The sequence below is a fragment of the Syngnathus acus genome, chromosome 5 (assembly GCF_901709675.1).
Source record: "Syngnathus acus chromosome 5, fSynAcu1.2, whole genome shotgun sequence".
Lineage (NCBI taxonomy): Eukaryota > Metazoa > Chordata > Actinopteri > Syngnathiformes > Syngnathidae > Syngnathus > Syngnathus acus.
In genome coordinates this window covers 13397838-13468187 of record NC_051091.1, presented here as the reverse complement: position 1 = coordinate 13468187, position 70350 = coordinate 13397838, and the positions used below count along the sequence as shown (strand labels likewise).

General features: G+C 45.8%; 4 protein-coding genes and 1 long non-coding RNA gene across 8 annotated transcripts; 4 read left to right on the top strand and 1 right to left on the bottom strand.

Annotated features, from left to right (window-relative positions):
* Positions 1 to 2647: 2647 nt before the first annotated feature.
* On the top strand, positions 2648 to 3358 carry LOC119123477. The gene is made up of 2 exons (XR_005098065.1): positions 2648 to 2968; positions 3092 to 3358. It is a non-coding gene; the product is annotated as an uncharacterized LOC119123477 (long non-coding RNA).
* Positions 3359 to 13981: 10623 nt separating this feature from the next.
* On the top strand, positions 13982 to 18548 carry LOC119123451 (ubiquinol-cytochrome-c reductase complex assembly factor 1). 2 transcript variants are annotated; one of them, XM_037252617.1, is made up of 9 exons: positions 13982 to 14210; positions 15309 to 15383; positions 15779 to 15886; positions 15970 to 16042; positions 16108 to 16165; positions 16310 to 16418; positions 16589 to 16666; positions 16739 to 16852; positions 17727 to 18548. In XM_037252617.1, the coding sequence occupies exons 1-9, from the start codon at positions 14130 to 14132 to the stop codon at positions 17859 to 17861; spliced, it is 831 nt and encodes a 276-aa protein (XP_037108512.1). In that variant the 5' UTR covers positions 13982 to 14129; the 3' UTR covers positions 17862 to 18548. The 2 variants fall into 2 exon arrangements, with proteins under 2 accessions (XP_037108512.1, XP_037108513.1); XM_037252618.1 differs by lacking the exon at positions 15309 to 15383 and having other exon boundaries at positions 13997 to 14210.
* Positions 18549 to 25224: 6676 nt separating this feature from the next.
* On the top strand, positions 25225 to 26922 carry dynlrb1 (dynein, light chain, roadblock-type 1). The gene is made up of 4 exons (XM_037252652.1): positions 25225 to 25494; positions 26321 to 26396; positions 26524 to 26691; positions 26757 to 26922. Exons 1-4 carry the CDS (start codon positions 25492 to 25494, stop codon positions 26798 to 26800), a joined length of 291 nt encoding a protein of 96 aa, XP_037108547.1. The 5' UTR covers positions 25225 to 25491; the 3' UTR covers positions 26801 to 26922.
* Positions 26923 to 27413: 491 nt separating this feature from the next.
* eif6 (eukaryotic translation initiation factor 6) lies at positions 27414 to 29352 on the bottom strand. 2 transcript variants are annotated; one of them, XM_037252615.1, is made up of 7 exons: positions 29224 to 29352; positions 28877 to 29002; positions 28699 to 28784; positions 28446 to 28621; positions 28202 to 28378; positions 27952 to 28136; positions 27414 to 27816 (listed from the first exon to the last, which is right to left on the bottom strand). In XM_037252615.1, exons 1-7 carry the CDS (start codon positions 29322 to 29324, stop codon positions 27807 to 27809), a joined length of 861 nt encoding a protein of 286 aa, XP_037108510.1. In that variant the 5' UTR covers positions 29325 to 29352; the 3' UTR covers positions 27414 to 27806. The 2 variants fall into 2 exon arrangements, with proteins under 2 accessions (XP_037108510.1, XP_037108511.1); XM_037252616.1 differs by having other exon boundaries at positions 28214 to 28378.
* An 18486-nt stretch (positions 29353 to 47838) lies between these two features.
* Positions 47839 to 53091, top strand: fam83c (family with sequence similarity 83 member C). Of its 2 annotated transcripts, XM_037252534.1 has the most exons (6): positions 47839 to 48566; positions 48900 to 49067; positions 49168 to 49292; positions 51201 to 51428; positions 51851 to 52694; positions 52773 to 53091. In XM_037252534.1, the coding sequence occupies exons 1-5, from the start codon at positions 48012 to 48014 to the stop codon at positions 52683 to 52685; spliced, it is 1911 nt and encodes a 636-aa protein (XP_037108429.1). In that variant the 5' UTR covers positions 47839 to 48011; the 3' UTR covers positions 52686 to 52694; positions 52773 to 53091. The 2 variants fall into 2 exon arrangements, with proteins under 2 accessions (XP_037108429.1, XP_037108428.1); XM_037252533.1 differs by lacking the exon at positions 52773 to 53091 and having other exon boundaries at positions 51851 to 52748.
* The last annotated feature ends 17259 nt before the right edge of the window (positions 53092 to 70350 follow it).

The window sequence follows — 70350 nt, the reverse complement described above, 5'->3', positions numbered from 1 at the left end:
GAGTTTGCTACTGCATGCGCAGTGATACTGACCGGCAGAATAACATCCGGTTGTTCCCAAAGATGATCTTTTTTCTGAAATAATTTTACGTTTACGGACTTAAGTAACCCGGCCGGGTCATACCAAAGACTATAAAAATGGGACCCATTGCCTCCCTGCTTGGCACTCAGCATTAAGGGTTGGAATTGGGGGGTTAGATCACCAAATGATTCCCGAGCGCGGCGCCGCTGCTGCTCACTGCTCCCCTCTTCCCCAGGGGATGGATCAAAATCACATGGGGATGGGTCAAATGCAGAGGACAAATTTCACCACACCCAGATGCGTGTGTGACGATCATTGGGACTTTAAAAATAAAATAAAAAAAATAATAAAAAAAAATAAAAATTTGGGTGCGTATTATACATGGGTACAGGCTTTTTTCCAGCATCGACATGCCATTTTTAGGGTGCGTATTATACATGGGGGCGCATTATACATGGAAAAAACGGTAATTAATAAATTAGAAGTTAATTACACCTCACTGGGAATTCTGGTGTCAGAAAGTCCGATAAGTTCAAGGAATACCAGCCATGGAAACTTTTGACAGTTAAGAATAATGCTGCATAAGAGTCAGACAAAATGACAGTTAACGAGATGACAAATGTGATAGGACTCGAATAACAAATGCATTGACATGGCAAAGTGAAAACAACATAGTGGAGTAGACTGTCGGAGGGAGCCTTTTGAGTATCTTTACCCAGCTGTTTCAATCAGAATGATTGATTAGGATAAAATTATTTAAGGACCATCTGAGGCTGCTTCTTTCCCCATGCTCACCCTTGAACAGGCTCAGCAGTAGAAATAACTGAATTTTTAGGCATTTAATTGACAGTTTTACGGTAAAGGTGAGGTACGATTGTATGAAATATTTAATTGAGAAGAACATCCAGAATTGAAGGGTTACTTTCAATATTCACTGATTACCTGCTCACTTACATATACTAAATTTCTTTGTTGTGGAATGAGAGCTGAGCGATGAAGACGAATGAATTGGCACTTGTGTGGTTAGGAATGTGTATGTGTGTCGGGGGCAGTGTGAAAGGCCAAAGTATTTTGGAGTTGGTATGAAAGGGTCACAATTGAGGGTAAGATTCCTCTCACATGAGACTGGAATACCCAAGATTGATGAGTGACGAGTTATAACCTTAACTAACAGCTGATGGTTAATCAAAGGCACCATGAACAACAAAATAGTTCATGGAGAAGGCCCATTTCAGCAACACGGATGGACAAGACAGTACTAATATCAAACACTAGGACAATGGACGATATGACATGATAAACTTGGACTCACGGGATGACTGACTATGTGGATGACAACCAAACATTTGAAACTTAAGCTTGCTTGTGGCAAGTGCGAGCTTTGCTTTGTTTCTGTGCGTCACTTGACTTATTGCAGCATCAACCGCCAGCCAAGGAGCAGATAGCTGGTTGTTTTATAACTTGTTTTAACTTTGCAGGTTGTCGATTGCAGTCTTGGAGAGTTTATGTTGAATTCACGTGAAAATGTTAACCCTAACCCTTTTGATTTTTATGATGATTGATGATTTTCAGGAAGGAATCCCCGGGCGCCATGATTCATTGTGTGTCTATTTTTTATTTTGATACTCGATGCCTGTGTAGTTTTTGTGAGCACAAGTGTCCGCAGGGCTGTATGCTCACTGGCAGGGGTGCGATGATTTTTGTTTGTGTTGCCGAATGTGGGGTGGACAGTCAATTTTCAGGAACTTGGGGATGACGGTCCTGGATGAGTGAAAGGTTCGACAAACTGGCTGCAAGGCATATGATGATGTGGTAGGACATTTTGCCGGTTCCTTTTTGAATGCCTAATGACTCATTGGGTGAATGTGTCAGGGGTGGTGGGGTTACATTTGAATGAGTAAGTAGATATAAAAGCTATTTGTGACATTCAATGTTTTTTCGGATTCAATTATTTTTGAGGCTTTAACAGGACGTGCCAGAATTCAACAGGCAGTAATGGAAGGAGCAGAAGAAGCATCTCGAAAGGAAAGGTGTTAATGGGAGACAACAATCTGGAATGGATGCAAAGCGTGGTAACGATCTAGCGACAGTAACGGTTAAAGTGTTTCAACGGAAAAGCATGAATGATGACAAATCATACAGCTAATAGGGATTAGACTGCAGTGCAATAGACAACAAATGTTTGGAAGGTAATTAAATAAAATAGGAAACTGGACCAGAAACAAGGAATAGGGAGAAGTGACATATACACATATTTACATAAACATATGAATGCATTAAAGCTGCTATTGAAGGGAAAGTATTTAAGAACACATTTTAAGAGGGTTAATTTGCATAACAAATATTGAAAAGAGTTGAATAGTTAAATCATTTTGGGAAAATTACTGCTTCAAAAGGGTGACTGATTTGAACAGTGAGGTGATTTGAAGGGGAGACAAAGATAGTGTACATAAACAAATTGGGTGAACAAAACTGACGGGACTGATACCCATTTGAGAATACTGAGAAAAATTTGAATGAAAGAGGAAATTTGGAGTGAAAAATTAATATTTGGACTGGGAAAGAGCGATTGCAAAGACGAGATTGACAGGACTTCAGACTGTGACTAACTTGAACAGGTAGAAGTTACTCTGCTACAGAAGGGATCTTGCGAGACTGACAGCACGACGAGAAATAAGGGGGATTACTCATAACTCCTGGGGGGAGTGTTTGTTTGTTTGTTTGTTTGTTTGTTTGTTTGTTTGTTTGTTTGTTTGTTTGTTTGTTTGTTTGTTTCAGGGATCACGTGGGCCTCTGGATCATAAGGAGTAGATGCCGGGAACGCTCGGAGGTTCTACTGAGCACTTCGATGAGACGACGACCACCAATCGTCCCCGTGCCCCAATCAACTCCAAAAGAGAAGATTTTGTTTGCTGACGACTGGTTATGGAGATGTCGTTTACTACGGGTGACCGAAGGGGGCCGGGAGGACTTCCGGCCTACGCTGGGCATTGCTGCTTTTTTCATTGCAACTCAAGGTTTTGTGCTGATGTCATCGTTAAATACTGGCAGTGGCTCTCAATTATTGCAGAACCCGTGGACGCTGACCGGGGCCTGGAAAGAGACTCTGAGGACGGTGAAGTGGACATAAAGATTTTGGATGGACGGCAGGCCCTGGGCAGTGATCCCGGCGCAAATTCACTACTGAGCATTCAGTGGACTGGACTTTGCATCGACAGGCTCTTACATATGCAAGGGGGGCAACACTGAGAGCGCTTCAACGTTGCAGTATGCTGTGATATTGCGTCAATATTATATCCTTCATTACTTTATCTGATGACTACATGCTGCTTTACTTTATCTTATTCATTTACCTTGTCACATATTAACATTATGACAATGCACTTTGACTGTTTAGCGGTCGGTGAACCTGTCGTTTCTTTTCCTTACTGTTTTGTGAGCTCATGCTGTTTTGTGCATTGTGATATGTGCCAGGACTCCTTGTACCTGGCTAACGCCAGGTGGAGGGAATCACTGAGGATGTTAGAAAGGGCCTCCCTCTTTTTCCATGTCATTAGACTGGCAGGGTTTTTTCTCGAGGGAGGGCCGGCAACTTTTTGAAGTTTCTAACGGACCACGCCAAATTCATTACTTCACAAATTATCGACGGTGTTGAGGTATTACCTAAGGGGGGTGGTTATCGTCATTTGGATAATGTGGACTTCAATTTTCTTTATTTGTGGTTCCTGAGAGGCCTCAGATTGCTGTCAGGGAGCAATTGGATACCAAAGTAGTTTGAGCTTTCCTAGTTAAAATAACCTTAAGTAGCATGCCTCGAGCGTGATTTAGGCTGTGCAGGTATAGGCCAAATTGTAGACGTGATCAGAAAATTTGGTTGGGTGAAGATTTTTGGATGTTTACCGATGTCATCTCTTTTTGGACCGTTTTCGGGACATTTATAAAGTCCCGGAGGGGGGAATGTAGTGAAATTTGAATTATATGCGTCTCTGTATGTCACCTTAGATGGCGACCTAGCAGCAGTGAGAAGACCCTAAGCTATTTTTGCGGTACAGAGAAGCTCTAGTTTCAGTAATGTGTAGGTACTTAGAATATGGAAGGGCCATTCGTCCGTGACCAGGAAGACCTTTGTCCATGCCCTTTTAAGGGCATCGGAAGTAACCAGTAGAGTGAGACTCGAACCGCAGCTGTTGTCTTACGAGGTACAAATGATGGGGGAGAACAGATAGAAGGAGAGCGAGAGAGAGAGAGCGAACAGGGCGAACATCTTTGCTTTTGAGGGCTGAAACATCTTTGCTTTTTCGGGGCCACTCGAACTTTTGGAGAGACATCACTCTGACATCGGTTGAATAAAATATTTTCCCAATCAGCCGTGTGTCACTGGAGTGCTTCCTTCCCTGGGCCAGCCATCGTCCACCGAGTGTTTTTTGGAGACCAGCTAAGCAACAAAGACCATTCAACACAAGACCGAATGGCATGTCTGGCCATATCTTCCTGTATCAAAGTCAAAGTCAGCTTTATTGTCAATCCCTTCATATGTCAAGACACACAAAGAAACCGAAATTCCGTTTCCTCCATCCCACGGTGACGAGACATACAAGTAGGCGACACAAAACAAAAACAAGAAGGCACAAACCATAAATAATAAATAAAAAATAATAAATAAAATGAGCGATGAATAAATAATAAACCAATAACCCAATAAATAAGAGGAGCAAAACCGAGCCAGTGTGCATACAGCCGACAGCAAGAACAGGACGCTACGCTGAAAGGGGGAGCGAGTTCAGGATCCTAACAGCCTGGAGTACGAAGCTGTTGGAGAGTCTGGTGGTGCGGGAGCGCAGGCTCCTGTACCGCCTCCCAGAGGGCAGAAGATCAAACAAAGAGTGAGCGGGGTGACTCACATCACTCACAATCTTGGTCGCCTTGCGGGTGAGATGGGAGGTGTAAATGTCCTTCAAGGAGGGGAGAGAAGCACCAATAGTCTTACTAGCCGTTTTCACTATGCGCTGCAGGGCCTTCAAGTCATAGTCAGTGCAGCTGCCACCCCAAACAGCAATACAGCTGGAGAGGACGCTCTCAATGGTGCCGCGGTAAAACGTAGTCATGACGGCCGGAGGAGCTCCCGCTCGCCTGAGTTTCCGAAGGAAGTACAGGCGGCGCTGGGCCTTCTTCGCCAGCGATGCGGTGTTGGTGGACCAGGAGAGATCCTCACTGATGTGCACCCCCAGGAACCTGGCGCTGCTCACTCTCTCCACCACAGCACCGTCGATGGTCAGCGGCAGGTGTTGGGCGTGACCCTTCCGGAAGTCAGCAACAATCTCCTTGGTCTTGTCGACGTTCAGCAGGAGGTTGTTGTCCCTGCACCACGCGGTCAGAAGGTCAACCTCCAGCCTGTACTGAGTCTCGTCTCCCTTGGTGATGAGACCCACCAGAGTCGTGTCGTCAGCAAACTTCACTATGCGGTTGCCGCTGCAGGTGGCAGCGCAGCCATGCGTCAGGAGGGTGAAGAGCAGCGGACTGAGCACGCAGCCTTGGGGGGCCCCTGTGCTCAGCGTGATGCTGGCGGAGATTTTGTCGCCAACACGTACCACCTGTGGCCTCTGACAGAGGAAGTCCAGTAGCCAGTTGCAGAGGCAGGTACTGAGGCCCAGCTTGTCAAGTTTGCCGATGAGACGTTGTGGCACAATGGTGTTGAAGGCAGAACTGAAGTCCACAAACAGCAACCTCACATACGAGTCCCTCCCCTCCAGGTGGGTGAGGGCCGAGTGGAGGGCAGAGCAGATGGCATCCTCAGAGGACCGTTTGGCTCGGTACGCAAACTGGAAGGGGTCAATGGTGGGGGGGAGAACTGATCGGATGTGCTCCATGACAAGCCGCTCAAAGCACTTCATGATGATGGGCGTAAGTGCCACGGGGCGGTAGTCATTGAAGCAGGACGGAGCAGGTTTCTTCGGCACAGGTACGATGGTGGCAGCTTTGAAACACGACGGGACGATGGCCTGCTGCAGGGAAGTGTTAAAGATGTCCGTGAAGACACCCGTCAGCTCACCAGCGCAGTCCTTCAGCGCTCGACCCGGTATCAGGGTGTTATGACAGGGCATACCAGCTCCAGTATCCCAGTCGTGCAGATGCTGTCAGAGAAGCATGATGTTAATGCTATCACACAGTGGCTGAAGGAATGGATCCATGCAGGTGCATCTGTTCCTAAAGAAGCAGTGAGTGACTTTTCTCTGGCGATTCTTGGAGCTCTAGTCAAAGCTTTTACCTCTCATCCTGATCTGAAGAGCTACATCAATGAGTGCTTTAACATTTCACGTGGGAATCAACCTGGACATCTACCCCCATGTTTTGTCAGGGTAGATGTAGCACACTGTATTAAGATGATCTGCCGATGGGACTGCCTGAAAAACAAAAGACCTCGTGTTAAGGATTTCTTTGTCAGGTCAATAGCACAGCTTCTTAAGTCACAATGTTTGCAACATGCAAAATAACGTCTTCATGCTATCACCATTGTGGCACTGAGTGAGACAGAGGGTAATGACAATTCTTGGCTGATGGGGATCAGCTACAATCTGGGAGAGTTTGTGTGGATTGACACTGACCTTGGTAGCAGTTGCAAGGAAGTTGCCTTGCTTGAATTTCCCTCCAGTCCGGAGCTAAAAGAGAAGACTTTTACTTTGAGAGCAGTCATTGCCTTTGAACAAGGACGGACCCAGGATTCTCTTGGGCATTATGTGGCATACTGCAGGAGGACTGCATATGCCTGGGAGATCTATAATGACCTGGGAAGTGGAGTGAAAGCAGCATCAGTAAATACTAAGATCTTCCCACATGCTGTGTTCTACACAGTGCAGTGATGCATTGTTTGAATTGTTGGAAAACAAAATGTTGATAATGTTCCCTTTGACAAAGAAAGTTATTTTTTCACGTTTTCAAGTTGAAGGAATAGGGTCAAAAGACACAAAACCCGCCTAGCCACAATAACAGATACGCTCACATCTCTTTGGATAAAGTATATAAGCAGACAAGTATATTCATGGAGTCAACCAATAAAGAAGACATAACTAGACATTCTTTGATATAAGATAATAACAGAGGTTGCTACAACTTCACGATTCAATATGTATTTCTGTGCACTGCAAAATAAATGTCTTTTGATATGTTGCCTAAATAGCTTAATGACCCTTAAGGAACTGTGTAATGCATGCCTGATGTTTTTTCTCTAAATCATGGACACGGCCAGAGTCGTCTTGACCGTTCAGTACTTGATTATATCTTGTGTTTTGACTAAACGTCATATGTCGCCTAAATGTGAGACGCCAGCTTTTCGATTACTACTGAACGCTCTGCACAGAGGGAAATATTTTGCTTAACAAAGAAGAGATACGGTTGGAAGCCTGATTAAACGAAGAATGTAATGATGTAAGCAAAGACATGGAGTATCAAAAGAACAAACTTTGCATCGTCAGGGAACATTAATAAATTGATGATGTCACAGCCAAAAGCTCACATAATTCCGTACAAAATGACAAAATTGAAAGAATGACGAATGGATGAGGTGCGACAGTGTAGCAATGGAGCAGAATGTTTACAGGAAGGTCACTTGGAGATAAAACCAGCTGGTGCCAGAGGGAGACAGCCAAGGACTCGGCCAAAGATGATCACCAAGGCCGAAAGACAGGATGGAAGACGGCAGCCCCCACACACACACCGAATCGTCCATAACCAGCACCCACTCCCATGGAATCAAACTCTACTGCGAACTCGCCCCACCCCAACGACTCATCACCCATCAAACTCGCCCCACACCGGCCTGGGCAACTGAATATAAGCTGACCAAAGAACCTTGAACGTTGCCTTTTCTGAATGGAGACTTTCTGCTCTTGAAAGGCCCAGCGCTGTATTGTACTTTCCTGAAAACAGAGCTTTCTTAACAAGAATTGTGATTGAACTCAACCAACCTGTGTAAGTCTAATTTCTGCTTCAGTGTCTTTGCATTTTCCTAAATCTGAAGAAATTAAACGAGCACGCAGTGAGTAAATTGGATAACAGGTGATTGGCAATGGCTTTTGCCGTGAGGCGCAGATAGCGCTCCCTAAATTGTGGACCAAATCCAACAAAGTTTCTTTTTCTGGCTGTCATCAACTTCACATACATGTATTAATTGTGTTGGTGTAATGTAACAAACATGTAATTTGTGCTGGTTTGTGCAGCAAAAATTTTCGTTTGTGCTGCTATGGTTTTTTAGTTATGAAAGATTATTTTATAGGTCATCCAGAGTTCACCCAGCCCCCCATTTCTCTCCAAATGGACCCAAAATGGTACCGTTCGTTTGTGCTTCGTTTGTGCTGGTTTGTGCAGCAAAAATTTTCGTTTGTGCTGCTTCCGTTTCGTAGATATTACACATTTATTTTATAGCGATGACGTCACCCAGCTCCCCATTTCTCTCCAAATGGACCCAAAATAGTACAGTTCGTTTGTGCTTCGTTTGTGCTGGTTTGTGCAGCAAAAATGTTCGTTTGTGCTGCTACGGTTTCGTAGATATTACACATTTATTTTATAGCGATGACGTCACGTAGCCCCGCCCCCCCTATTTACTTCCAAATGGACCCAAAATAGTGCCGTTCGTTTGTGTTTCGTTTGTGCTGGTTTGTGCTGCAAAAAGTTTCGTTTGTGCTGCTACGGTTTTGCAGATATTACACACTTAATTCATAGCGATGACGTCACCCAGCCACGTCACTGTATTTTGTCGCGAATTTCAAGCTCCTGGAATGCTCCTGATGCAGGACAAGGTAAATATGTTCTTAGCCTTTTTTTCTTTTCTTTTTAGCTTACAGAAAACTTTCACTGCGGGGAATGGCTTTTAGTACGAGGATATTTCTGTAATTATGTTTGTATCGTGCTCATTGATTAATTTCCTTGTTTTCAATAAGCCTATATGATCATTTTTTTCAATTACATCTGACATGCAAAAGGTTCACCGCAACCTAAATACCTGATGAGTCTATGTCTGCTCCAAAACATTGATTAATGCAACAATTAATACATGTATGTGAAGTTGATGACAGCCAGAAAAAGAAACTTGAAAACGTGAAAAAATAACTTTCTTTGTCAAAGGGAACATTATCAACATTTTTTTTCCCAACACTCACTGCACTGTGTAGAACACAGCATGTGGGAAGATCTTAGTATTTACTGATGCTGCTTTCACTCCACTTCCCAGGTCATTATAGATCTCCCAGGCATATGCAGTCCTCCTGCAGTATGCCACATAATGCCCAAGAGAATCCTGGGTCAGTCCTGGTTCAAAGCCAATGACTGCTCTCAAAGTAAATGTCTTTCTCTTTTAGCTCCAGACTGGAGGGAAATTCAAGCAAGGCAACTTCCTTGCAACTGCTACCAAGGTCAGTGTCAATCCACCCACACAAACTCTCCCAGATTGTAGGTGTGAGTAACATTACCTGAACACAGAGCCTTGCCTGTATTGTTGTCCTGTGTTTTGAATGAAGACGGACACTGGGAAGGATTTTCAATTGGCCTGAGGCAGAGAGAGTCAGGAAGGCTGTGTCCCTCTTCAGCAGCAGTCTGAAGAGAAGCTATGCCACAGGTCTGCAGGACAGCAATGTTTGCACAAACAAGTGAAACTTGCCTTGTTACTTGTTGGCTTAAACTGCAGTACTGTGAGGAGCATTGTTTTATCAAATAAACACTTGGGATATTCCTCATTGCGCTCTCAATTACAGTGGAGATGTGGCATTGTGCATCAATTTGGAGAGCACCAGAGGTCAGGAGGACAGGTTTGAATATTTCCCCCTGCAGTTCTGCCCTCTGTGAGTATACCTGTGGGTTCACACCCTGTGTTGTGATGGTTTTCACCAGGTGGAGGAATTGGTTCCCACGTTCATAGTTCAGAACAGTCTTTTCAAATGAAAAACTTTCACAGAAAGAACAGCATAAGCATTGAAAGACAGAATCAAATGCACAAGTATTGAGCACAAACACTTTTGATGTGCGAAGTTTAACAGGCTGTTGATGGTTCCCGTTTTTCAACAATGGTACCTTGACTTTTTTCCAGCCCACTTGTGTATCAATATGCAGCCATTCAGGACAAGGAGAGAGATATGAAGTTATCTTTCTTTTTTTCGGTGGGACCGCTAAACCTCTCCAGTTTTCAACTGCACTGTCAGTAGATGCATCTGGCTCCACTCCAGGATGGGATGTTTTTTCCCTTTTGTTTACTACTTCAGTTTGAGAAGTACTGCAGACATTGTCAGGCTCTTTGACAGTCGTGGCATCACACACATCCTTTTCACTTTTTTGTTTTGCAGAGCAAATCCGCATGTTTCCCTCAATGAAGGAAAGATGACGAGCAACAAACCGGTCCACACGAATGGGTAGGCTTTCATGCTTGAAAAGGCCTTTTTTTATGTTTTTGAACTCTGCTTCAACAGCTGCGGAACTTGCAGTGATGCTGGTGCTTTTGAAGAGAGGGACCATTATTGTTGTCCAGAGTGGCAGGTAACTTCCAAGTCTTGTTATTTGGGGAATAATCTCAGGGAGGAAGTGGATGTTGTCTCTATCCCCATCAGCCATGGCAAGTGACCTGCTCTCCTCACATATTTCTGTCACCCACTGTCGGACATTAGTCTGGATGTGCTGATTTAATGCATCACCTGGTTCTTGTCCCTCAACTTCCTCATCTAAAATGGGGACAAATTCCTCTGCAATTTGCGCTCTCAAGTATTTCTTGCACTTTTCTGATGGGATAGGGGCGGAGGAATTGTCATTACCCTCTGTCTCACTCAGTGCCACAATGGTGATAGCACGAAGAAGTTCTTTTGCATGTTGCAAACATTGTGACTTAAGAAGCTGTGCTATTGACCTAACAAAGAAATCCTTAACACGAGGTCTTTTGTTTTTCAGGCAGTCCCATCAGCAGATCATCGTAATACAGTGTGCTACATCTACCCTGACAAAACATGGGGGTAGATGTCCAGGTTGATTTCCATGTGAAATGTTAAAGCACTCATTGATGTAGCTCTTCAGATCAGGATGAGGGGTAAAAGCTTTGACTAGAGCTCCAAGAATCGCCAGAGAAAAGTCACTCACTGCTTCTTTAGGAACAGATGCACCTGCATGAATCCATTCCTTCAGCCACTGTGTGATAGCATTAACATCATGCTTCTCTGACAGCATCTGCACGACTGGGACACTGGAGCTGGTATCCCCTGTTCATGTTAAAACACCCTGATACAGGAAGATATGGCCAGACATGCTTTCTGTCACTCACTGTTATTAAATCTTCGGAGATAGTTGTGCATTTGTCGCTTGAAAAAGTTGCACGTCTTTGTTTTTCGCCACCCTGTTGCGATATGTCTTACCGGCCTGCAGAGGTCACTTTGTATGGTAATTAGTTGGATAATACATGTGTAAGAATTGAGGAGTTATCATGATGTCAAGTGAAAAAGAATAAAATACATGACAGGGGGTTAATGAAGATGCATGATTTTAATAATGAAAAATTGCAATGGCACAAACAAATGGTTAATTAACAATCCATGGAGCAAGGATTTGACATCTCTAGAAAATAAATTAGTATTAAATGAATCACAAATTGAATGATTCACTGAACGCCAACTAATTTTTTTGCAGCACAATCGGTACCATTTTTGCAGCACAAACCAGCACAAGCGAAACACAAACGAACGGCACTATTTTGGGTCCATTTGGAAGTAAATAGGGGGGCGGGGCTACGTGACGTCATCGCTATAAAATAAATGTGTAATATCTACGAAACCGTAGCAGCACAAACGAAAATGTTTGCTGCACAAACGAAGCACAAACGAACGGTACCATTTTGGGTCCATTTGGAGAGAAAAGGGGGGCTGGGTGACGTCATTGCTATAAAATAAATGTGTAATATCTACGAAACGGAAGCAGCACAAACGAAGATATTTGCTGCACAAACCTGCACAAACGAAGCACAAACGAACGGTACCATTTTGGGTCCATTTGGAGAGAAATGGGGGGCTGGGTGACGTCATCGCTATAAAATAAATGTGTAATATCTACGAAACGGAAGCAGCACAAACGAAAATTTTTGCTGCACAAACCAGCACTAACGAAGCACAAACGAACGGTACCATTTTGGGTTCATTTTGAGCAGATGGGGGGCTGGGTGAAGTCTGGATGACCTATAAAATAATCTTTCATAACTAAAGAACAGGCTTTAGAACAGCACAAACGAAAATTTTTGCTGCACAAACCAGCACTAACGAAGCACAAACGAACGGTACCATTTTGGGTTCATTTTGAGCAGATGGGGGGCTGGGTGAAGTCTGGATGACCTATAAAATAATCTTTCATAACTAAAGAACAGGCTTTAGAACAGCACAAACGAAAATTTTTGCTGCACAAACCAACACAAACGAAGCACAAATGAAACAGACTATTTTGCTAAAAATTTTGCGTGGGGTGGGGGGCCAGCTTCACGCAGGTCTCACCGTGAGTAACTCCAGAGTGGAAGAGAGTCCAGCCCCTCTCAAGAGGGCTTGTACCAGAGCCCAAACTGTGTGTGGAGGCAAGTCCGACTATGTCTAGTCGGAACTTTTCTGCCTCGCACACCAGCTCGGGCTCCTTTCCAGCCAGAGAGGTGACATTCCATGTCCCAAGAGCCAGCTTCTGCAGTCCGGGATTGGACCGCCAAGGTCCCCTCCTTTGACCGCCGTCCAGCTCACTTTGTACCCAACTCCTTTGGCCCCTCCCACAGGTGGTGAGCTAATGGGAAGGGGGACCAACTTCTTCTTTTCGGGCTGTGCCCGGCCGGGCCCCATGGGCAAAGGCCCGGCCACCAGACGCTCACCTTCGAGCCCCAGCTCCAGGCCTGCCTCCAGAGGGGTGCCCCGGTGACCCGCGTCCGGGCGAGGTAAAACGAAGTCCATTTATTTTTCTCACCATAAGGGGTTTTTGTGAGCCGTGCTTTGTCTGGCCCCTCACCTATGACCCTTTTGCCATGGGTTACCCTACCAGGGGCATGAAGCCCCAAACAACATGGCTCCTAGTGACGTGCGGTGAGGTTCATGACTGGGGAGGCACTGAGACGGACGGCACACACGCCAGAGTACACCAGTGAGTACAGGCGCGACAGACAGCAGGTCAAGCACTCAAAAGTGTGTACACATTCCTATTTCGTTGACAATACAGTAAATAAAGACACAAAGTTTGTGTTTTCGCCCCCCCCCCCCCCCCCCCCCGGCTGGGGAGGTTGTTAGGTGACACCCAAACTGACAATGGCTGTCTGGTTTTCTTGCAGACCAATCAGGATGAGGGAACTGCAGCGGATTACCCCCCTCGAAGACACCGCCAGGACAATCGAGGGCACCTCCTGCAGCTCTTCACTTTGAATTGGACATCCACTTTTTCTTTGGATTGTTTTATAGTATGTGTTCTATGTGCCCTCTCTGCATCCATTGCAGCCTGGTCATCCTGGAAGGGGGATCCTCCCATCTGTGACTCCTTCTCAAATTTTCTCATTTTTCCTCCAGTAGGAGTTTTTTTTAGTTTTTCCTTGCCCTCCTGGGAGTTTAAGATAAGGGGATGTTCGAGAATAATTCTTATTTTTTTGTATATGTGAAGCCCTTTGAGACTTTCCTGTGATTTAGGGCTATATAAATAAACTTGACTTGACTACTAATGGGCGGATCAAACCTGTGGTATCGATACATTGATACTCTTTTTAGAATAGGCCTCTTTGGCACAGGTGATTCGCTCAGTACCATGAGCTATGACAAAATTTAAAAAAAGCATCGCAAAGAGAAAATAAGCAGCTGAAAGCAAAGAAAGAGCGAATGGGGAAAAAAGGAGGAAATATAGTAAAGGTAAAAAAAAGAGTGGAACGTAAAGAAAGAAGGTAAAGGAAGTGGAAAATTAGGTCAGGCGGACACTTCTATTGGTGATGTGGACTTTTGTTGCCGATCGGACGCAATTGCTTGCGGACACTCGACTGGTTGAGTTGACATTGACTATAACCGTCGCCGGCCGGTAGAGACACTGAGCAGTTTGTAGCCTTCGAAAGTTCGGTTTGCCTCTACCGGGGCTTCTTGCGGGTCATGTGGGCCCTGTGGCTCGCGTCCCGGCGGCCGCTACAGTCTGCCGCCAGAACCGTCGGAACCGACCTCCCGTGCCACAAGGTTAGCCTAGCTGAGCTTCGCTTCTCCACGTAACGCGCGGCTGGAACTTTTATCGCCACGATTCCCTTGCGTTTCCATCAAAGGAATCCGGGTCAGGTCGTTGCCACAATTGGCGTCAACGCGGATGTAATTGAAATAATCAGAGATGTTGAAGTGGGCCAGTGGCACTATGTTGCTCAGTATAAAAGATTTCAAAGGTCAGTCCGCTCATATCCAAGACGACTCCACCAATACAAATATTGTTTTCCTAGGACAAAGGTTCACAAAGTGACGACCACTGAAACGCTGTGAAAATGCGGCATCCCTGACCCGTTTTGTTGTTGCTAGAAATCAATTTCAAGCTCTCGTAAATGACTTCATCTTTATTCTCTTCTCAGCAAACAGTTTTCATTTAAAAGCGTACTAAACTTAGATCTCGGCAACAATGCGCTCCCCGCCCCAAGTACTGTAGTTAAGTAATTCTGGCCACTATTCGAAACAATAGGTAACCAAAAATCATGATTCGAAAACTACTTTGAATATTGAATCCGAAAGCAATATAATGCACGAACGTTAAGTCATATTTTATGAATGTAGTAATAAACAGCAAAAAAGGGGAAGAAATCTAATTTGTGCCATGATTGGGGCAAAAGCAGGTAGTGTTGCAGATGAACAAAACACTTCGTAGCTTGTGAGCTGTTCCAAGGAGAAGTCGGGTCCTCGTTTCTGCCCTCCAGATGAAATTTGACGAGTCGCAATGAAGCAGCGAAACGCAACCATTTGAATGCCCCTTCTTCGCCGGCGACTGAAAAGAACATCGCAATGCCGTCACGGCTCACCGGTTCCTGAGTGCTTAGGCACCGTGATGTCATCTTCGGTTGGTGGCAAAAAGATGGATGAGAAAGGAGCGCATTTGGCTGCTTCACTCCAATGTGAGAGCATTCAAATGACAAATTTACCTGATTGGTGGGGGTCGCCAGGCATGCTTTTGTCCTTTGACTTGACTTCACGTCGATGACGTCAGCAATGTCAAATGCGAGCTGCTGTCGTGCCAGGTCGGAGTCGTGTCACAAGTCTCCATCCTTTATGTTTGTGCGTGTCACTCCGGTTTGCCGACAGGCGGTGTCCATCAGCAGGCCTCGTGTGGTCCCCCTGATGACGACGCGACGGCGCCCGCTGTACCTGAGCGCACAGGTATCGTCATCACAAGCATGCATGTGTTGAATGGCGGCAGGAAAGTTGGGACGCCACTTCAGATGGCAAACAGAGGTGCTCGCTAGGTGGTGGCTGCATTTCATCCGCTTCTGGAAGCACAACAGTGTGACGGGTTGCTGCCGTGCGCTGCCCGACTGGCTCGCGTGCTTCAATTTGTTGCGATTGGCAGCCAATGCTTGCGTGTCTGCTCTGTGTGTGTTCAAATGGGATTCAGTCAAAAGTGAACAATGAAATTATCACAGGGCAATCATCAGAAACAGTGAGTGCGAGCATACTGGCCACGTCCCAGTCCCAAAATGGAAGGCTGGGCAAAAAATAAATCCAGTAATGATATCAATGTGAAAAAAAAGTTGCCTTGTGTGTGCGCGTGTCAGACGTGCAGCGTGAAGGAGACGCTGGCACCCAGCCGGGAGGAAGTGGGCGGCTTCACCAAGCTGATTGAGGCCATGGGCTTCACAGGACCCCTCAAGTACAACAAATGGGTGAGTGAGTGAGTGTGTGTCAGGGGGTGCCCGCTGTGGTCGACCAAGGCGAGATGTTGTCATGTCCTTTGTGTTGTGTGCAGAAAATCAAGATTGCGGCCTTGCGCATGTACACGTGCTGCGTGGAGAGGGTCAACTACGACGACTTCTTGGACAGTGCGTACAAAGCGCCGCTGCGCTCATTGACGTGAGCCGCACTAAGGCTGACGCTTTTGTCTCAGGGTGCTTGCTGCCCGACACACTCAACTCCTGGTTCCTGGTGGCGCAGCTGCACGTGTGGTGAGGCAGCCGCTTGTGTCACAAACAGTCGACATGTCAACGCAGCCATCTGTGCTTGTGCGCGCGTGTCACAAGCTAGCGATGTACAGCGACGTCTTCAAGTGCTCACTTTGATGGAGCGGCCGCGTCCTTGCTTCCTGGCAGGATGTGTCTGGTGCGGATGCGTCAGGAGGGCCGGGCAGGCAAGTACATGTGTCGCTACGTGGTCCACTCCATGTGGGAGGACGTGGAGCAGCGCAGCAAGATCATGGGGGTGAGTGAGCGACGCTAGCTGTTAAAGGCAACAGTCGTCCATGCTGCCTCGAAGGTTTTGAAACGGTCTTGTGGGGGGTTTTGTTCTCATCCCAAACAAGCTTTTAAACTATTTTTTTGACAGATTAATATAAAATATATAGCAAGGTGATGCTGATGTTTGTATGGCAGATTGACGCCATTCATCGTAAGGAAGCCCTCAAAGCCATGACTGAGACCTTCTACGCCGCTTTGTTTGGATACGACGAGGTTGGTTGGATACGCAGGGTGGCTTGCTGGCTGTGCGTGCGCTTGGGTATTCACGTTGGTACGCGTGCGCAGGGCATCCTGTCCGACGACAGCGTCCTTGCCGCCGCTCTGTGGAGAAATTTGTTCAACTGTCAGTGTGAGGACTCTGCCCAGCTGGAGCTCATGGTGGAGTATGTGCGCAAGCAGGTGTGTCATTTGGCCGTTGCGTCATTTCACAGGCTTGCTTCAGTCAACTTGCAGACGTTTTCATCCAACTCTCCGCCATCTTGCTGATGCTTATGCAAGCAGTGTTCTCAGATTTTTCTAAATAGTGATGCAAATGGCACTCAATGCCATTCATCGTCTGTGAATCAAATTTCACAGTGGTGACAGAATTATTTTCCTTCTTAAAGGGTTTTTTGTTGTTTTGTTTTTAATGAGGGCGGCTCGGTGACGCACTGGGTAGCACGTCCGCCTCACAGTTAGGAGGGTGCGGGTTCGATTCCACCTCCGGCCCTCCCTGTGTGAAGTTTGCATGTTCTCCCCGGGCCCGTGTGGGTTTTCTCCGGGCACTCCGGTTTCCTCCCACATCCCAAAAACATGCTTGGTAGGCCGATTGAAGACTCCAAATTGTCCCTAGGTGTGAGTGCGACTGCAAATGGTTGTTTGTCTGTGTGCCCTGCGATTGGCTGGCAACCGGTTCAGGGTGTCGCCCACCTACTGCCCGATGACGGCTGGGATAGGCTCCAGCACGCCCGCGACCCCCGTGGGGACTAAGCGGTTCAGAAAATGGATGGATGGATGGATGGATGGATGGATGTTTTTAATGAAGCAGATGCACAACCGTGTTAAAAGACTGGCAAGGCCATTGGCCGGTCCGGAGCAGGGCAACATTATTTCTGAAGCGCATTTCATACAAAGGTGCTTGTAGGTCATAAGTAAGTGTATTGACGTTGAAGCGTGCAGCTTGGCGAGTCTTGCAGCGGTTCAATTTGTCCTAAACCGTAATCTCCCTCACCCTCGCTGTGTCAGCTTGACATACGGCACTGAGGCTAACCCAGTGAGCGTGCTTGTTTTTCAGATGCAGTTCATTGACTCTCTGGACGGCGAAGACTTACTTCTGACTGGAGAAGTCAAGTGGCGCCCCCTGCTGGAGGAGAATGCTCAGAGCATCCTGAAAGCGGCCACGCCCACATACAATGATGCCGGACTGTGACTTCCTGTCTGACAGAAACAAAAGAAACATCAACACTTGTTTGTTTTCACGCTGTAGACAAGCTTCTGTGTTTACGCCCTCGAATTTACGGAAGTGATGTCATTGCTCCTATGTCTAATGCAGCCAACTTGTTTTGACGCCGTTGGCCTGAGGATTTTTTTCAACGTTTTGGCTGATGGTTTCTGAAGTGCCCATGTGTGCGTGAGTCTAATGAAAAATTTCTATCAATCCGGCTGTGCCCTGTCTACTTCCGCATTCTGCAAATATTATGCAATTTGTCCTCGCCATGTGAATGGCAAAGACAACCATCGTATAGCTTTGGAAACTAAACATCGGCAATGCCCCTCTTTTGAATCACGTTACTGGTGTCGGTACGAAACCTCACAGGCTGGCAAATTCCATATTTTTCCTCATATGTATAGTATTGCTCAGTCCAAAAGTGTTGTGTTAAGTTTGGGGGCGTCCTTCATTCGGTTCTTTTGTCTTGAATGCTCACTATGCCCGAAGCCTGCATTTACTCTCAATTTAAGTATTTCAGGGATGCCAGAAAGATTGATGCCTCTGCTGGGTTGCAGAAGAAGGTCCAACCCCACCTCCAGGATTACTACTCTTTATAGTGTAAAGAGATTCAAGAATTTTTATTTGCCATGTTTGAGCGTGCCAAACAAGACATTTGACTTCGGTACATCACAGCCTCTGTTCAACATTTAGGTGACTAACAACACTCAGGATGTGTGAAAAATGAAAAATATTCTCAAACATCCCCTGATCTTAAACTCCCAGGAGGGCAAGGAAAAACTCAAAACTCCAACTCGGGTAAATGAGAAACCTTGAGAAGAGACCACAGATGGGAGGATCTCTCTTCCAGAATGACCAGACTGCAATGGATTCAGAGAGGACACATAGTACAAATAGTGTAGAAAAAGGTGTGTGGAGAGCAGGATGTTATTGCACAGCAATGACTCTGAGACTCTTAAGACTGGTGTGAGTTCATTAGAGCGACAGCCTGGGGGAAGAAGCTGTCTCTGTGTCTGCTGGTTTTGGCGTACCGAGCTCTATAACACCGTCCGGAGGGGAGTAGTTCGAACGGACTGCAACCTGGGTGTGAGGGGTCTGTAGAGATGTTACTGTAATTTTCGGACTATAAGTCGCTCCGGAGTACAAGTCGCATCAGTCATAAAATGCCCAAAAAAGTGAAGAAAAAAAACCATATATAAGTCGCTCCAGAGTATAAGTCGCATTTTGGGGGGCAATTTATTCGACAAAATCCAACACCAAGAACAGTCATGAACGAGCAACAACAGGCTAAACGATAGGTATGCTAACGTGACATAAACACAAACGAAGAGCTGAGAACGGCCCTGACGTAACATTCAGAGTTATTTAAAAAAAAAAAAAAAAAAACTATTACACAAATAACACGTTTATAAAACCATCTGTCACTCCAATTCATTAAATCCATCGATCGTCCTTTGTCAACAATGGGTGCGCGCCGCTGACGGCGCTTGCACTTCCAAATATTCCACAGGCCCATATAACGATATATAAATTAGAAATCAAATAACTATTATTTAAGTGATAATATAATCAAACCATCTGTGCACTCTAAATCATTAAATCCATCGATCAAATTCCTCGTCCTTTGTCAGCTACGCTGCGCGTGAGCCCTGACGTCAGCCTCGTCGTTATTCCACAGATCTAGTATATAACTAGATTGTAGCGTTAACAAAGTACAAGGAAAGACGTGGGTTTGGTAAACGGCTCTTTATTTAACAAAACAAACTTCCAGGCGTGTGGCGGCGTGGACTTCCAGCCACGGGGGTGGAAGAGAGATCCATAGAATAGGACCGGGCGTACGTAAAAGCCATGACCGAGCCCCATCCACCGTCCCAGGACAGCCACCCGGCCGAGCGCCGGCCGTCGACTTCCATCCACGGAGGTGAAAGAGAGCTCCGTAGAGTAGGACCGGGCGTGCGTAAAAGCCATGTCCGAGCCCCATCCACCGTCCCTGGACAGCCACCCGGCCGAGCGCCGGTATTGTGCTAGATTTGGTTCCCCCGTGAGATTTTGTTCCCCTTGCCGCGGGAGCGCGCACGCCTTATTTGGAAAGCGAAAAACCGATGCCGTACCGCGTCAGCACTATGTTGTTTTCAATAAAAACACGAACTCACGTTTGCGTCAGTCAATTTTAATTTTTACAAAGGATTATTCTCATTTGATATCTTTAAGTTCATCCGCGTTCTGCCATTGAAGCGGGGTGCATTCAAAGACCAGTCGTACAGACGCAACACTCATTCACTTCACCAAAAATCAACAATATAATTACGTGAGCTCTTTGCATAAACCTCGATGCAAAGAAACTCCTCTTTTTGGGTACCGTTACATGCTACGAGGAGTATATATTACAAAGGAGACTTTCTACTTAATTGTGATCATCATTCATCCATCCATTTTATTACTCAGGTATTTTCAAAGCAAATTAATATTGTTGCATTTATTAATTTGCTTTAAAATGACAGCACAATATAATTAAAAGCTGACACTATAGCAATGTCAAACGTGTTCATTTAAGAAAAAGCCACACACGTTTTATGATCAAATCTTTCATAACGAGAATGATTTGAGTGAATTGATTTGAATGAATAATTGAGAAGAAATTTCAGTTCCGAAGGCTCCTTTTGTCCAAAGCAAAGTGACAGGTGGTGGGGAGGGGGGATAAAAATTGTAACAGGAACTCTATACAAAATGTCAAGCCGTGAAAATTTGTGCCCCCCTCCCATTTTGAGAACGGTGAGTCCTGGACATCGACTGGCTTTTTTTTCTATCTTCCTGGGGGTCTGTTCAGGTTGTGTGGCAAATTTGAACAGAATCCCTCATTCCTAGGCCAAATTACAGGGGGGAACACATCCTGACGGCGGCCCCGTGAGGATATGTTCCCCCCCCTTATTTTGAGAACGGTGAGTGCTGGACTCCAGCTGTTTTTTTTCTGTCTTCCTGGGGGTCTGTTCAGGTAGTGTGGCAAATTTGAACAGGTTCCCTCATTCGTAGGCCAAATTACAGGGGGGGAACAGATCCTCACGGCTGCCCCGTGAGGATATGTCCCCTCCCCTTATTTTGAGAACGGTGAATGCTGGACTCCAGTTGTTTTTTTTCTGTCTTCCTGGGGGTCTGTTCAGGTAGTGTGGCAAATTTGAACAGGTTCCCTCATACGTAGTCCAAATTACAGGGGGGGAACACATCCTCACGGCGGCCCCGTGAGGATATGTTCCCCCCCCCCCCCCCTTATTTTGAGAACGGTGAGTGCTGGACTCCAGTTGTTTTTTTTCTGTCTTCCTGGGGGTCTGTTCGGGTAGTGTGGCAAATTTGAACAGGTTCCCTCATTCGTAGGCTTAAATGATCACAATTAAGTAGAAAGTCTCCTTTGTAATATATACTCCTCGTAGCATGTAACGGTACCCAAAAAGAGTGGTTTCTTTGCATCGAGGTTTATGCAAAGAGCTCACGTAATTATATTGTTGCTTTTTGGTGAAGTGAATGAGTGTTCCGTCTGTACGACTGGTCTTTGAATGCACCCCGCTTCAATGGCAGAACGCGGATGAACTTAAAGACATCAAATCAGGGCCGGTTCTAGGAATGCACATAAGAGGGGGCAGTCAGAAATGTGAAGGGGGCATGTTCTTTTTTTTTACACATTTTTAACACTGTTAGTGTTTTCTTCACGGCAGTTGTTAGCTGTGTGTCCAGATCTCAACCTGGAGAAGTGTCATGCCTCGGCCCCTGTTTTGCTGTCTGTATGGGTTGTAGTCGTTTCTGTGTGTCTGTGTGCTCGCCCCTCCCTTCCTGTGCCCATGATCAGTGTGATCATGCTCACCTGCCTCTTGTTAACTGTCGCGTATTTATGTTCGGTTTGGGTACCACTCGAGGTTGGAGCATCGTGTGGACAATACCTGTGTCACCGTCACCCGAGTATGTCTTTTGAGTTTACTGCAATAAACCCTGGTCCAAGCTGCATTTGGTCGTCCTGCTCCATTTCTACACTCCGTTCGTGACAGAGAAGTGGATTGCACTCTGTCAGGCCTCTACACTAAGACCTGTCCAGCTTGGGTGTCCCACCTGAAGATTAAAGCTTCTGCTGGTATTGCTCTTAGGGTCACTGAGGCACGCAAACCCCCTGACCACAATAAGGTGGCAATCGCTCAGGGGGGGAACATATAATATGAATGTTATATTAACTATTATTTGAGTTGTCGTTAATCATTAGTTATATCGCGCGCGAGTCATTACGACGAGTTTGGTGGAGTTTTTACTGCTTCTTCCAACTCCTACCGCGCTGACTGTAACTTGACACTCTCTGGCTGCGTCTTGCCTCATTTGCATACTCACAGTGATTGGATGTTTACGGAGGGGCGCGGAGTCCTGACAGCAGGCTGTGTGAGGACACACACTGCACCGACATGAGAGAAGAGAGGGGGCTGATTAACGTGTGTTTCTATCAGCGGATTTTTCACTTTTAAAAGTTTGATTCGAGGGGGCAGGACATCTGTTTGCCCCCTCTTGCCTCTGCGTAGAGCCGGCACTGGTTCTATTGATTTCATATTTGATGGATTAATCCTGGCATCTATGGAATAACTTAATATAGACTTCTATATCAGGTTACAGAAATAACCACACTTCACAGGGATCATTGGTTGTTTAAAACAAAGCAATACATCTTATGTACATTATTTAATGTAATTCATAGCTGGTTTAGGGTTTAATATTTCATATTTGATGGTGGGGACAAGCGGTATAGAAAATGGATGGATGGATGGATTTAATTTTGGCCTCAGGTTACAGAAATAACCACACTTCACACGGATAAATGGTTGTTTAAAACAAAGCAATACAACTTCTGTAGATTATTTATACAATTTACAGCTGGTTTAGGGTTTAATATTTCGTATTTGATGGATTTAATTTTTGTTCATCTATGTGTGCCCTGCGATTGGCTGGCAACCTGTTCAGGGTGTCCCCCGCCTACTGCCCGATGACTGCTGTGATTGGCTCCAGCCCGCCCGCGACCCCTGTGGAAAATGGATGGATGGATTTAATTTTGTCATCTATTTCAGGTTATTCCATAGCCCTAATACCAGGTTACAGAAATAACCACACTTCACGCGGATAAATGGTTGTTTAAAACAAAGCATCACAACTTCTGTACATTATTTATACAACTTACAGAATGGTTTTGGGTTTAATATTTTATATTTCATCCATCCATCCATCCATCCATCCATCTTCTTCCGCTTATCCGGGGTCGGGTCGCGGAGGCAGCAGCTTTAGGAGGGACTCCCAGACTTCCCTCTCCCCAGCCATTTCATCCAGCTCATCCCGGGGGATCCCAAGGCGTTCCCAGGCCAGCTGAGAGACATAGTCTCTCCAGCGCGTCCTGGGTCGTCCACGGGGTCTCCTGCCGGTGGGACATGCCCGGAACACCTCCCCAGGGAGGCGTCCAGGAGGCATCCTGATGAGATGCCCGAGCCACCTCATCTGGCTCCTCTCAACGTGGAGGAGCAGCGGCTCTACTCCGAGTCTCTCCCGGATGACCAAGCTTCTCACCCTATCTCTAAGGGAGAGCCCCTGCACCCTGCGCAGGAAACTCATTTCGGGCGCTTGTATCCGGGATCTCGTTCTTTCGGTCACGACCCATAGCTCGTGACCATAGGTGAGGGTAGGAGCGTAGATCGACCGATAAATTGAAAGCTTTGCCTTTTGGCTCAGCTCTCTTTTCACCATGATGGACCGGTACAGAGTCCGCATTACAGCCGACGCTGCACCGTCGATCTCACGCTCCATCCTGCCCTCACTCGTGAACAAGACCACAAGATACCTGAACTCCTTCACTTGGGGCAGGATCTCATCCCCGATCCGGCGAAGGCATTCCACCCTTTTCCGACCGAGGACCAAGGACTCAGATTTGGAGGTGCTGACCCTCATCACGACCGCTTCACACTTGGCTGCGAACCGCTCCAGTGAGAGCTGGAGCTCACGGCTTGAAGGAGCCAACAGCACCACGCCATCTGCAAAAAGCAGAGATGCAATGCAGAGGTCCCCAAACCGGACACCCTCGACACCTCGGCTGCGCTTAGAAATTCTGTCCATAAAAGTTATGAACAGAATCGATGACAAAGGGCTGCCTCGGCGGACTCAAACCCACACTGGGAACGAATTACCCCACCCCCGGGCATCAATAAATGCTCAATCAATCAATCAACCAATCAATCAATCAATCAATCAATCAATCAATCAATCAATCAATCAATCACGCCCTTCCAGGTCTCACTGTCATTGCCCACGTCAGCATTGAAGTCACCCAGCAGAACAATGGAGTCCCCAGAAAGAGCGCTCTCCAGCATTTCTTCCAAGGACTCCAAAAAGGGTGGGTACTCTGAGCTGCCGTTTGGTGCATAGACACAAACAACAGTCAGGACCCGTCGGAGGGAGGTTATTCTATAGACCTAAAATAGACGTCTAAATTAGGTCTACACATAGACCTAATATAGACGTCGATAAGGTCACAGAAATAACCACACTTCATCCGGATCAATGGTCGTTTAAAACAAAGCAATTCAACCTCTTTTCATTATTTATACAACCTACAGCTGGTTTATAGTTTAATATTTCATATATAATGGACTTAAATTTGTCATCTATTTTAGGTCTTTATATAGACCTAATTTAGACGTCTATTTTACGTCTATATATAGACCTAATTTAGACGTCTATTTTAGGTCTATAAAATAACCTAAAATAGGTGTCTATATCAACAGCTTCATTCTCCGGGCTGTTAGGATCCTGAACTCTCTCCCCCCTTCTGCGTAGCGTCCAGTACCTTTGCGCTATATTCTGACTGTCTGCTGTATGCACACTTGCTCCATTTTTGCTCCTCTTTTTTATTGTTATTTGTTTATTTATTATTTATTCATCACTCTTATTTATTCATTGTTTGTGCCTTCTTGTTTTTATTTTTTTTTGTGTTGTTTACTTGTGTGTATATCGTGTACTATGTCTTGTCACCGTGGGATAGTGGGAACGTTATTTCGATCTCTTTGTGTGTCTTGGCATGTGAAGAAATTGACAATAAAGCAGACTTTGACTTTTTTTGACTTTGAGGTTACAGAAATAACCAATTCACATGTACGAATCAATATCCTTGTTAAACACAAATCCAAACAACTTCTTACAGTTGGTTCAGACTTAAAATTTCGAAATATGATCATATTTGATGTTTTTAATTTAGACGTCTACTTTAGGTCTATACCGAGACCAATTTTAGACGTCTAAATTAGGTCTATACATAGACCAGACGTCTAATAGATGTCTATGGCTGACAGGGTTGTTACTTGTGACGTATTTGTTTAGGTAATGCAGTGGGTTTTCTGTCGCGTCAGTGACATTATGTTTGCTCGACTGATGTGGAAACAATGAACATGAGACGTGCTCCATTTCTGGCCACTAGGGGGGGACGCGTCGCCGTACAAGACTGCGAAAGAAGAAAAAAGAAGACGAAGAAGTTCAACCCGAAAATTAGTTATCCGTTCGTCCAATTGTCAATCGAGTCTTGTGGACCCTTTGCAGCTAAACCCTCGAAATGGTGAGAAATGATAATTCTGCTCTCTTGCATTTCATGCTTTGAATTGGTGTTTGTATGTTGATGCCACCAGGGCCGTGAGTGTACTGCGCCGCGAGTGACGTGTTTTGTTTGTTGCGGCTCGGGCGTTGTCACGTTAGCCTGCGTTTCCTTTTCTCTGTCCCGCCTCAAATGCTCGTTGCTTGTATCGTGGAAGCTACCGGCAGGCTGCTGAACACCGGCACATACGAAGTGGCCCGTTTGAAGCGGAGGCACGTCACGTGACTCCAAGCTGTTTGTGGCGGTTGTTCCGCATCGTTAGTTGGCAACGTCGGAGAGGTACACTTGCCTGTCTTGTGTGAGTGTGTGAGAGACACGCGCACACAAAATAAATTGGCAACGTCATGTGAACGGACTGACGTCACAATATTTCACCGGGAGCGGTATTCGAGATCAGGTGGGTCTGCGATTTCTACGTATTTTTTTTGGGGGGGGGGATACCATACCCGCTCCGATATCAATACCCCTTTGTCCTCGATTCTCGAAAGATCCCGTGTCAATGAACATTGTGGCAGATTATTGTGATTTTCCTTTGATTTTGACTGATCTCGCCAGTGGTCAGGTTACTCGATAAAATTTAAAAAGTCTGTTTCAGTAAGTACGGTTCAAGTATGGCCAAGCACCCATACTAATTTGGACAGAAGAAACTGCCACGGCAGAAGCTAAAGGCCAAAGGTGGCATAGGAAGAACGCGATGCAGCAGGAGGGCTAACCAAAATGTTGACATAGGAAAGAAAAGTAACGCGGCTGTAATGTTGTTTGGACTCAGTGTTCACCTGTTGTTGTACAGGCTGAAGTGGAGGAGACCCTCAAGAGAATTTTGGGCCAGAAAGGAGTTCAGGGCCTCATCATTGTCAACTCGGACGGTGAGACAAAAACGACCATGTGACCGCGTTTTCCTAAATCACGAGGACAAGATCTCTTGATTGGGGAAAACGCTGTCGCCACGAGAATAGCATAGCGTACCATAGCATGCCAGTGTGTTTGCGCCAGGGATTCCCATACGCTCCACGCTGGACAACACCAGCACGGTGCACTACGCTGGCCTGATCCATCAGCTGGTCCTGAAGGCGCGCAGCACTATCCGTGACATCGACCCCCTCAACGACCTCACCTTTCTGCGACTGCGATCCAAGAAGAACGAGATCATGATTGCGCCAGGTGGGTCTGCGATTTCGCACCTGACGCCGCCAACGCTCACGCGCCTCCCCCTTTGTTTTGTGCAGATAAGGACTACTTCATGATCGTCATTCAGAACCCGTCAGACTGAAGACGGACGACCGCGTTCCTATCTTTAGCATCCCAAAGAAAATACTGTGAACTTTCTTTGGTTGGCTTTTCTTTGGTTGCCACCTTGTCGTCAGCGTCAATGTTTTCAATAAATGTTGGTCACAATATTGAGCCTCTCATTGGCCAACAATTCCGAGCATGTCCCCCACGTACGTATCGTTCGCCAGCGACTGAAACGCCTTGTCAGGCTTCCGTACTGTTGCTAAGGCATGCTTGACAAAAGGACCTGGATATGACTCGTGTCTTTAACCCCGCCGCCTTCCCATGCTCCTGTCTCCTGTTTAGGCCAGGGGTGGGCAATTCTGGTCCTGGAGGGCCGGTGTCCTGCATTTTTTCTGTCACCCTGTTGCAACACACCTGATTTAAATGGTCAGATAATTAGCAAGGTCTGCAGAAGCTGGATTACAATCCCGATCATTTGAATCAAGTGTGTTGCAGCAGGCAGACCTATAAAATATGCAGGACACCAGCCCTCGAGGACCGGAATTGCCCACCCCTGGTTTAGGCTTTTAAAATTGTTCAAGTCTGCAAAGGAAAAGATAAAAAGTGGCCTGTTTTGCGATGGAATTATGCGTTAATAATTTTGCTTCAAACACAGTTGAAAAGTTGTCTTTTTATTGCCATCAACTTTGATGCTGACTAACAGCCTTGGAGGACGTCGGCACTGTCATTGGGAAAGAAAAAGGAAAGTGACAATCTGCCCGTCTGTGCCTTCGTTTGAGTGAGCTCAAACAAAATGCGTTTCTTAAGCGTATAACTGAAGGCCGTGATGTCATGACAGCATGTGAGCTCATTGCCGACGGCTCTTGACGTGCCCGCCAAATGTTGCGCAGCCAACCGGAGCAATCGTGGTCGAATGGGGCGGGTGAATGGGGCAGACGGGCCGCCCCCTTGCGGTGAGATGAGGCCACCATCTCGTTCAAGTGTCCCTTGATGACACGCCCCCAAAGTCCAAAATGTGACATGGCATGTGACTGCTGCTCTTCTTACGCCATGCTGAAAACGCACACAAAGTTGAAGTCGTTGAAGTGCACGCATGTGACAGAGGTTGCGTGTTTAATAGTGTTGAGAGCGGCGGCGCGGGCGACTTTGACTCGTGCAGGTAGCATGAGAGCGAGGAGCGTGCGCGACCTGTCAATGAGCGAGTCCCTCATGGCGGCGGTGAAGGCGGAGGGCCGCGCGTTGTCGCCCAGCCCGAAGACGCTCTCGATCACGGACATCTCGGTGCTGGTGGTGTCCAGTCCGCAGAACGCCGACCAGTCGTTGACCACCATTCCCGCCGCAATCACCTCGCTGCCCCGGTTCACCGTGCCCGTCTGTGTTGCAAAGGCGCACGTCAGAGGCTGCTAATTTCAAGCGACCGTGAGCGGCTGGCACGCACCACCAGGGGCACCTGCAGAAGCGAGGACAGCTCATCCTGGTCCTCGATGGAGGTCTTGGGATGCACCAGGCCACCCCGGTTGCTGAAGGCGCAGTAGGAGCCCACCAAAACCTGATCGGCCACAGTATGGCGGAACACCTCCACCTTCAGGGTGTCGCACAGAACCTCCTCTGTCTCCTGGGGGGAAGGGGGGGAGCCTGTCAGCCCGTGCAGTCAAGGCGTGCGTGCATGCGTGAAGTCTGACCCTGTCCAGATCCGGATGGACGAGCGCCACGTAGTCGTTACATGCGATGACGTTGCCGAGCGCCGAAAGGCGCTCTTCCACTCTCTGGATGCTGACCGAGGCAGGAAGACAATTGCAGATGTGCTGCAGTTCCTGGTCTGTCGTGTTGTTAGGGACCAGCAGGCCGTGACGGTTCCCTAAAGACGCCGACGCACCCCGTCACATCTCCAGCCGGCGGAGTGACGGAAAACCGCAGGAGCAGCCCGCGACTCACCCACACACATGCGTCCGATAATGCGGCATCCCGCGATGGAAGCGTGGACCACCGGGATAGTCTCGGATAACTCGCCTTCGAACACGCTGAGGAAGGACACAAAGCGCATCGGTGACGTCACTCAGTCAAGCCAGCAACCAGCCCCACGGACACGCGGCGACGTCACCGATGCGCACACCTGTAAAAGTTTTCCGCTCCGCCGATAGCCACCAGGCAGTACGTGTTGGTGAGTTTGGCGAAGCAGCCGATCTCGTTGTTCTTCTCGAAGGATGCTCGAACGGCCATTGCGTTGCAAAGAGCTTGACTGACACACACACAAAGCGACTATATAGCGGACGTCGCAAAGAGCCTGTCTGACACACGAACACAATCCAACAATTTAGCGGAAGCCGATGTTAGCACGCCAACTAGCAACCTAGCTCACGAATGGATTAGCTGAACGCAGGGACGTCACGCATTAACTAAAGCGGGCGCGCAGGTTCCTGGCAGCCGCGTCGTGTCATAAAACTGTAACAAGAGAAGTACCTGCGGGACAAAATTGGTCTCTCAAATTTTCGTACAACGTGCGCGTGTTTTCTGTGGTCTCGTGTGCTCACTTCCGCTCCGCTTGTACGTGATGGCGTCATTACGCTGACCCCTGTACGTCATGACGTAGACGCGCTCTGTCTGTGGATCTTAGTGATGTACCATTCCATTTCTTTTAAGTGAACTTGTTGAGTTTGCAGCTTCGTAGTCCATTTCCCTTGCGACACTATACGACACGATGGTGGCGTTTGGTATTTCCTTCTTTATTGTTTCTCACACACTCTCATTCCACCTGAGCTTTTTGGCGCGCTTCCTTATATACACTTCCTACTTTCCGTTGCCGCAAACAAGGTAAAATCCAACGTAAAGTGTCCACAGTACCTAAAAGAGAAAACGTCACGTCACTGCAGTAAACACAAAATACGGCATAAGACACAGAACAAATAATACAACGACATGTCATGTCGCACTGGTTAGCACGTCCGCCTCACAGCTAGGAGGGTGCGGGTTCGATTCCACCTCCGACCCTCCCAGTGTGGAGCTTGCATGTTCTCCGGGCACTCCGGTTTGCCCCCACATCCCAAAAATAAGCTTTGTAGGCCAATTGAGCGCTCCAAATTATCCCTAGGTGTGAGTGCGAGTGCAAAAACTGCAAATGGTTGTTCGTCTCCGTGTGCCCCGCCTACTGCCGATGACGGCTGGGATAGGCTCCAGCACGCCCGCGACCCCCGTGGGGACAAAGCAGTACATATATGATAATAATATAATGAGAGCACAAATAACTCAACACCCCCCTTGCTCTCATCATCCCAAAACCTTTTCACTGAATGCTTCCTCAGTTTCCCAAAACAACTTTTGAATTTGTTAATTCTAATCCTACATACCAGGGCCGGTTCTAGGAATGCACATAAGAGGGGGCAGTCAGAAATGTGAAGGGGGCATGTTCCTTTTTTTTTTTTTTTTTTTTTACACATTTTTAACACTGTTAGTGTTTTCTTCACGGCAGTTGTTAGCTGTGTGTCCAGATCTCAACCTGGAGAAGTGGATTGCACTCTGTCAGGCCTCTACACTAAGACCTGTCCAGCTTGGGTGTCCCACCTAAAGATTAAAGCTTCTGCTGGTATTGCTCTTAGGGTCACTGAGGCACGCAAACCCCCTGACCACAATAAAGTGGCAATCTCTCAGGGGGGGGAGAACATATACCGTATTTTCCGGACTATAAGGCGCACCTAAAAACCTAAAATTTTCTCAAAAGCCGACAGTGCGCCTTATAGTCCAGTGCGCCTTATATATGGATCAATTGATGAATTTGTTGATCCATACTGGTTGTACACAGTGCTCTGCCAAAATGTTTCAGTACGTTTTAGTACGACTAGTAAATTACAAGGTCGCATCGCTTCCCAACATTACGGCAACTGTAGTCAGGGGGCATCGCCGAATAGCTGTTGTACCCGCGAGGCTATTTCATTTCAAAATAGGCTGCTCCGTTAATGTTTCGAGTAAATTTACGGATTGATATGGAAGGGAAACATAGGTAAGTAGTACCAATGCGTTAGATCGAACTTTAGTCCGTTCCGATCATTTTATAGGAGATCGTTTGAGAAACGCGATTGTTTACACTTTGCTGAGGCTCATGGGACTTTGCGGATGGCTAATGCTATAACGATAGCTGCTATACGTACCAGGCTATTTCATGTCAAAATAGGCTGCTCTGTTAATGTTTTGAGTAAATCTACGGATCGATATGGAAGGGAAACATAGGTAAGTAGTACCAATGCGTTAGATCGAACTTTAGTCAGTTCCGATCATTTTATAGGAGATCGTTTGAGAAACGCGATTGTTTACACTTTGCTGAGGCTCATGGGACTTTGCGGATGGCTAATGCTATAACGATAGCTGCTATACGTACCAGGCTATTTCATGTCAAAATAGGCTGCTCTGTTAATGTTTCGAGTAAATCTACGGATCGATATGGAAGGGAAACATAGGTAAGTAGTACCAATGCGTTAGATCGAACTTTAGTCAGTTCCGATCATTTTATAGGAGATCGTTTGAGAAACGCGATTGTTTACAGAGTGCTCGTTGGTTATTGGCTAGTGCAGGGGTGGCCAACCAGTCAGAGACTAAGAGCCACATTTTTTACTGTGTCATCGCAAAGAGCCACATCATCCCCCCCCCCAAAAATTGTAAATTTTTGGAAAAACTGCATCTGCTTTTCTGCCTGACTTTTCAAAGTGACCAAACTGTGCTTGCGAAGTTCAGTCCCTTTTGGAAATTCCTGGTCGATATTAGGATGGACTGAGCTGAAGTGACGCTGAAGATTTGAAGCTTTGAAATGCGCTAATGATGCCTGACATATAAGGCAGAATGGTTTGCCATTACGTTCAACAAAAAAATATAAACTCTCCCACTCTGTTAAAAACGTCCTGTGTTCTTCATATTTTCGTTTGGCTGTGCTTTTTTCCCTGCCATTTTGGGAGCGAACTTGAAACAAATTATTTACAACTCAAATGATCGCGCGCATTTGTCATCATTTAGAGTACGTCATTCTTCTTCTTCTTTTCAACTCAAACCGATTCAACTGGTCAGCGCGCCACCTAGGGGGGATAAATGGCAGCGCCAGCCAAGCATTTTGACGCTTGTCATGTGAAATCTCCTGAAGAGCCGCATGAAACCAGCCAAAGAGCCGCATGCGGCTCGCGAGCCGCGGGTTGGCCACCGCTGGGCTAGTGGATGCATACCGCAACCCTAGTCAACCTCAGTTTGTTGCAGTATAGCTTCTATTTTATGCGCCTTATAATCCGGTGCGCCTTATATATGGACAAAGTTTTAAAATGGGCCGTTCATTGAAGGTGCGCCTTATAATCCGGTGCGCCTAATAGTGCGGAAAATACGGTAATATGAATGTTATGACTTCCGGAAGGGTCACACCCAGCACCTGCCGCTGACCATCGATGGTGCTGTCGTGGAGAGGGTGAGCAGCACCAGGTTCCTGGGGGTGCACATCAGTGAGGATCTCTCCTGGTCCACCAACACCGCATCACTGGCGAAGAAGGCCCAGCGCCGCCTGTACTTCCTGCGGAAACTCAGGCGAGCAAGTGCTCCTCCGGCCGTCATGACTACATTTTACCGTGGCACCATTGAGAGCGTCCTCTCCAGTTGTATCACTGTTTGGGGTGGTAGCTGGGCTGAATACAACATGAAGGCCCTGCAGCGCATAGTGAACACGGCTGGTAAGGTTATTGGTGCTTCACTCCCCTCCTTGAAGGACATTTACACCTCCCATCTCACCCGCAAGGCGACCACGATTGTGAGTGATGTGAGTCACCCCGCTCACTCTTTGTTCGATCTTCTGCCCTCTGGGAAGAGGTACAGGAGCCTGCGCTCCCGCACCACCAGACTCTCCAACAGCTTCATTCTCCAGGCTGTTAGGATCCTGAACTCTCTCCCCCCTTCTGCGTAGCGTCCTGTACTTTTGCGCTATATTCTGACTGTCTGCTGTATGCACGCTTGCTCCATTTTTGCTCCTCTTGTTTATTGTGTTATTTATTTATTTATTATTTATTCATCCCTCTTATTTATTCATTGTTTGTGCCTTCTTGTTTTTATTTTTTTTGTGTTGTCTGCTTGTATGTATATTGTGTACTATGTCTTGTCACCGTGGGATAGTGGGAACATAATTTCGATTTCTTTGTGTCTTGGCATGTGAAGAAATTGACAATAAAGCGGACTTTGACTTATATTAACTATTATTTGAGTTGTCGTTAATCATTAGTTATATCACGGGTCATTACGACGAGTTTGGTGGAGTTTTTACTGCTTCTTCCAACTCCTACCACGCTGACTGTAACTTGACACTCTCTGGCTGCGTCTTGCCTCATTTGCATACTCACAGTGATTGGATGTTTACGGAGGGGCGCGGAGTCCTGACAGCAGGCTGTGTGAGGACACACACTGCACCGACATGAGAGAAGAGAGGGGGCTGATTAACGTGTGTTTCTATCAGCGGATTTTTCACTTCTAAAAGTTTGATTCGAGGGGGCAGGACATCTGTTTGAGGGGGCGTTGCCCCCTCTTGCCCCTGCGTAGAGCCGGCACTGATGGATGGATGGATGGATGGATGGATGGATGGATGAAACAAAGACATTGGGCCATTAGGTGACCACGTTACACAATATGCCTACATTTGTTATTTTGGGGAATTGTTAGGCTACGGATTTTAGTTATTGATCTGACTCCAAATTACGATCAACACTCCACTCAAAAATTGTTATGTCCTAATCCACACACTGGTACACCTAACAATTTTGCGAGTTCGTTCTGTCAAAGAGAAGACCAGGAGATCAATTAGGCCGAATTTACCAATTGTTTAATCCTGACAAAGCAAGCTAATACAGGCGCCTGGGTCTCGGGTCCTTAACACAAAAACTAGTGTGCCTTCTGTGACCATCAAAAGACAACACATTCTTCCGGGTTGCCCAGTTTTAAAGAAACACAATATGAATATTCAAGCATGCAAAATATTGTGTGGTGATTGGTCGATGGTCGATGGTCGTCTCCTCCTCGTTTGGGTTTTTCCACTGCTCAGCACAGGTGTCTGGACCACAAAGACGAGTTGTTCCTCACCGGCCTTGAGATATCCTCCCTGTCTGGACATCCTGTTCCACAATACTTTGTAGAGAACAAATTCATTGTAGCCTGCACATTCCTTTCCACTTACTAATCACCACACGAGCACACTAGAAATTATATTGATATGATTATATTTGTCTAACGCAGCCTTAATCAAATATGTTTGCAAACTGCCGAAAGTACATTTCCCTTTAGGGAACACCAACACAACACAACGTAAAAAACATTTACATATTGTCATACAAATGTCTGATTTTTATGTTTTTATGCGCAAAAATAAAAACAAGGAATAAGACACTCAACTACCAGACAATTTTTAAAATAAAAGTTTATTAAAACAATAATAATCAAAGTAAATTTCAAACCAGGAATCTAATGTGAAATTGCAGTAGTTATACAGTAATTCTTCGTTTATCGCGGATAATTGGTTCCAAGACCACCCGCGATATGTGAAAATCCGTGAAGTCCTGTCACCCTTTTTTTAACATACAAACATTGTTTGTGTATCAATAAGTGTATATTAAACCATATAAGTGCATATGTTATCATTAGAACATTAAATAATAGTTTCAAACATGTAAATACTATATTAATACGTAGTGTAAATGAAGAAAATAATGTATAAATAATATAAGTAATATGATGATGATATATGAGTAATATGATACGCGCGTGTGTGTGTGCGTGTGTGTGTGTGCGCGTGTGTGCGTGTGTGTGCGTGTGTGCGTGTGTGTGTGTGTGAGACATATGTAGTATATGTAGCTAAAGTATACATACCGTAAATATGTTTTTAGAACTCTTTTATTATTATAACATTTTATACCAAGGTACAAGTGTACATATGTAAATGTTTTTAAAACTCTTATTATGATAAAAAAATTCATAACAAGGTACAATACTGTAAATATGTTTTTAGAACTTATTATTATAATAACATTTTTTAATAAAAAGGTACAAGTGTACGTACTGCAATTGTGTGGACACTCTGCTGGCATGTGGGCAACTTTCGTGCCTTAATTCCTCAATTTAGAAGGTTTATTTTGAATTTCTGAATTCCATCCATCCATCCATCCATCCATCCATCCATCCATCCATCCATCCATCCATCCATCCATCCATCGTCGGGTCGCGGGGGCAGCAGCTTTAGGAGGGACTCCTAGACTTCCCTCTCCCCAGCCACTTCGTTCAGCTCATCCCGGGGGATCCCAAGATGTTCCCAGGCCAGCTGAGACATAGTCTCTCCAGCGCGTCCTGGGTTGTCCACAGGGTCTCCTGCCGGTATTTAAGAGTTGTATTTCATGAACCCTTGCTCCAATTTGGATGTGAATACTACTCTCAAATTACAGCTGACAGTCTGCACTTTAAGCGCGTATTGATTATATACAGTAATCCCTCGTTTATCGCGGATAATTGTGTGGTGAATGGTCTTTGTTGCTTCGCTGGTCTCCAAAAACACTCGGTGGACGATGGCTGGCCCGGGGAAGGAAGCACTCCAGTGACACACGGCTGATTGGGAAAATATTTTATTCAACCGATGTCAGAGTGATGTCTCTCCAAAAGTTTGAGTGGCCCCAAAGAAAAAGATGTTCGCGCCCCAAAAGCCAGTCCGTTCCTCCCAGACAAGCCTATATTATACCTGCCCAAACCGTTGATGTCATGGCTTGGAGTAACAGCTGCCGTTCGTATTTTAGTCTACTCGTTGCTCTCAAATGTCCTAAAAAGGACATGTAGAAGACTCTTTCCCCTGCATAACAACAGCTGCGACATTCCATATTCTAAGTTGCTATACCTTGCTGAAACTGAAGCATCTCTGGCCAGCAAAAATAGCTTATGGTCTCCTCACTGCAGCTAGGTCACCATTTAAGGTGACATACAGAGACTCATAGACTCCAAATTACACTACAATCCCCCCTTCGGGACTTTATAATTGTCCCGAAAACGGTCTAACGAGATGACATCGGTAAACATCCAAAAATCTTCACCCAACCAAATCTTACGGTCACGTCTACAATTTGGCCTAGAAATTCTCAGCCTAAGTCACGCTCAAGGCATGCTACTTAAGGTTATTTCAACTGGGAAAGCTCAAACTATTTAGGTATCCAATTGCTCCCTGACAGCAATCTGAGGCCTGTCAGGAACCACAAATAAAGAAAATTGAAGTCCACATTATCCAAATGACGATAACCACCCCCCTTAGGTAATACCTCAATACCGTCGATAATTTGTGAAGTAATGAATTTGGCGTGGCCCGTTAGAAACCCCAAAATGCTGCCGGCCCTCCCTCGAGAAAAAACCCTGCCAGTCTAATGACATGGAAAAAGAGGGAGGCCCTTTCTAACATCCTCAGTGATTCCCTCCACCTGGCGTCAGCCAGGTACAAGGAGTCCTGGCACATATCACAATCCACAAAACAGTATGAGCTCACAAAACAGTAAGGAAAAGAAAGGACAAGTTCACCGACCGCTAAACAGTCAAAGTGCATTGTCATAATGTTAATATATGACAAGGTAAACGAATGAGATAAAGTAATGCAGCATGTAGTCATCAGATAAAGTAATGAAGGATATAATATTGACGCAATATCACAGCATACTGCAACGTTGAAGCGCCCTCAGTGTTGCCCCCCTTGCATATGTAAGAGCCTGTCGATGCAAAGTCCAGTCCACTGAATGCTCAGTAGTGAATTTGCGCCAGGATCACTGCCCAGGGCCCGCCGTCCATCCAAAATCTTTATGTCCACTTTGTTGTGGCTTTATGCTCTGATACACTGTTGTAGTGTTGTCACTTATAGTGGGTTGCTTATTGATTGCTCTAACAATAACACACGGAGGCAAGGATGCAGTACGAGCCGATCTTTACTGGGTGCTCCGTCACGACTCAACACAGACACCCAATACAGACAGACCCACACAGTCGAGCACCGAGTGCTCGATCCAATCTACCACACACTTCACCGTCCTCAGAGTCTCTTTCCAGGCCCCGGTCAGCGTCCACGGGTTCTGCAATAATTGAGAGCCACTGCCAGTATTTAACGATGACAACAGCACAAAACCTTGAGTTGCAATGAAAAAAGCAGCAATGCCCAGCGTAGGCCGGAAGTCCTCCCGGCCCCCTTCGGTCACCCCTAGTAAACGACATCTCCATAACCAGTCGTCAGCAAACAAAATCTTCTCTTTTGGGGTTGATTGGGGCACGGGGACGATTGGTGGTCGTCGTCTCATCCAAGTGCTCAGTAGAACCTCCGAGCGTTCCCGGCATCTACTCCTTATGATCCAGAGGCCCACGTGATCCCTGAAACAAACAAACAAACAAACAAACAAACAAACAAACAAACAAACAAACAAACAAACACTCCCCCCATGAGTTATGAATAATCCCCCTTATTTCTCGTCGTGCTGTCAGTCTCGCAAGATCCCTCCTGTAGCAGAGTAACTTCTACCTGTTCAAGTTAGTCACTGTCTGAAGTCCTGTCAATCTCGTCTTTGCAATCGCTCTTTCCCAGTCCAAATATTAATTTTTCACTCCAAATTTCCTCTTTCATTCAAATGTTTCTCAGTATTCTCAAATGGGTATCAGTCCCGTCAGTTTTGTTCACCCAATTTGTTTATGTACACTATCTTTGTCTCCCCTTCAAATCACCTCACTGTTCAAATCAGTCACCCTTTTGAAGCAGTGGACCTGTAATTTTCCCAAAATGATTTAACTATTCAACTCTTTTCAATATTTGTTATGCAAATTAACCCTCTTAAAATGTGTTCTTAAATACTTTCCCTTCAATAGCAGCTTTAATGCATTCATATGTTTATGTAAATATGTGTATATGTCACTTCTCCCTATTCCTTGTTTCTGGTCCAGTTTCCTATTTTATTTAATTACCTTCCAAACATTTGTTGTCTATTGCACTGCAGTCTAATCCCTATTAGCTGTATGATTTGTCATCATTCGTGCTTTTCCGTTGAAACACTTTAACCGTTACTGTCGCTAGATCGTTACCACGCTTTGCATCCATTCCAGATTGTTGTCTCCCATTAACTCCTTTCCTTTCGAGATGCTTCTTCTGCTCCTTCCATCACTGCCTGTTGAATTCTGGCATGTCCTGTTAAAGCCTCAAAAATAATTGAATCCGAAAAAACATTGAATGTCACAAATAGCTTTTATATCTACTTACTCATTCAAATGTAACCCCCCCCCCCTGACACATTCACCCAATGAGTCATTAGGCATTCAAAAAGGAACCGGCAAAATGTCCTACCACATCATCATATGCCCTGCAGCCAGTTTGTCGAACCTTTCACTCATCCAGAACCGTCATCCCCAAGTTCCTGAAACCTGACTGTCCACCCCACACTCGGCAACCCAAACAAAAATCACCGCACCCCTGCCAGTGAGCATACAGCCCTGCTGACAGCGGACACTTGTGCTCACAAAAACTACACAGGCATCGAGTATCAAAATAAAAAATAGACACACAATGAATCATGGCGCCCGGGGATTCCTTCCTGAAAATCATCAATCATCATAAAACTAAAAAGGGTTAGTGTTAACATTTTCACGTGAATTCAACATAAACTCTCCAAGACTGCAATCGACAACCTGCAAAGTTAAAACAAGTTATAAAACAACCAGCTATCTGCTCCTTGGCTGGCGGTTGATGCTGCAATAAGTCAAGTGACGCACAGAAACAAAGCAAAGCTCGCACTTGCCACAAGCAAGCTTAAGTTTCAAATGTTTGGTTGTCATCCACATAGTCAGTCATCCCGTCGGGTGAGTCCAGGATTGTCATGTCATATCGTCCATCGTCCTAGTGTTTGATATTAGTCCTGTTTTGTCCATCCGTGTTGCTGAAATGGGCCTTCTCCATGAACTATTTTGTTGTTCATGGTGCCTTTGATTAACCATCAGCTGTTAGTTAAGGTTATAACTCATCACTCATCAATCTTGGGTGTTCCAGTCTCATGTGAGAGGAATCTTACCCTCAACTGTGACCCTTTCATACCAACTCCAAAATACTTTGGCCTTTCACACTGCCCCCGACACACATACACATTCCTAACCACACAAGTGCCAATTCATTCGCCTTCATCGCTCTGCTCTCATTCCACACCAAACAAATTTAGTATATGTAAGTGAGCAGGTAATCAGTGAATACTGACGGTAACCCTTCATTTCTGGATGTTCTTCTCAATTAAATATTTCATACAATCGTACCTCACCTTTACCGTAAAACTGTCAATTAAATGCCTAAAAATTCAGTTATTTCTACTGCTAAGCCTGTTCATGGGTGAGCATGGGGAAAGAAGCAGCCTCAGATGGTCCTTAAATAAATGTATCCTAATCACTCATTCTGATCGAACAGCTGGGTAAAGATACTCAAAAGGCTCCCTCTGACAGTCTACTCCACTATGTTGTTTTCACTTTGCCATGTCAACGCATTTGTTAATTCGAGTCCTATCACATTTGTCATCTCGTTAACTGTCATTTTGTGTGACTCTTATGCAGCAGTATTCTTAACTGTCAAAAGTTTCCATGACTGTTATTCCTTGAACTTATCGGACTTTCTGACACCAGAATTCCCAGTGAGGTGTAATTAACTTCTAATTTTATTAATTAGGTCCATTGAACAATCTAGCCACCTCTTGACTGCATCCTATTGGGTCCTAATGTCCTATTTTCATCTCCAAATTGTCAATGACTAAATGTCTAATTGTTAAGCTGGATGGGCTAAATGTGATCCTACTCTTATTTCGTACAGTTTAGCCTATCTGTTTTATCCAAATTTATCCTCTGATTGTGATGCTTTTTTCTTTCACTGTAACACTACACATTTTGCTCCTTATTTATTTATTCATCTTTTATCAAGACTCCTCAGTTGTGTCAAGCTCAGTGCCCAAGCAAGCTTCCATCCACTTTGACCCAAGCTCCACTAAGTTTGATAACGCCTCAGCAAGGAGTCCGGTTTGCTTGTTGCACATTTCAGGTCTCATGTGTCTTTCGCCGCACCTCATTGTCAAGTTGTTGTCTTTAGTTGTAGCCTCAGAGCCAACTCATTCCTCACTCTGGATGAGTCCATTTTCAACTGAGTCCAACTGAGTCCATTCTCATCTTGTAAGTTCCTCCACTTTTTGTACTCGCCTCCGAGGATGTCGTTCTCCTCCGGAGCGGTGTGCTCCCCCCAAGCACAAATATAGTCCTTCTTTGCTCTTGCAAAAGGTCAAAGGTGCCTCAGAGCCAAGCACCGTTTTCTTGTTGTTCTCAGCTGTCGTTGGAGTCTCGGGATCGAGTTTCAGGGTCACTGATGGATACTGGAAAAGACAGACTGGGAAACCAAACTTAAAATATCGTCTTCCAATTAGCCATTAATTTCCTAGTACCTTTTGTTAATCAAACTTCAAATTCTAGTATTAACAACAATTTAATATATTTGAGAAAAACGGCGCCTTTCCTTCATGAGCTCTCGACTGAATTGTGATGGACCTTATTTGAACCATTTTAAAGTGGCAGATTACCCCAAACTTAAAATTGCAAGTCTTAACTGTGATTTCTCTCACGTATACTGTAATTTCCAGAAGCTCATCCTATTTTCAGGCTACATTCTATCGTTTGTTTTCCTGCCTTTGATTTTATGCAATCCTCTCCATCACCTTTCCACCTTTCCTGGTTTGAGCCTTCAATTTCAGACAAAGTTTCCAAATTTTGCGGACAGAATGTACATTATTTATATTTAAGTCATATTCCAAACATAGCATCATCTCTGTTTTGACCTCAGTATTATTGGTGTTATGCTCACTTACCGATATTACTGGACTATCTTGAATTTTTAATTCTCCGCCACTACATCGAAGGCCATTTCTCAGCTGTTCACTTTTCCCATGCTCCTGTTAGGCTCCATTATTCGAATCTAGAATGTGATTTTCATTTGAATTTCTTACTTTTGGACTTCTAAATTGCTCCTATCGCTAATTTATTTGTACCCGCGCATACTTTTACAAGGGTATTAAGAGAACCAACAGATAACTACCAAATCCAATATCTCCTCGTTGGCATCTCTTCCTCTATTTTGGACTTGAGTCTTGTCACAGTTGGCGCTGGTCACCCTTGTCGGGCCAACGCAATTTACGAGCAGGCTCTCCGTGCATACAATTCAGACCTATGTCTAAATCCAGAGAATTCCTTTAATTCCAGCTGCCGCTTTGGCCCTCACTTGATACCTCTCGTGCTCTCATAAATTAGTGTTGACCGGTCTAGCTTTCTTTAGACACCCAAATCACCTATATATTTGTGTTGTAACGTTTAGCCCTCGCATGCTCCTACTCCACCTGTTAGACGGCTGTTAAACAGTAATTCTAAGTTCAGTCTGTGCCTCTTTGTCCTCCTGGAGACAACGGATGTATCCGCCGTCTCAGGTTTTTTATGTAAACAGAAAATCAGAAGTATTGAGGAGAGCCCCAAAGAAACGAGTATCAATAATTGTTTTTCAATTTTGTCATCCTTTCAGCAATTTAAATTAACAAGTTGAGCTTTTCTGCAGATCCAATTTCCCATTCCTCTCAGAATGCTAAAAGGGAGCGCCAGCTGGCCCTAGTAGGGTCTCTCATTATTTACGAGGGGGCCACACTCTTCTGCCACGGCTTGTTGTCGTCCCAGCCAATTTTCTTTAGATACATCTATGTTGGTGTCGTATTGGTTAACACACGCATGCTCCTGTTAGACAGCTGTGGAACATTAATTCTCCTGGGTTGCAGTTACACCTGTGTACCCCACTGTTGATCATGCATTCTTTTGCCCCTTCAGCATTCCGTCTTCCATCATTTTGTCATAGTTCCTCTCGCTGCTGGCCGCGCAGGCCCCTAAAATGGGCATAACTCCGGCCCTGCGCGTGGCCCCGACGCCACCCGAGCGGGGTGAAACACAGTGGGCAGGTACAGGTTGGCCACCCTGCCGCCCAGGGGGCCGGATCCCCCTCCCCGCGCGTGCAGCGCAGGCGGGCACGCGCCCCAAAGCAACGAGAGCACACCATCCTATCCGTTCCTTTTGCTGCTTCTACAAGCACACACGCTCACACCCATGCGCACTCATGAGCACACACACTCACTCACGGACACGCACCCATGGGATCACGCACACACACACACACACATGGGACCCCAAGCGTCTCTCCACGCGCAAGCTCAAACAGACTACATTAAGCTGACACAGGGTTCACAAAGATTACACACGAACACAGGAGACAGACAACGGGATTCAAATCCATTCCACATTTTGCTTCTTGCCAACTGCTGCTGTGCAGTTTGATCATTTTAACTGTCATCAGAGCACAGATGCACTGACAAATACGCACGTCTTACTTAACTTTTGTTATGTTTAGTTTCCAATAGCGCTGTATATTTTCCCTTTATTCTGCTGAATTTAACTTAAGTGTGCACACATTACTTTTCTCACATGGTATACCAATATTAAACCCCCCAGAGGCCTCTTTTCCACGTTTTCCATTTTACACAAGAGCCGCGCGGCACCTTCGTCCAATAGCGGTCTGCCGCAGGCTCAAATTTATCGAACTTTGACAGACGTGCATGCTATTACAGTGCGCCTCGACAAGACGGAATCGAACCGCGTCGAGATATCACACCGGCTTACCAGGACATTCGAGACCGTTAGAGCTTTACTAAGGGACTCTTGCACCAGCGTTTAAATCGAGGAGCCTTATAACCCACAAACACTTCTAATTCGATCAGTGCCCAAACGACGTGGCTCGCGCGCTTCCTTCTCTTCGGCACCCTTAGAGGGTCTGGCCGGATCTCTTTCCACATTCATTCTCACAGTCACGGATGCCAAGGCTGCGCACTTTTCCTATTTGCCAAACGCGGTCAGCGCAAGCCTCCCTTTTTCGTTCCGCCTTGACGGAGACTAACCCGGCCACCGAACATCTCGACAATGCGCACTTGGCCCGTACGGCCATTGGGTGCGACTGCAGTGTCTCGTTTTTTTCCCAGGAACTTCATCTGGGGCAGGTCGTCTCCTGTCGCAACAGTGTTCAATCGAATCTGTGTTTTCGCCTCAATCACACAGCTAAAATTTCTATCCTCCATCGGATCTGTCGCCAAACTCAGGTCCACGTTTTATGGGACTTTCTGCTATTCTTTTCTTGTGACGGCCAATAGCGATGTCCCAAGACATCATGTCCCGTCACGTGCCTCTTCCTTGGGGCATTTCTTCTTCCTCATTCATCATTCTCACCAGACATGTCACTCACTCCGCTGTGCACATTCCCCATTAAGTTTTAAGTTACTGTTCACTTTTTATTTGTTATTTTTTATTTATTTTTTCCTATTTTTTATTTTACTTTTCTTTTGCTTTTTCTATTTGGGGGCCACTCACCCTTCAAAAGTCGAATTATGACGACTTTTGACTAGGAGAGACAACTTCCTCCCGGAACCGGCCATCAGATTCGTTTGAATTTTCCACTCATTTATAAATTCAGGAACATCATCCACCATGTCCTTCAAAGAAAATAACATAAGACAGCAGAGGTTGTGTTCATTGTGTTCTATTCTCTTTGAGGATTGTATTAACCCCTAATTATGCCTCCAAATAAAGCAAGTGGGAGCAGTAAAGCCATCCTAAATCACACGCTCTTAAAGCAATGCGACAGTGAGCGCCCGGCGCGCTGCGGTTGCGCGATCAGCTCCCTGCGCACTGAGGTCCACTTAAATTTTGGAAAGTACATCAGGACTTTAAAAATATTTTCTAAATTTCAGCGACGGCTCTGTCACAATAATGCGACCAGCGCGGTACAGTTGCGCGGTCGGCGGCGTGCTACGGTTGCGCGTTCGGTGGTGCGCTGCAGTTGCGCTGCAGTTGCGCGATCGGACAAAAATGCGCAAATGAAACAATGCTTAAAAAAGGCGTTTTTTTAGTCTTGGAACGGATTCAAATTTTTTCCATTATTTGTAATGGGAAAAACAGATTCGGAATTCGACCGATTCACTTCTCGAACCGCCTTCTGGAACGGATTATGGTAGAAAACCGAGGTTTGACTGTATATGTAGATGTAGCTAACGTATACACACTATAAATATGATTTTAGGACTCTTCTATTATCATAACTTTTTATAACAAGGTACAATACTGTAAATATGTTTTCAGACGTCTTTTATTATAACAACTTCTTTTATAACAAAGTACAACACTGCAAATATGTTTTTAGAACTCTAATTATAACAACTTTTCTTTGGCTCGAAAAAATCTGCGATGCAGTGAAGCCGAGATAAACGAACCGCGAAGTAGCGAGGGATCACTGTAATTGTATCCTAAATACCGTATTGGCCCGAATATAAGACGGTGTTTTTTGCATTGAAATAAGACTGAAAAAGTGGGGGTCGTCTTATATTCGGGGTCTGGACAATATACCCATTTACAACGCTAGATGGCGCCAGATATCTTTAAAGCGAATGCTGAACTTAACTCCCCAGGCCAAAGCGAACCCCTGTCATGAAGAAGAAAAAGCAAAATAGCCGTAGCACGAAGAAGAAAAATAAAAAATAGCGGTAAGAAAGAAAAGAGAAGAAAATAAGAGAAGAGATAACAGAAAATGGACAAACCAGAAGCCATTCATTTACAATTGTGATTGCACTTTAGTTTACATATTTAAATGTTCAGATATTAAGATGTGATAGACAGTTTTTGCATGGTTGAATGAGGCAAAATCACATGCTTTTTCTCCGCGATATATTGTTATAATCATTTGTTTCAGATGTACTGTAATTATTTTCCGTATAAAAATTAAATTTGGTGTTCAAAAAGTATTTTTTCAAACTGGAGTCTTGAAAAAGATGGGGTCGTCTTATAATCAGGGTCATCTTCGGGCCAATATGGAATGTAACAGCTAAAATAACAAAACTTGTGTCACTGTTCAAATATTTTTTGACTTAACTGTATGTGCAAAGAGTGTCTTAGAGAAGAGAACGATAATAAAGCAAGAAAAGGGTTACATAGCTCAAGCTACCAGAGAGGCCTATTCTAACAATATATAAACTAGCAAACGAGGCCAAGTGGACTGTTGAAGGAGGCTGGGCCGGATTCGAGGCGGGAGCGACCCCCACCCAAATGTCATTTGCCCATGCGGCCCTGGCTTTGTCGTATAAGCTTATGTTTTTAAGTCAACATCCTTTATGTGATACTTGACTCAATATTGACTCAAGAGGAGCAGCAGCCAGTGACATCATTATCGTCGGACGTCAACAGGCACAGATCACATTCTGAAGACGGACTTGGAGCGGTGGAGTTTTTTGTACAATGGGGGTGGGTGGAGGGAGGGGGCGACACCATTTAAATTTCCGAATGGAAGGGAATGGCTTTTACCATTAAGCCTTATTGAGAAACCTTGCCCTGCTTTGAAACCCGAATCATGTTGAGCTCCTTCCTAGGGCTCTCGCTACTGAATATTTTTAGAATTGAGTCCTTTATTGTTTATTCCACTGGTGCAATTGGAGTTTGCATTTGAGTCTCTTCCAAATCCATTTTCCCCACGAGAACTGTTTATTAACCAGACGTAAGCTGTTCGTTTCACGTTCAGTAATTGCAAAACCGCCGCGCAATTGCGCAATCTCACACGAGAGGGATCAAAGTACTCGCCAATGTTTTTGAAATGGGTTCAGGTCCCGGTCGAGTTATTGTTTTCCACTGCCAAAGCAGATGTTTGCAAATGTTCCTTGTGATTCAACACAAAGGCTTACCAGTCTGCTTTCACCAAGGGTAACAGAAATCCAAACAATTCCTGCAATCGGAGGATTTGGACGGTTTGCGCTTCAGCGGCTGTTCCAAGTTGCTGTTACTCTGACGGAAATAGATGTGGATGAACTTGATAATCTTCTTGATGGTCTTCTTCCTTATCTGGTTGAGCGAGTGCACAGACTGCATTAGGGCAGGCATGACAAAAGTTCGGCCTGCGGGCCAAATGCAGCCCGCGTCTAAATTTTGAATGGCCCGAAGTATTGTCATAAAATCAATAATAAGTGGCCCGCTGGCACTGTCGCGGGGACCTGCGCGCCCCAGAGCGAGCCACAGAAATGAAACTCGTCCTAACGGGAACGCGCCGGCGCTCATGATCGGTTGCGAGCGTGTCTCCTCCATCCCTTCCCAGTTCACGCGCACACAGGTGTCCGTTTGCAAGATAATCAGTGACACAGACACTTCCTCATTCAAATGTCCACACACCAAGCACTAAGGCGACGCTAAAATTAGAGACGCTGCAAGTGACGCTGCACACGCAAAAAAATAAAATAAAATAAAATAAAATAAAATAAACACGGACTACTGGTGAGAGCTGTCTACTACGCGCCCACTCACAGTGGTCGCAAACAACAAAAAGACTATGGATTATTATTTTGTGATTATTAAGTAATTTGTAGCGTATGAAGTTGAAATAAAAAACATAAAAATGGAGAATGATTTAATTTGGATTAAAAACTGACATGATAAAACCTGGCCTGTTTACTGCAGTCACAAACACCAATATCACCCTTCTCATGAATACAACAATAACAATAATAAACAAACTTGTTCATTTGTATTTAATTTATTATTATTTTAATCTTATATCTTATAACAATCAGGACATAATTAGAAGTGTCAAGGACCAATGAAAGGAGGCCATCATTGTGGTGCGGTGTTTCTATATTTCAGAACCCATCCGTGTACTGCAGCGGTGGCCAACCCGCGGCTCGCGAGCCGCATGCGGCTCTTTGGCTGGTTTCATGCGGCTCTTTTACGTTCATATCAACATTTGTGTTTATTTTTCGTGCGTATTTGCTTCGCTTGAGTTCAATATGGTATTTTGGTCAAACGCGCATGCGCGTGAGGTGAAATCCCGCAAAGGAGGAGGGACAAACAGAGCGATTGGTTTTGCTGGCTTTTTAATGAATGGCGACTGTGACTACGGGGGCCCATTAGGTCCAGAAAAGCTGACAAGACGCTTGCCAAAATGGCAAGGAAAAAATGCACAGCTAAACGAATATATGACGATGAACACAGGACATTTTTAACAGAGTTAAAGTTGTTTTTTGTTGAACGCTATGGCAAGCCATTCTGCCTGATATGTCGGACGTCATTGGCGCATTTAAAAGCTTCAAATGGTCAGCGCCACTTCAGCTCACTTCATGCCAATATCGATAAGGACTTTGTAAAAGGGACTGAATTTCGCAAGCACAAGTTTGGAGACTTTGAAAAGTCAGGCAGAAAAATAGGTACAGTTTTTCAAAAAAATTACGAAGCACTCAGAGACTGTCACACTTGCATTGTTTCAACTGGCTTGGAACATTGGACGGGCTAAAAAGCCATACAATGAAGTGGAGTTCGTTAAAATATGCCTCAGTGACGTTATTGAAATCTTGTCTCCTGAAAACGACAAACTAAAACGAATGGTCTGTCCCGCCACACATAGTAAGTGAAAAAACGTATTATGTTTTTGTTTGTGGAATTTGTTGAACTGAGAGTTTGTCTGTGTGAGACAACTCACACAATGTTCATTGTTGAAAATGTGGTCTTTGGTCTGTGGTTTTAGTACTGTAGGAGTCAATTTGTCATTATCATGTTGGTGCGTGACATAATAATGTCACACAATAAATTTGGCTGAGCAGAGGGGTGTGTGTGTGTGTGCGTGTTTGTGCGCGTGTGTGTGCGTGTTTGTGCGCGTGTGTGTGTGTGTGTGTGTGGGGGGGGTGTTCATGTGTGCTCATGTGTATGATGTGGCTCTTTGCGATGACACAGTAAAAAATGTGGCTCTTAGTCTCTGACTGGTTGGCCACCCCTGGTGTACTGTATTGAGTCGATGTCAGTGCGATGCGAAGGAACGATCCGCCTGGAAAAGTGCTCAAATTTGGCGGAAAGGGGAAGCGCTTTGTGGGCTAGCTTTTTATTGTCAAAGTCCCAAGCAGACGCGCTTGCCGCCAGCGGAAGTGACGTCCGGAAAGGGGCAGGGATCGGGCGCCTGCGGGACATCGACAGGTGATCCGGAAACCTGCCGAGCCACACAGCGAGCGACCGGGAAGTCACTAACGTCACTTACTTCCAATTCTTGCGCTTTTCCTCGTTGACGCCGCGACCCTTTCTCGGCTCCAACTTGGGGAGAAGTCGGATGAAAGTTTGGGTGGTGGCCAGCCATGAGTTCGTCGGAGAGTCTCCGTCCAGCTACCGGAGGTCGCAAGCCGCTCGGCAAGCTCGCGGCCCGCCTGGAGGAGCTCAAGAGTCCGTGGCGCCAGGTGTCCTCGCTGGAGCTCAGCCACAACGAGGCCGCCCGCCTGGCTACCGACGCGCTGCTCGAGCACGGCGAGCGCGAGTACCGCCGCGTCCTCACCGAGGAACGGGAGCTCAGCTTCCTGTCCCAAGCCGAAATCCAGTACATTACGCGTCACCGGGTCCCGGGTAGCGACAGCACGGCGGCCGGGAGCGGGACCGGTCCTGGGAACGGCACCGGCCCGGCGGCGGAGGACCATCCCGAGGCCGGCGAAAGCGAGGTTGGCGATGACGTCGCGTCGGACCTCACCTCTGGGACTTACTTCCCGACAATGACCGACGACGAGCCGCCGGTCCTGGAGCTCGGCTGGCCGGACGCCCCGCTCAGGTACGGGCCCTCGGAAACGCAGATCTATTTCCAGAGGGACAAGACCGTCAACGTCAAAGACAGAATACGCTCGCTCATCAACAAGGCAAATAAGGTACGCGCGCACACGCACAGAGAGCGTTAAAAAAAAAAGTAGATAAAGCTAGATCGAGACTCACGCAAATATAGAGACAAAAAAAAAGCACAGCAGCACATTACAACTGTCATACTCATTTAAGCTGTAATGAAAAATCCCGTAATGAAAATCTAATGGGGTAGGTTGCCCCTCAAATTGTCAAATAGCTGATCGTGCGAATATGCCACATTATGTTTCCACATCCAGTGCTCCTCAAAACAGGCGACTTGCTGCAGAAAAAGCCAGTTATTGAGTGGACTCTTCTTTGCTTCCTCTGCCAACGGCCCTCGCTTCTTCTCCCATGCCTTGCAGGTGATCGCGCTGGTCATGGACGAGTTCAGCGACGTGGATTTGTTGTGTGACCTGATGGAAGCGTCCAGCAAGCGCAAAGTTCCCGTCTACATCCTGCTGGACCACAAGAACCTTCACCTTTTCACCGACATGTGCTCCTTTTTGGACGTGCACGGCGTCAACATGAGCGTAAGCGTCCCCGAGCCAGGCCCGCGAGGTGCCTGGCCCACGTGGCGCCTGGTGCTTCCTTGCTGACTCGCCACTTCTCTGGCCCCTCTGGCTCCGGCAGAACATGCGCATCCGCAGCGTGTACGGCGACACATACTGCACAAAGAGCGGCAAGAAGTTCAGCGGCCAGGTCCTGGAGAAGTTCATGATCATCGACTGTGAAGAGGTCATTGCTGGATCCTACAGGTAAGACACACGCCAGCTTTCAAATGTCAGTGGCAAACACACCTTCTGAAGAGGAGTGCTTCCTCCTGGCGTCCCTTCATGCGGAGTCCCAACGGTGTCCTCGATGACTTGTGCGGCTTGGAGCTCGGCTGAAAGGACGCCAACAAACAACAACGTTGGCGTCACTTCGGCATCTGCTCCTTTGCGGAATGCCAACGATGCATCCCAGATTCATCCTTTTGTTTTCCTCAATACGGCGACCAAATGGCTCAATTGCGTTGGGAGTCATCACTTCTTTAGTGGGCAGATATTGCGGAAGCTGCTTCCCAAGATCTATCTGAAACGACAGATGGGGTTGACGCCAATCTCGCAAGCGGTGCCAGGAGCAACAAATTCAAGATTCAAGAGTTTTTTATTCGCCATGTTTGAGCGTGCCAAACAAGGAATTTGACTTCGGTACATCACAGCCTCTGTTCAACATTTAGGTGACTAACAACACTCAGGACATGTGAAAAATGACAAATATTCTCAAACATCCCCTGCTCTTAAACTCCCAGGAGAGCAAGGAAAGACTCAAAACTCCAGCTAGGGGAAATGAGAAACCTTGAGAAGAGACCACAGATGGGAGGGTCCCTCTGTGGTCTCTTCTCCAGGTTTCTCATTTCCCCTAGCTGGAGTTTTGAGTTTTTCCTTGCCCTCCTGTGAATGTTTGCACCTCAGGGGTTGGCGCAAGCGCCGCTCACTCAGCGCGGCAACGTCCCGGTGAGCCGCGCACTGCCGGAGGACAGCGAGCACTGTCGGCTGGAATGAAGGGCGAGGCTCCACCTCGGTCGGCCTGCCTGAGGAATTCCAAGCTTGCCGGCTGGGTGTGTCTACCGATCGCTTTCACATCCTCGACGCACCTTGATAATGTCAACACTTTGCCGTCATATCGGCAAGGCCCGTGCTCTCTTGTTGGCGTGGCCAGCTGGTAAGGGCCGGCTGGCGCGGCCGGCGCGAGTTGCCTCGAGCGACCCGAGCGACCGGTGCCCTCGCCATGCTCAAAGAGTGAAACGGTTGATGGGGTGAGCCCAAGGCAGAACCACGGCAATGGCGTTAAAGTCAAACTAAGAAACAGCAAAGAAAGGAGCCCGGCGAGAGAACAGCTTCTTTTCAAAGTGTCTTATCAAAGCCAAAAGATATCGAGGTTCCATCGACATTTGTGCGTTGCGCTCATTTGAAAGCCGAGAGCGCTCCATGTTTGAGCGCTCCGTGATGAATGTGATGTCACACGCTTGTTTTCTTTGCATGCGTCCACAGCAGAATGGCTAAAGCTCATTTTCACCTCCAGAACCAGCCATTTGGGACCATGGCGGAGGCGGCGACGCCACCAAATGGCAAACGCTACCCGAGAGTCGAAATGCGTCGGGGGCTGTGCCGGCTCAAAAGCCGTCGGGACATCAAACGCGGTCGAAGCGTTGTCTCCGTTTTGTTTGCCTCGGCTGGCGACCCACAAAACGATTCACCGGAATTATTCAGGCGCAGGTGAAAGTGAAAAGTCGTCATTCCGGTTGCGCGGGCTTTGGATGAACACTGGCGCCAGGCAAATGCGGCCGCTCGCTTGCTCGCTAATCAAGTCAAACACGCTAACTGTACACGCAAAGGACGTCTTTTATGTCTGTGCTAAACCAGCATTCCGTTCGTGGGCTATCAGAATTGGGAGCATATTTTGTTCTTTTTGGACTGAGATCGCAAAAGGGGGGGGTCACTTCAAACCAATTAAAGCTGGCCTGCAACAATACAATATGATCTTGCTCAAGAGTTTGGCTGCATATATCAATAGTAGGACTGCCAGGGGATGTGTCCGTCTGTCTCTAGGTGTCTATATGTATGCATTGGTGTGAACAAAGTGACTTGACTGAAAGTCTTTGTGTGCGCGCGTGCGCACAGCTTCACGTGGCTGTCGGCCCAGGTCCACAGCAACATGGTGATGCATTTCTCGGGCCGCATCACGGAGAGTTTCGACCGCGAGTTCCGCTGCTTGTATGCCGACTCTCAGATCATCGAGTCCTTCCACAATGACGACGACGAGGGGCTTCCGTACTTCCCGCCATACTCAACGCCACTCACGGTGACGGGCTTCATGCCGCTCATCAAGGCCGATCTGCTTTCAGACAGGTACGCACGCTACCTCGTGGCGCATTAAAGCGACGTGGTGCCCAAAGGCACGTTCCTATGCAAAGGGCTTGTCGGAGACTGATGCGGTGCCCGGGACGGCACGACATGGCTTTACCTTGGGCCAGAATTTGATTGTTCAGGATATGTGAAGCTGACCGTGGTGGCGTTCCCCGCAGTGTCCACTTCTGCGCACATTACCGCTGCATGTGTTTTGACAGTGTAATCTCCCAACAAGGTGACCTCATACTCAAATTGGCCGCGTTTGTCATCAAGGCGACAACGGCACGATGAAAAGCAAACGTGAGCCTTGCGCGGCAACGCGGTGGTGCAAATACATTCCTAATGTCTCCAATGTGTCTGTATGTTTTTTTTCTGTTTGTTTTCTTATCTCACCATTGGGCCGTTCTGGTTGTCACCTACAGGCAACGGCCCAGTTCCGACAACTCCAGCAGCCAGTCCGGCAGTAGCTTGTCCAGCGTGAAGGCGGCGCCCGGCCTGATCTCCAACCCTGTGTACAAGGTGACCCAAGGCCCGGATATAGGCGACCCGCTGTGCTCTCACCTCAGTCTGGAGCGACGGCTCCAAAACCTGGCTCCACTGCGCCCCTCCTCTAACGGGCCCATGATCAACCAGAGTCCACTCTTGGAGCGCCGCGCTCCGGCCTACGGGCTTGAGCGAACCAAAGGCAACCCGGCCGACATCATGTGGGCCCACCGGGGAGGTGTACCTTCCAAGTTCCAGGCTCTGGGCCTGTACGAGCACAAAGTCAACCTGTTCCACGCCACGTCGCCGCCACCTCGCCTGCACCGGAGCCGCACGCCGCCGCCGCTGGTGGTGCCGGAACCCAAACTGGGCGCCAAGCAGAGGAGCTCGTCCAATCAGCTCCTCCACAAATTGTCTGACTTCTTCCTGCCGCCGTCGGGCAAGGACCACTTGGCCAGGTCAGCCTCGCCTCATGGCACGGTGGTGTGGGGGGGGCCCGACCTCTCGCAGAACGAGCCAGAGAGCCAGCAGGCTCCCCCACCTCCGCCCCCATTGCTCCAAGTCTCCAGGCAGGACCAGAACCTCGACCAAGACAAAAGCAGCAAAGCAGAGCAAAGTGCCCAACAGGACCCAACGGCCGGGCATGACCAAATCACCAGGCAGGACCAGAAGCGCATGACGCTGGGCCACAGCAAGCTAGATCTGGTCAACCAGTACAACAAGATGAAGACAAAGCAAGTGTACAGTCGCTTTGAGCTCAAGAGCTCCCAGTGACATACCAAGGTGAGCCCAGCGTGCTCAAAACACCCCGCCAAAGAAAAAAAACAAGCAAAAAAACCCCAACGCCATTTGTTCGGGCAGGACCGGAAACGCGGCTCACCTGGCACGACAAGATGAAGGCGGAGCAGGTTCGGCCGCTCGCAAACACACTTGGAAGCAGCTGTGTACTGGCTGAGCACTTGGTTTGACTGGCAGGGGCTACGCTGGACACTGGGCACATGCTGAAGGCTCTTTCGAACGCGCACGCAAATTTCTTGGAGGCGCAGCCATTCCCGGCCTAGACCCCTGTGCTCGAAATTTGTTGCAACCGCTAAAAAGCCACGATGGGCTCGAGTCCGACGCCAGCCCGAGTTTTCAAATTCCGAAGAGATCCGCTTTGACCACTCTGTGGGCGCCTTGCGTTGGAAGCAGGGCTGTGGACTCGGTCGGATTTTTGCACCGAGTCCGGCCTCTTGACCACGAGTCCGAGTCCGGCTGTCCATTTTTTTCTGTTAATTCATGTGACTGCTTAGTCTTTATTCAAGGCTAATTTAGATCAAAATCTAAATAATTACAACAGTTTTGTGATGGCTTTGTCTTTATTAAACATATAAACGAATACAATAAACAGATACTTTCAAGTTTTAATCATGAATTACACCATTATAGCTCAGACATTTATCTAAACACAAATAATTAGTGACGACCCCACAACTATCGAAACACATCAATGATATAAGCTGGGTGACATAATCGTCCTTGACATTGGTACATAATGTAAACATTAGCCTAAGTGCAACTCAACGTGGCCGCATTGATCGTAATTTACGCTCGGTCTTGTACGTGCACGCACGCAGGCAGGCAGGCGCGGGCGCGCACGCAACAACTAAATTTGTCTTCATAACAAGCAAGCAGGGCTGTGGACAGTATTCCTACGCGCATTCTCAGCAGCATGATGAAAATAAAATTCAATAACGTCACTGAGGTATATTTTAACGAACTCCACTTCATTGTATGGCTTTTTAGCCCGTGCAATGTTCCAAGCCAGTTGAAACAATGCAAGTGTGACAGTCTCTGAGTGCTTCGTAATGTTTTTGAAAAACTGTACCTATTTTTCTGCCTGACTTTTCAAAGTCTCCAAACTTGTGCTTGCGAAATTCAGTCCCTTTTGCAAAGTCATTATCGATATTGGCATGAAGTGAGCTGAAGTGGCGCTGACCATTTGAAGCTTTTAAATGCGCCAATGACGTCCGACATATCAGGCAGAATGGCTTGCCATAGCGTTCAACAAAAAACAACTTTAACTCTGTTAAAAACGTCCTGTGTTCATCGTCATATATTCGTTTAGCTGTGCATTTTTTCCTTGCCATTTTGGCAAGCGTCTTGTCAGCTTTTCTGGACCTAATGGGCCCCCGTAGCCACAGTCGCCATTTATTAAAAAGCCAGCAAAACCAATCGCTCTGTTTGTCCCTCCTCCTTTGCGGGATTTCCCCTCACGCGCATGCGAGTTTGACCGGGTGGCGAGGTGGCGGCCGACAAACGCCGGCGGCGCTCAATGCTGTCAAGTTCTTTTTCAAACTTGATCGTAAGCAGGGCTGTGGACAGTATTCCTACGCGCATTCTCAGCAGCATGATGAAAATAAAATTGAACGTATTTTTTTTATTGTCGGACTCGGTGGACTCTGTCAAAATCAGCACCGAGTCCGGCAAAAATGACAGAGTCCGACCGAGTCCCCGAGTCCACAGCCCTGGTTGGAAGGCGTCGAAAGGGCGTCCAGCCGGAATGGAGGCCACATCGTCAACAAGCGGCTGTTTGGGAACAGACCCGCAAGCGTGGTGGCGTCTTTACTGTGTATAAAGGGGAGTGCATTTTTGTTGGATTGTTTTTTTCTTTGCAGGAAACAAATTCTCTCGCCTTGACTGCCAGTCAGTCGACGCTGAGCATTGGCGCCACAAACGCCCGCTGCCATTGCTCAACGCTTCTGACATATATTCGTGCTTGGTTCTTCAAAAGCATTTTGGACGTGTTTCTTTTTGGGGCTCATGTCAAAAGGGTGTCCCGGTCTTCTGCTATGATCTAATTTCCAAACCGGTGAAGAAGAAGCAGCGCCCACACCATGACACGCACTGAGGCAAAAAACAAAGTTAGCCAGCGAGGGCCACAAGGCGCTGCATGCGGCGCGAGGACACCTCGGCACGAGGCGGCCGCATGCGGACAGTTCGGCTCCACTGGAGTCTCTACTTTGGAGATGACGTTCAAAGAAGAAGAATTTGTTGGTGAACGCAATAAAATAACTTTCCCCCTAATTAAAATGTTTGGCCAGATTGAATTTTGTTGAATATGTCGAGTGAACATAGACGGCTTTGTTGATCAGACAAACAGCCATGTTGCTCTTTGTGAGTATACTCAGAGAAGAGCCCCATCAGAGGCAAGCCAGAGCACAAATTTGAACTGTTTGATGTTAGAACTGAGGCCACAACTAGGCCACAAGGGCTGTCCAAATGTTGGCGAGCAACCTGCTGGGATTCGTGTGGGGTTCCCGCGGCAGGCTTTTGACGCGCAGTTTCCAGAGGGCGCTGCATCGGCCGCCAGCTCCTTTCCTCTTTGAGTGCAGCATGACCCTGGGGACCACCGCACAAGATGGCCTTTTGTTTTGGGTTAGTTTTTTTTTAGCTCTTGCACAAGCTGCTTCCCTCACACCAGAGAGTCCACTTCCTGCTCCCTGTCAACAAGGCCATAAACCAAGAAAATACATCACAAACAAGGCTGCGCCTTTGCTGCGTCTGTGCTGTGCCTTTGCTGTGACTTTGTTGCGTTTGTGGTGCGTCTGTGGTGTGCCTTTGCTGCGGCTGTGCCACACCCTCGCCTCTCTGCTTGACTCCCCCTCGGGATCTGGGCCCACCACCTTGCCACCCGCTCACGGACATGCCCTTGTCCTTTCTGCTCGATGAGAATTTCGCTTGAAACGGCAACACCCGAGAGGGTGTTTGTGAACTAGGATGTGATGGAGGCATCGTCTGTCAACGTCGCAGTAAGAAGGAGAATAACGGCAACGCCCTCGTATCCACTGGGATGAAAGCGGCCCACTGTGCAGAGCACATATTTGAGTGCTGTGGGGGTGTTTTGTGGAACACACGCACACCCAGAAAGGAATAAACTCTCGAGACTAAAGCACAAAGAAGAACGATGAAGACTAAGAGTCAAAGTGGAATGTTAAGAAGCCAACACACATTTTACGGGCTTAGCATTTGGCTAAAGTCAAGTCAAGTTTATTTATATAGCCCTAAATCACAGGCATGTCTCAAAGGGCTTCACATGTACAAATAATTGACAGTTATTCTCAAACATACCCTGATCTTAAACTCCCAGGAGGGTAAGGAAAAACTCAGAAAACCCCTACTGGGGGAAAAATGAAAAACCTTGAGAAGAGACCATAGATGGGAGGATCCCCCTTCCAGGATGACCAGGCTGCAATGGATGCAGAGAGGGCACATAGAACACATAATATGAAACAATCCAAAGAAAAAGTGGATGTCCAATTCAAAGTGAAGAGCTGCAGGAGGTGCCCTCAATTGTCCTGGCAGTGTCTTTCAGGGTGGTAATCCGCCGCAGTTCCCTCATCCCGATTGGTCCACGAGAAATCCAGACAGCCGTTATCAGTTTGGGTGTCACCTAACCCCCTCCGCAGCCAGGGGGAAGCGAAAACACAAACTCCAGCCGAATCAGGTTCATTAAAGGCCATGGCATAAAAATGTGTCTTTAAATGTGTCTTAAATGTTTCTAATGGGGTAGCAGTTCTAATATCCATTGGTGGGGCAATCCAAAGCTCTGGAGCCCGAATAGAAAATGCTCTCGATCCTGCAGTCATCTTTTTGGTCCTCGGGCTCACTAAAAGACTAGCATTTTGCGAGCGGAAGTTACAGGACTTGGTTGTAAGGAACAACTAGGTCGACGAGAAACGAAGGCGCGAAGCCATCCCTGTCAGCCATAGGCGTCTATTAGACGTCTAAATTGAGTCTATGTGTAGACCTAAAATAGACGTCTAAATTAGGGTGACGTGGTTATTTCTGTAACCTGATCGACGTCTATATTAGGTCTATGGGTAGACCTAATTTAGACTTCTATTTTAGGTCTACACATAGACCTAATTTAGAAGCCCATTTTAGGTCTAGAGCAGCGGTGGCCAACCCGCGGCTCGCGAGCCGCATGCGGCTCTTTTACGTTCATATCAACATTTGTGTTTATTTTTCGTGCGTATTTGCTTCGCTTGAGTTCAATATGGTATTTTGGTCAAACGCGCATGCGCGTGAGGTGAAATCCCGCAAAGGAGGAGGGACAAACAGAGCGATTGGTTTTGCCCGCTTTTTTTATGGCGACTGTGACTACGGGGGCCCATTAGGTCCAGAAAAGCTGACAAGACGCTTGCCAAAATGGCAAGGAAAAAATGCACAGCTAAACGAATATATGACGATGAACACGGGACGTTTTTAACAGAGTTAAAGTTGTTTTTTGTTGAACGCTATGGCAAGCCATTCTGCCTGATATGTCGGACGTCATTGGCGCATTTAAAAGCTTCAAATGGTCAGCGCCACTTCAGCTCACTTCATGCCAATATCGATAATGACTTTGCAAAAGGGACTGAATTTCGCAAGCACAAGTTTGGAGACTTTGAAAAGTCAGGCAGAAAAATAGGTACAGTTTTTCAAAAAAATTACGAAGCACTCAGAGACTGTCACACTTGCATTGTTTCAACTGGCTTGGAATATTGCACGGGCTAAAACGCCATACAATGAAGTGGAGTTCGTTAAAATATGCCTCAGTGACGTTGGCGTCAGCAGCGCGACGTCGCGACAGCAGCGCGACGTCGCGGTCGCGCGTCAGCAGTGCGACGTCACGGTCGCGCGTCAGCAGCGCGGCGGTTGTTTACATAAAGGACAAAGATTGACTCGACGGAGCTCTCTTTCACTTCCGTGGATTGAAATCGGGGGCCGGCGCTCGGCCGGGTGGCTGTCCAGGGACGGTGGATGGGACTCTGACATGGCTTTTACGCACGCCCGGTCCTACTCTACGGAGGTCTCTTTCACCTCCGTGGATAGAAGTCGGGGGCCGGCGCTCGGCCGGGTGGCTGTCCGGGGACGGTGGATTGGGCTCGGTCATGGCTTTTACGCACGCCCGGTCTTATTCTATGGATCTTTCTTCCACCTCCGTGCAGAGGCGTAGCCAGGAATTTTTCCAGTAGGGGCGCACGCCCACAGGAAAAAAAATCGAACATCACCCACGCCGTTCGCTGATCGCTAAAACAACATCCGGGTCCGGGAGGCAAACGGTGAATGGATAACATCGCGCACATAGAATAGCGCAAGCACATTCGCGCAAGACCGAAAGAAAAAAACAGCAGGAAAATGAAGAATCGAAAAAGCTCGATTTTTTTTTTTTTTTTTTCAACCGGGGCGCAAGGAGTCCTAACCGGGGCGCCGCCCCGGCTCGCCCCGGCTTGGCTACGCCTCTGCCTCCGTGGCTGGAAGTTTGTTTTGTTAAATAAAGAGCCGTTTACCAAACCCACGTCTTTCCTTGAACTTTGTTAACGCTACAATATAGTTATATAGTATATCTGTGGAATAACGACGAGGCTGACGTCGGGGCGCACGCGCGGCGTTGTTGACAAAGGACGAGGAATTTGATCGATGGATTTAATGATTTAGAGTGCACAGATAGTTTGATAACATTATTGCTTATATAATAGTTATTTGACATATAATTTATATATCGTTATATGGGCCTGTGGAATATTTTGAAGTGCAAGAGCCGTCAGCGGCGCGCACGCATTGTTGACAAAGGACGATTGATGGATTTAATGAATTGGAGTGACACAGATGGTTTTATTAACGTGTTATTTATGTAATAGTTTTTTGAATAACTCTGAATTTTACGTCAGGGCCGTTCTCAGCTCTTAGTTTGTGTTTATGTCACGTTAGCATACCTATCGTTTAGCCTGTTGTTGCTCGTTCATGACTGTTCTTGGTGTTGGATTTTGTCGAATAAATTGCCCCCCAAAATGCGATTTATACTCCGGAGCGACTTATATATGTTTTTTTTCACTTTTTTGGTCATTTTATGGCTGATGCGACTTGTACTCCGGAGCGACTTATAGTCCGAAAATTACGGTACTTTCTTTGATCGTTACAGGTAACTTATTCCATAGCTTTACCCCATTGACAGATATGCACAACAGCCAAATTGAATTGCACCACATTCAAAGGCACAGACAGAATGCCATCATTTTTTTTTTTCAAACAGGGCAAAATTTATCATTGGAGAATGGTTCATTTGAATCTTGCAGCTAACATTTGCTTCATTCTTCAACAGCTAGGAAGTGAGTGTGAAACGCCCATGACAGGGAAAAGTAAGATTTTTTTTTTTGTAGGCAGTCATTTAAAAAGAGGTCAGTAATTTGAGTGAGTATTTTATTTCCATTTCTCTTTATTCTCAGAATTTCTGAAAGTCATCGTGGAGCCCCTTCTGTCAATCCCTGGGCTGAGGAGCCTCAACTCTCGTTCAGAATGTGACGCGGAGAGTGGACGGTGCCCATGACTGATCTGGAGACCTTTGACATGATGTCCAAGGAAATAAATGACAAACAGGATGCAAGACTGAATGACTTGGAATTGGTTTGTCAAAATTCTGCATGTCCCCCCTCACTCTTGATAGCTTACAAATGGAACCTGTCGGGTTCTGTTTGGTTTAATTGCTGTACTGTCAAAGTTACTGACTTTTCAGTTATTTTTTGCTTGATTTACAAGAAAAAAAGTCCTCAATTCAATTTTGTCTACTCTTAATTCCACTCTTCTGAGACACTGTTCATAATTCCTTGTATACAGATTGCAAAGCAGTCTTGTGTTGGGAGGGGCTGATTTGAAGACCTGCATGTTTCCAAGACCATGGACAGATATGATTAGTTTGACATCTGTACTGTAGATTAAAAAAAGACAACACGATGTGGTGGCTGCTCTCAATGTTGACATTTTTTTTCCTGTTGTAGATTCTAGACCAGGGGTGGGCAAACTACGGCCCGCGGGCCACATCCGGCCCACGGGACTGTTTAATCCGGCCCGCCAACCCTGAATTAATTGTATTATTAAACTTTTTTTTTGTCATTTTGCCTGCAATGACTGCGTTTCCCCAGTAGATGGGGAACCGCTCGCCTGCGCATTTACTACCGGAAGCCGTGTCAGAAAGCTCGGTGCACACTCACAAGTGCGTGTACGTACGTACTCAGTAGTACGGACATGGCGCGCTCGCGCTCTATTTGTATCAGTCCCGAATTTAGAGCGTGGGCTGTGACGACAGCATTCTTGTAATTCGCTCGCTGAGCTTTCAGATACAGTTTGACGCTAAAGCAGGGGTGGGCAAACCTTTTGACTCACGGGCCGAACTGGGTTCTAAATTTGGACCGGAGGGCCGAACCAGGAGCAGATGGACGTAGTGTTTGTGTGAAGTAATATAAGCGACCTGTAAAGGTCATTGCATAAAAGATTTTGGCCTTTAGTAGGTAGTAAAGCATGGATATTCCAAACAAGTTTTTTGAAAACAAATGCATTTATTAACAGCATTAAAAAAAAAAATCACTAAAAAACTGCTATCAGTGATTCTCATAAAATACGACACTATTATTATGAATAACAGTCTCCATCACTTCAGTGCCTGCAGGTCAGATTAATGAAAAATGTTTATCTTATGAGATCACATCAAACAGCAAACATTCTGACCAAATATATCATCTTGAAGAATCGGTGAAAGCATACATCCAAATAAAGTAATCAAAACGGCAACACGGTGAGGGGTATCTGAACATCAGAGCAGAGTTTTAACTCACAAACACCTGGTAACAGAGGTGAGGAAACGGGAAACACTTCCTTAAAGTAAGCCTTAAGAACTTTACAGGTTAAGATTAGTCGCAAACAGGTGGTGGGTGCATCAATGTCCTTGAGCATCCTGCATTGTTTGAAAATGAGAATGGTCGCTAGTTTCAATCCCTGCTATGTGTACAAATCATATTCAAAATGCATTTTTTTACAACAAACTTGAGAGCCTCCCCTTCATTTTCAGTGGGAACAGTGTTGTTGGTCTCCCTTTTTTGCTAGTGCATCATAGTCTGGAGTAAAATTTGTTGTGGCAATTCTTAGGAGAGATCCGTTTACCTCGATCTGTGACGGGTTGATGTGGCTGAACGTCACGTCGCGTACGTCGAGCCAAATTGGCCACTCTTTTAACATTCGGCACTCACTTCTTTTCTTCGGGCCACTCCGGTAGTAAATGCGCAGGCGAGCGGTTCCCCCATCTACTGGGGAAACGCAGTCATTGCAGGCAAAATGACAAAAAAAAAGTTTAATAATACAATTAATTCAGGGTTGGCGGGCCGGATTAAACGGTCCCGTGGGCCGGATGTGGCCCGCGGGCCGTAGTTTGCCCACCCCTGCGCTAAAGCCACCCACAAACCTTCCCCTGGAATCCTTCCATTAAAATGAGTGGCCCGAAGAAAAGAAGTGAGTGCCGAATGTTAAAAGAGTGGCCAATTTGGCTCGATGTACGCGACGTGACGTTCAGCCACATCAACCCGTCACAGATCGAGGTAAACGGATCTCTCCTAAGAATGGCCACAACAATTTTTACTCCAGATTATGATGCACTAGCAAAAAAGGGAGACCAACAACACTGTTCCCACTGAAAATGAAGGGGAGGCTCTCAAGTTTGTTGTAAAAAAATGCATTTTGAATATGATTTGTACACATAGCAGGGATTGAAACTAGCGACCATTCTCATTTTCAAACAATGCAGGATGCTCAAGGACATTGATGCACCCACCACCTGTTTGCGACTAATCTTAACCTGTAAAGTTCTTAAGGCTTACTTTAAGGAAGTGTTTCCCGTTTCCTCACCTCTGTTACCAGGTGTTTGTGAGTTAAAAACTCTGCTCTGATGTTCAGATACCCCTCACCGTGTTGCCGTTTTGATTACTTTATTTGGATGTATGCTTTCACCGATTCTTCAAGATGATATATTTGGTCAGAATGTTTGCTGTTTGATGTGATCTCATAAGATAAACATTTTTCATTAATCTGACCTGCAGGCACTGAAGTGATGGAGACTGTTATTCATAATAATAGTGTCGTATTTAATGAGAATCACTGATAGCAGTTTTTTAGTGATTTTTTTTTTTAATGCTGTTAATAAATGCATTTGTTTTCAAAAAACTTGTTTGGAATATCCATGCTTTACTACCTACTAAAGGCCAAAATCTTTATGCAATGACCTTTACAGGTCGCTTATATTACTTCACACAAACACTACGTCCATCTGCTCCTGGTTCGGCCCTCCGGTCCAAATTTAGAACCCAGTTCGGCCCGTGAGTCAAAAGGTTTGCCCACCCCTGTTCTAGACCATCTAATCTACTTTATCTTGACTTCATAGTCCTGTCAATCCTCTTGCGTTCAAGCAACACAAACAAGATACTATTGCTGTTTTGCAAGAATAGCTCAGTAAGGTTGTCTGAGGCCACTGTTTCCTTACACAAATGACAATGGCAACGTTCAGTATGCGTGCTCGTGTGACTCGTGCAGAGGGCCCTCAGGAAGACTGCTCTGATAGCGCTGGTACATAAAAAAAGAAAAAAAAAAACCTGTTTGCTCGTTCCTGTGCGATTGCTTCATGTTCGAAATGTGCGACTGACATGAGATGCATCAAGGAAAAACAATTTTTTAGGTAGTCGTTTTTTTCCCCCCTATTCATATTTCTTTTACAGAGTAATCCCAAGGTCTACAATGGGTGGTGCCCGATGTCCATCGAGTTCATCTTTGTAGAAGCTGTTGGCGACACGCACAGTTAATCACATAACACAACACAATTTTAACTTTTGAAGTGATTTGCCTTAGAGTTCCAAATCCTGTTGAGCGTAAAACAAAGTTATGTGCACATTTTAATGACATCAGAAGATAAAAACCTACCTTTCCACGTACCACTCCTTGAGCTAAATCTGGAGTCACAAATGGGTAAAAAGGGAAATTACATCTTTGCCATGCCAAATCTCAAATTTGTGATTTATACTTACTGTTTGATCTTGTTTTTGTTTAATAATAGCCAAGGCGACTTTTTTTATATACTTGAGATTTTATTTACTTAAGAAAACCATTACATACACATGACATGAAACAAACTTTTTGGAATTTGTAGCAAATTCACTTTAGCTACCATTAACTTTTAGAACCCATTAACGTTTGTGTCAGAAGCTCTTCTCTTCCAAATTAATAAAACTAAAGCAAGTAGGCAATGAAGGCGAAAGTACACACCGAAACGTGTCAGGTAAATAAAACAACCTAAATCATTTGTCTGCGATAAAAGAACCAGTCAACTAATCTATAAGTGAAGACAAAATGAACTTAGTACGGTAATTTTCGGACTATAAGTCGTGTTTTTTTTTCCATAGTTTGGGTGGGGGGGGCGACTTATACTGAGGAGCGACATATGTGAATTTTTTCAAAAAAAAAAAAAAAAAAAGTGAAACCGCGATAAACGAACCGCCATGTAGCAAGGGATTAGTGTAATTTGAATTTCAAGTGACGTCAGCAGCGCGCCGCGGCGTGACGCAGCGGTTGTTTACAAAAAGGACAAAGATTGATCACGGGATGACGAAGGGCCCCACGTACTACTGGCATCATTAGCGGCTTTGTTTGTAAGTGACACGGAGGACCAAGAGTTTGAAGGATTTAATGATTTGGAATGACACAGAAGGTTTGAAAAACTATTATGGCTTTTACGCACGCCCGGTCCTACTCTACGGAGCTCTCTTTCACCTCCGTGGATGGAAGTCGGGGGCCGGTGCTCGGCCGGGTGGCTGTCCGGGGACGGTGGATGGGCTCAGACATGGCTTTTACGCACGCCCGGTCCTATTCTATGGAGCTCTCTTCCACCTCCGTGGCTGGAAGTGCCACCTCCGGGGATAGAAGTCCACGCCGCCACACGCCTGGAAGTCGACGCCGGTGCTTGGGCCCGTGTGGTGGTTAACTATTTATGTTAGTTATTTGATATATTTTATTTCGTGTAGCAACTTGTATATGTTTTTATCGTTACAGTTCAGTAGTTGTTGGCTCGTTGAACTCTTGTTTTGTTAAATAAAGAGCCGTTTACCAAACTCATGTCTTTCCTTGTACTTTGTTAACGCTACAATATAGTTATATACTAGATCTGTGGAATAACGACGAGGCTGACGTCAGGGCGCACGCGCGGCGTTGTTGACAAAGGACGAGGAATTTGATCGATGGATTTAATGATTTAGTGACACAGATAGTTTGATAATATTATTGCTTATATAATAGTTATTTGATATATAATTTATATATCGTTATATGGGCCTGTGGAATATTTTGAAGTGCAAGCGCCGTCAGCGGCGCGCACCCATTGTTGACAAAGGACGATCGATGGATTTAATGAATTGGAGTGACACAGATGGTTTTATAAATGTGTTATTTATGTAATAGTTTTTTGAATAACTCTGAATGTTACGTCAGGCCCGTTCTCAGCTCTTCGTTTGTGTTTATGTCACGTTAGCATACCTATCGTTTAGCCTGTTGTTGCTCGTTCATGTCTGTTCTTGGTGTTGGATTTTGTCGAATAAATTTCCCCCAAAATGCGACTTATACTCCGGAGCGACTTATATATGTTCTTTTTCATGTTATTGTGCATTTTATGGCTAATGCGTCCTATATTCCGGAGCGACTTTTAGTCCGAAAAATACGGTACTGTTGGATTTTGGTCCACAATTTGTGAAGCGCGCTATCCGCGCCTCACGGCAAAAGCCATAGCCAATCACCTGTTATCCAATTTACTCACCGCATACTTGTTTTATTTCTTCAGTTTTAGGAAAAGGCTAAGACACCGAAACAAAACCGGGGCGCAGGGAGTCCTAACCGGGGCGCCGCCCCGGCTCGCCCCGGCTTGGCTACGCCTCTGCCCTGCAGCGCATAGTGAACATGGCTGGTAAGATTATTGGTGCTTCACTCCCCTCCTTGATGGACATTTACACCTCCCATCTCACCCGCAAGGCGACCACGATTGTGAGTGATGTGAGTCACCCTGCTCACTCTTTGTTCGATCTTCTGCCCTCTGGGAGGAGATACAGGAGCCTGCGCTCCCACACCACCAGACTCACCAACAGCTTCATACTCCAGGCTGTTAGGATCCTGAACTCTCTCCCCCCTTCTGCGTAGCGTCCTGTACTTTTGCGCTATATTCTGACTGTCTGCTGTGTGCACACTTGCTCCGTTTTGCTCCTCTTATTTATTGTGTTATTTGTTTATTTATTATTTATTCATCACTCTTATTATTCATTGTTTGTGCCTTCTTGTTTTATTTTGTGTTGTTTACTTGTATGTATATTGTGTACTATGTCTTGTCACCGTGGGATAGTGGAAACGTAATTTCGATTTCTTTGTGTGTCTTGGCATGTGAAGAGATTGACAATAAAGCAGACTTTGACTTTGACTTTTTAACATTCTACATTGTTCATACAAATTACAGCTGGTTGGGAGTGGCTGATGGTGTAGGGCAGGGGTCACCAACACAATACCCGCGGGCACCAGGTCGCCCGCAGGACTGTTCTAAAATTGGCACTTGTCAGTGAGCTGCATCTATTTATTTTACAGTCAAACCTCGGTTTTCGAACGTCCCGGTTCTCGAACAAATCGGAATTCGAACAAAAAAGTCGAGATTTTTTTGCTTCGGTTGTCGAACGAAATTCGGAGGTCGAACCTCGCGAGATGAGCCGGAAGGACCCGAGAAAACTCGACCGCGCGGCCCGGATGTTGACTGACTCCGTTGTTATTGTATTTTCGTTACTTTGAGGATTGTATTAACCCCTAATCATGCCCTCCAAAGAAAGCAAGTGGGAGCAGTAAAGCCATCCTAAAACACAAGACGCTCTTAAAGCAATGCGACAGTGAGCGCCCGGCGCGCTGCGGTTGCGCGATCAGACCAAATTAAGCTCCCTGTGAACTGAGGTCCACTTAAATTTTGGAAAGTACATCAAGACTTTAAAAATATTTTCAAAATTTTAGCGACGGCTCTGTCACAATAATGCAACCAGCGCGGTGCAGTTGCGCGGTCGGTGGTGCGCTGCAGTTCCGCGATCGGACAAAATTAAGCTCCCTGCGCACTTAGGTCCACTTAAATTTTGGAAAGTACATCAGGACTTTAAAAATATTTTCCAAATTTCAGCGACGGCTCTGTCACAATAATGCGACTAGCGTGGTGCAGTTGCGCGGTGGGCGAGGCGCTACGTTTGCGCGTTCGGCGGTGCGCTGCAGTTGCGCGATCGGACAAAAATGCGCAAATGAAAAAATGCTTTAAAAAGGCGGGGGTTTTTTTTGTCTTGAAACGGATTAAATTTTTTTTCCATTATTTGGCATGGGAAAAATAGATTCAGAATTCGACTGATTCGCTTCTCGAACCGCCTTCTGGAACGGATTGTGGTCAAAAACCAAGGTTTGACTGTATTTTTGCTATTCTTGTTAAAATCACACTTACATGTGAACTGGAAATCACAATAATAACACATAGTGAAAGCCAAATTGAGCAAATTGGCTATTTCAGAAGTGTGTGTCAAACTGGTAGCCCTTTGCCTTAATCAGTACCCAGGAAGTAGCTCTCTGTTTAAGAAAGGTTAGTGACCCCTGTTCTAGACAGTGTCACATCAATCACATGGCGACAACTGGACGTTGTCCCTGGGCCGTTTCGTCTTTGTCCAATCGATGCAAAGCGCGGAGAGGGAAGTTTTGCTTGGCGCCGCTCTCAGCCAATGAAAAGCCGAGGCTTTCTCTGACGTCCGCCCAGACTCGCATGTTGGTTACCGGCGAGTGATTGTGAGTGTTGCGCTAGGCTAGGTCTGAGCAGACTCAGCAAACTCAGTAAAGGCGAAGGGCTTAAGTTGGCTCCGCGGTAGCGAGCGTGAAATTGTCATTTTTGGTTCACTTGGTTGTCTTGTGTGCCGACACCATGAGTTCGATTACAACATTTGACGGTGTAAATGTGTGTGAGTGACGGTCTGAATGTGGCAAAAAACAAACAAATTACAGCTGGTTTGATGTTCAATATTTGATGGATTTAATTTTGGTATCTACTATATAAGGTCGATGGAATAACCTAATATAGACTTCTATATCAGGTTACAGAAATAACCACACTTCACACGGATCATTGGTTGTTTAAAACAAAGCAATACAACAGGGGTGGCCAACCAGTCAGAGACTAAGAGCCACATTTTTTACTGTTACCGCAAAGAGCCATATCATACACATGAGCACATTTGAACCATCACAACTTCTGTACATTATGTATACAACTTACAGAATAGTTTTGGGTTTAATATTTCATATTTGATGGATTTAATTTTGTCGTCTATTTTAGGTCTGTGTAGACCTAAAATAGATGTCTATTTCAGGTCATTCTATAGACCTAAAATAGACGCCTAAATTAGGTCTATGTGTAGACCTAATATAGACGTCTAAATTAGGTCTACACAGACCTAATATAGACGTCGATCAGGTTACAGAAATAACCACACTTCACCCGGATCAATAGTCATTTAAAACAAAGCAATATGCAACCTCTGTTCATTATTTATACAACCTACAGCTGGTTTATGGTTTAATATTCCATATTTAATGGATTTGAATTTGTCGTCTATTTTAGGCCTATATATAGACCTAATTTAGACATCTATTTTAGGTCTACACATAGACCTAATTTAGACGTCTATTTTAGGTCTATAAAATAACCTAAAATAGACATCTATATCAGGTTACAGAAATAACCACTTCACATGTACGGATCAATATGGTTGTTATAAACAAAGTCAAACAGCTTCTGTACATTATTTATACAACTTACAGCTGGTTGAGACTTTAAATTTTCGAAATATGATCGTATTTGATGTTTTTAATTTAGACGTCCATTTTAGGTCTATACATAGACCAATTTTATGTCTGACAGGGTAATCGCGCTAATCACGCTAATAGCTATTAGCCATCATTCGAACATCTACGCAATAAACGTCTAAAAATCTTTCACATGTAGACGTCTAATAGACGTCTATCCCGTAGACGTCTAAAAAACTTTCACATATAGACGTCTAATAGACGTCTATTAGGCGTCTATCCCGTAGACGTCTAAAACAATGGTCCCCAACCTTTTTGCGCCACGGACTGGTTACGTGTCAGAAATATTTTCGCCGACCGGCCTTTATATAAATAAATAATACATTTATATAAAGAAATAATTAATTTATAATAAATATATATAAACGATGAAATAGAATGATACGACTGGCATAAAACCAAATATAAACCACATAAAAATAAAACTCACCATTGCGTTGAATTAGTGGGAGCACTGAGCTTGTTTCTCAGAAACAAGCCGGTCCCATCTAGGCGTAATCGGAGACAATGACACCCGAAGTGTGCTGTTGTTCACGTTTTTTTCTGTCAAAAAATTCCAAAGGTTTGTCTTTTAATGCAGGATGCTTGGTCTCCATGTGCCGAAGCAGTTTTGAAGGCTTCATTGCCTCGTTAGCTAGCCTGTCGCCACATATTATGCAGAGTGGGCTTGGCGCATCAGAGTCACCTGTGGCGATAAATCCATATTTTAATTAAGTAGGACCCCAGAAACATTCTTTTAAATACAGCTTTCCTTTTCGTAGGTCATAGCCTCTTCTTCCGTGTCTTCATTGGGCTTTGTTCCCTTTCCGAAGAAGCTTTCCAAACATCTCCGTTTCTTGCTCATTTTTGCTTGCTTCGCTAGATCGACTGGGGTGACGTCACGTGACCGGGACGAGCGTCTTGACCTGAATTAACCTGTGTCACGAGACACAGCTGCACCGACGGATGTAATTGGGAGAGAATCGCCACATTTTTTACATTTTTCAGAATAAATTCTTACTCAATTTTGCTAGCTTTGCGGGCTCGACTGAGGGAAACGTCAAGTGACCGGTGTAGAAACCGAATGTCCTCTCAGTTTATATCTTTTAAGTTGAAACTTTAATAACTTTCATGCACAGTTACAGGTAGTATAATATTGACTCCTCACTTAGCCTGTACCGCAACAACTCTCACTGTTCAACACACTCTGACTTCCTCAGTCTCTTAAAGGGGTAGCGTCTAATTATCACAACCCTACATCTCTCCTGTTCTTTTAAATGAAATGTCCTTCCTTAGTTTTAGCTTTACTTACCCTGACAGAATGTACATTAATAGAAATAAAGTGGCTTCCAAAATACAGTAATATAAAATTGTGATTCCGTACTGTATTATTCATTCAAAATCAGATATACAAACATTTTAACAAATAACTAGGCTTAACATCTCTGAGCAGTACTGAACACACATTACTCTTGTGTCAATAACAAACATAACGGTGGCGAGAACTTGTCAGTGTCTCATCACTCTACATAACCTTTGCTATATTTCAGTGATAAGTCTTTGAGGAGGTCGTCTGTTTACCCTCACAGGGCGTCACCTCCTGGCTTCAGGGTCAACGTGTTCAGGATCACCTGCTTGTCCATTAACACTGTCGTCATCACAGTTATCACCGTCTCCTGTTGTGAATGGGACTTCCGGTTTGTGTTTCAGGAGTTTGAAGTGTGATCTATGTCTTGTGAGTTTGTGTTCATGTCTCTGTGCAGTGACCATTGTTCCTTTCACTGTGATGACTTTGTAGGGGTTTGGGTTGAACGGTGTCACAAGTTTTCCTGTTTTCCTCTGTTGTATTAGGACAACATCACCCTCCTTGAGTACAGAGTGTAATGCGTTCCTCCTTTTGTCTGCATAATTTTTCATTTTGTCTTTCTTCAATCCATCTGTCCGACGGAGAGATTCATCACTGGGAGGATGAGAGATGGATGGTAGTTTTATATTTATGGGGCGACCATAGAACACCTCAGCCGGAGGCTGGTTGGTGGTGTGATGAGGTGTTGCACTGTAGTTCCTGAGGAACTTGTATAGGTCTTGTTTCCACGGCTTGTCTTCCAGCGTAGCCGTGTGTAATCGCTTTGGTCAGAGTCCTGTTGAATCTTTCAACTGCAGCGTTGGCCTGTGGCCAGTAGGGGGTGATCTTTCTGTGGTGGAACCCAAGGTATTTTGCAAAGTCTGAAAAGTCCTTGCTTGAGAATGGGGGCCCATTATCGCTTTTCACCACTTTTGGAATTCCCGCAGTTGAAAAGATTTTGTCCATGACAGGGATGAGTTTGCATGCCGATGTGGACGGCATAATATCCACATAGGGAAATCTTGAATATTCATCTATGATGATTAACAGGTAGTCACCTGAAGGAAAGGGGCCACAGAAGTCCACTGCAACATCTTCCCAAGGCCCCTGTGAGAGTTCAGACATTTGCAGTGGTTGATGCTCAGTCTTGGGTGTGGATGATTGACAAGGAAGGCAGCGGGATATCAGTTCCTCGGTTTGTTTGTCTATCTTCGGAAACCAGACTTTCTCTCGGAGTAGCTGCTTAGTTTTGACAATGCCTTGATGTCCCTCATGAGCAAGTGGAAGTGCTCTGGATCGCAGGGTCACAGGCATGACGAGTCTGGTGCCCTTAAGAACGAGACTGCCTCCATCCACAGTTGTAAGTTCTTC

Excerpts from the sequence above, each read along its gene's own strand:
- LOC119123451 (XM_037252617.1), top strand. The coding sequence starts at position 14,130 with ATGTGGGCCCTGTGGCTCGCGTCCCGGCGGCCGCTACAGTCTGCCGCC. Across the intron at positions 15,384-15,778 it reads CGCTGTACCTGAGCGCACAG|ACGTGCAGCGTGAAGGAGAC; the intron begins GTATCGTCATCA and ends TGCGCGTGTCAG. Across the intron at positions 16,667-16,738 it reads CTTTGTTTGGATACGACGAG|GGCATCCTGTCCGACGACAG; the intron begins GTTGGTTGGATA and ends ACGCGTGCGCAG.
- dynlrb1 (XM_037252652.1), top strand. Across the intron at positions 26,397-26,523 it reads CATCATTGTCAACTCGGACG|GGATTCCCATACGCTCCACG; the intron begins GTGAGACAAAAA and ends TGTTTGCGCCAG. Across the intron at positions 26,692-26,756 it reads CGAGATCATGATTGCGCCAG|ATAAGGACTACTTCATGATC; the intron begins GTGGGTCTGCGA and ends TGTTTTGTGCAG.
- eif6 (XM_037252615.1), bottom strand. The coding sequence starts at position 29,324 with ATGACGCCATCACGTACAAGCGGAGCGGAAGTGAGCACACGAGACCAC. Across the intron at positions 29,003-29,223 it reads AGACCAATTTTGTCCCGCAG|TCAAGCTCTTTGCAACGCAA; the intron begins GTACTTCTCTTG and ends TGTGTGTGTCAG. Across the intron at positions 28,137-28,201 it reads TTCTGCAGGTGCCCCTGGTG|ACGGGCACGGTGAACCGGGG; the intron begins GTGCGTGCCAGC and ends TTTGCAACACAG.
- fam83c (XM_037252534.1), top strand. The coding sequence starts at position 48,012 with ATGAGTTCGTCGGAGAGTCTCCGTCCAGCTACCGGAGGTCGCAAGCCG. Across the intron at positions 48,567-48,899 it reads TCATCAACAAGGCAAATAAG|GTGATCGCGCTGGTCATGGA; the intron begins GTACGCGCGCAC and ends CATGCCTTGCAG. Across the intron at positions 49,068-49,167 it reads TGCACGGCGTCAACATGAGC|AACATGCGCATCCGCAGCGT; the intron begins GTAAGCGTCCCC and ends TGGCTCCGGCAG.